This window comes from Bufo gargarizans, chromosome 3 (genome assembly GCF_014858855.1).
Source record: "Bufo gargarizans isolate SCDJY-AF-19 chromosome 3, ASM1485885v1, whole genome shotgun sequence".
Classification (NCBI taxonomy): Eukaryota; Metazoa; Chordata; class Amphibia; order Anura; family Bufonidae; genus Bufo; species Bufo gargarizans.
In genome coordinates, this window is record NC_058082.1 from 71,196,095 (window position 1) to 71,268,183 (window position 72,089).

General features: G+C 45.0%; 1 protein-coding gene across 2 annotated transcripts; it reads left to right on the top strand.

Moving 5' to 3' along the window:
• The first annotated feature begins 9,527 nt into the window (after positions 1-9,527).
• LOC122932887 lies at positions 9,528-14,227 on the top strand. Of its 2 annotated transcripts, none has more exons than XM_044287546.1 (2): positions 9,528-10,024; positions 13,728-14,227. In XM_044287546.1, exons 1-2 carry the CDS (start codon positions 9,691-9,693, stop codon positions 14,090-14,092), a joined length of 699 nt encoding a protein of 232 aa, XP_044143481.1. In that variant the 5' UTR covers positions 9,528-9,690; the 3' UTR covers positions 14,093-14,227. The 2 variants fall into 2 exon arrangements, 1 of the variants encoding a protein (XP_044143481.1); XR_006388353.1 differs by lacking the exon at positions 9,528-10,024 and adding an exon at positions 10,815-11,280.
• Positions 14,228-72,089: the final 57,862 nt, after the last annotated feature.

The window sequence follows — 72,089 nt, forward strand, 5'->3', positions numbered from 1 at the left end:
CATTTAGATAATGGCCTTAGGAGTAGCCCTAAGAGCTGTGGAGAAATAAAAAGTATAGACAGCATTTGGTGTGAAAATTTAGGACAAAAGCAGCGGTGCCCTTAACGGAGTAGGTTCAGTCTCCTAAATGACAAAATTAAACAATGGGTGCGGGAACCGCGCTATATGTCAGTGATCTATGTCAGTCGTTCAAATGGAATCCTATAAGGATGGGGAACTGAAATCGCATCCAGCTTTCAGAAGCAACAGTCACAGGTATACATTCCTCATACAGGGAAACTGTTATATGCCTCCTTCTGGTCCTCAGATCCCGTCATGAGCCACCAACCGCTGATTCCAACACCGGGTCAAGATACCTAACCGATCCCCATATTGTCCCTCTTTGCGATTTTCAGAAGTTGGGAGGTATGTGACAAGTCGCAAAAAATCCATCAGGTTGGGATTTCTTGCAACGTTCTGGTCACAGCAAATCGCAACACTACACAATTCACTTGAATTAATTTCAATGTATGTCCACTTCAGCCCAAATCACTGTGTACCCCTAGGGAAATGGTGACTATAACTGCCTTTTTTCAGGACCTTTGAGTTGTCAGGTCATACATCACTCAGAGGAAAGGTCTCTTCCCCTCGGCAATAGTATAGATTTCTAATAGTCTATTATGGTACTAATAAAAGCGCATGCACGTAGGGTCCTAAGAGCTGTGGAGAGTACATAGCGGATCCACATCTGCATCGTGACAACTAAACTAGGTCCGTTCATGTTGCTGTAGTTTGCATCAGTATTTGTAAGTAAATGGAGCAGATCCAGAACAGGCAAATCTTTTCATAATTTTTTTTTGCGTAGGGTCCACACTAGTTTTTGTTTGCAAACACTGTAGCAGCCCTTGCAGTGGGCCCACGTGGGAGGGGAGCCGGGAGAGAGGATGGGAGTGGTAGTGGCCCTGAAGTAGTGTAGTTGTGTCAGGGTATCCTACCTTAGGTTGGCGCTCCCAGGGGTCCGTTGCAGTGAAAGTTGTATCACTGAAGGACGAAGCCAGAATTGAACATAACAATGTAGAACTTGAGAATACAAACAGTAGTAGCAGGCTTGAGTGCAATTCTCTTCTGGTACCTGCACGGATATTGAGGCAGGGTGGTTGGTGGTGATTCAGCACTTAGATAATACTGGCTTAGTGCTTGTTTGGTGATGAGGGTGTCTTTGGCCCATTTTATCTCCCTTAACAGCAGTGTATGTAGAAGCTAATCATAGCAGGTCACTCTGCTGTTTCTTATCCTCTCAAGGCTTGACTTGAGGCAAATTGATAATGGTTCTCTCTGGAGTGATTTATAAGAGGAGTAGGAGCAATACAAGCTGCACCCTTTCCTCTCTGTAGCTACACAGGAACTCCCCTCTCTGCGGAGGAAGCAGCATTAGCCCGCTCCTCCCATGAGGGGAGGAACAGGGTGGTTACGCCTGTTCCTACCAACTTTAGTCACATCTTCCTTGCTGGTTGTTATGGCCAAGAAACAAACAGTGAAATACAATGCATAACAATAAACACTTTCGAGTACTGCTGCTCTGGAGTACTACACCTCTACATGTCACAAGCTGCTCAGTCACTATGGCTCACCTTAATCCAGGCTGGCAGGAAAGACTCTCCTCCAATGCTGTGTGCAGCGTCTGGTGCTGTGGTGGTCCCTTGTCTCAAGCCAGGGACATCAGCCTGCTCTACTTCTGTAGTGTCCCTTTCCAGAAGGGGACCTGCATTTATAACGGTATTTGCAGAATGTAATTTTAGAACATGCATGTACAATTGCTGTAATTCCTATAACAGGCTGTTTACATCTTGCATGCAGAAATACCCAGTCACCCCTACGTGATGCTGGTACCACATACATATATAGGAGGGGCAAGGTGGCAGGAAGGGTATGTAGGGATTCTCTCTGGTAGGCAGTTTAGCGGACGCAGTATAGAGGCAACCACAAAGTCTTTGAATTAAACAGTTCAGTGTTTATTCACACATAAAGTAAATGACAAAACAAAAAGTCAGTTTCAAGGAAAACAGTCACCTTGTGATTTTGGTGTTTGTTCATACCATGCAGTAAAGAAGAAGTCCTTGGACAAAGCAGAATCCATCTGCTTTCACACCAACAAGGTAGCAGGCCTTAATCCAGGCTCAAACTCCCAGGTCCCAACAGAGAGACTGACAAAGCTCCACTGTCAGAGAGGAGTAATCCACTTCCAGCTGACACTGCTGGCTGGGTTTTTATAGGCCAGTCAAGATCCGGCCTGGAACATGGGGAGTAGTCACCCACCTATCACTTTGGCTACTCCCAGTAAGAGCCGTCCCGGATCAGCTATACAGCCATACTAAAATAGCCAATTGTCAATCAGCATTAGCTGCTGCTGACACCTGAAAATACCGTCCTTACTTCACCAAGGCCAGGAACCTCGGTGACACATACCTTCCGTCAACGACGGACCCTTGCGCCTTCATACAGATAGTACAGATGAAGTTATGAAGTGAAGTGTAGCAGATGAGAGCAGTACAGCCAGGTCAGCACATGTTTAGTCTACAGCCAAGGAAAACTAACTCCAGAGACAGACACAAAAGTCAGACGCCTCAGCCGGACAAAAAGAGTCGGCCAACTAAAGCTAGGACTAGACCTGCTAAACCCAGAAGACAAGTGAACTGACAAGTAACTACCCTGATGAGTTGTGCCTGACCAAGAGCAGGCCTCAGTAGAGGAACAACAGAAACCCAATGTGTTGAGAGAGTATAGGGAGGGATTAATGGAGACGAGAGTGTTACCACAGCCGATAGACTCAGCACCCAATGTGAGACAGGAGTTAGCCTACGGTGCCTGTTCACAGTCTACAGTGAAGTACAGTGAAGCTGTATTTGGAGCCGCATTCCTCTATGGACAGTGTGGATGTATTATTGGAAGTTGTGAGTAAGCCAGGAAGGCACGATATATGTACTGGCAATGTGAAACAGAAATGTTTATTGATGGATACTCCACACCTGGAAGATAGACAGTCAGCCAGAAGTTACAAAAGCCTGAGTGTGACCAGAGTCAGCACCTTACCAAGAGCCTGTTATTAGGATTACAGATGCCACTAACCTGTGATGTCCTCTGTGGCAATATGAATAGTGATGGGTGCAATAAAGTCCAGAGGAAGCATGAAAAAGGGGTGTTGTTTGCACCAGGAGAGTGTCACCAAGGGGCCTGGCCTTGGTGGAGTAAAGGCCCTAGATATGGGTGGCCACCAAATTAGTTGGTGAACACTGGCTGGCTCCAGTGAGTGCCTGTTCCCCATGCTCCAGTCCAGGATTTTGGAATATGCCCATGTCCAGGGATGGTATTTAATCCTGTTGCTGGACTTGGGTGTGGTTCCCAGTCTGGGGAAGGAGACTGAGTTTTTGTGAAACACAGTCCTGCTGGAGGCTCTGGAAGAGTGGTCTCATCTGGGCTGGGCTAGGTGCTAGCCGGATTGTTGGGGGACGCCGTGATGCCTGGGCGCAAGTGGTCACAAGGCTGGAGTCGGGAGGACTACTGGGCCAGACTCCCCCATAAAGGTACTAGACTTTGACCGTGTGTTAACGGTGCTCTGTACAGCCAGGAGGCTGATGGACATTGGGCTGGGAAAGCCGCATGTTATGACCGTGTGTGAACGGTGCTTTAGGTGAGTCAGGTTATGTTATGTTTAGTTAGAGCCCAGCCGGGCAGGTGCTCATTTTGTATAATTTATGTTTGTTTTGCTGAGGTGCCAAATAAACTGATGTTTGGACCTGAAACTTGGTGTCTGGTGAAGATACTTGTGTGAATGACCCCCGCAGAAGAGCTAACCCCCCACACCTCTGAATAGATTAAAACTACCACTTTGCATTGCAATAATCGGTACGTCTACCTCAAGGCAAGTGATTCTCAATAAATGTTCCAGTTATTTATTCAAATGACTCCTCTTTATTTTACCACCTCATTTGTACCCAAGGATGGTGGCATCACAAACCTCAGGGACCCTGCCTTCCCTGCCCCTTAAACCCAATACCATCAAGGCTACCTCAACCAACATCTGGCAGGAGATCCCTCAACACCAGGGTGTGCCCCGAAGGAATCCGATGCCACACTTTGCCCCTGTGGTCCCGGTCACTGCACTTGTGCCTTCCTCCTTAGCACTATGCAATCTAGGTTCACCATGCTGTGTCACATTTTTTCATAATGTTTTATTACTTGTATTAATTTCACATAATTTTTTTAAATGCATATTTTGGGTAGGTATATAACTAAAATTTCACTGAAAGATTAAACCTACTTTAAAAATTAACCAGGGGGATATCCTAGATACATGCTGATTAAATTCCTACTGGCTAAGGACAGGGATAGAATATTGTCGGATGCCCGTACTTCCGAAAAATATCTGATGCACGGTGAAAAGATAAGACTCTTCCCGGATTACTCAACCGATACGAATGCTCGTAGGAAAGAGTATATAAGTGTCAAAAAGAGATTAAGGGAGGCAGGCTTGAAGTATAGTTTACTTTTTCCGGCAAAATTAAGGGTCGAACATAAAGGAAAGCTGGAATTTTTTCAGACACCATCGGAGGCTAAGGAATGGGCGGATGGGTTGGGTCTTTGAGGGCAAGGTGTGGGGGGGGGGGGGATAAGGAGCAATATGCAAAGTAACGGAGTCGCCCCAACCGCCGAAGTGTAGTCAGGGGGGCTATCTAAGGGGGGGGAGGTGGGAGGTGGGTAGGAGGGGAGGGAGAGAGAGGACGTCTAAAAATGTTTTTTGTGTTTTTTTTTTTTTTCCTTCCCTCTCTGCTAGATGGTTAGGATTCTTTCATTGAATGTGAGAGGTTTAAGAGATAGAGTAAAGAGATATGCTATCCTTGAGTGGATAAAGAGGTTCTTGCCAGCTGTCGTGTGCCTTCAAGAAACACATTTGGACAAAGAATCGTTAAGGTGGTTAGAGAAAAGATGGATAGTCTTTGGGTACCATTTGGTACATACCACCTTTTCTAGAGGGGTCTCAATCTTGGTACATCGCGGGATTAGATTTGAGTGTGTTTCATACGAGGCGGACGGCTGTGGCAGGTACCTCTTTCTGCAGTGCAATATAGAAGGGGTTAAAATAGTAATTGCAAATATATATATTCCACCACCATATAAGCCAGATGTTTTGTATGAACTACATAGATTTATGGTGAACAGACAAGAATGTATAATGGTAGCGATAGGAGATTACAACGCAGTAATGGACCCACTAAGGGATAGGCTCTCTAGCAGAGGGGGAAGAATACAGAATGTGGATTTGTTTAAATTGGCCTCGGAATTTAACTGGATAGATGTGTGGCGCCAGCAGAACCCGGAGGAATCTATGTATTCCTGCTATTCTAAAACCCATCAATCCTGGTCAAGAATAGATATGGTGTTGGGGAATAAAAATTTAATGCTTCAAAATAGGATCAAGATAAAATACGTACCTATGGTTCTTTCCGATCACAGTGCAGTGGTAATGGAACTAGAGCTGAGTAGAAAGAACAATTTTCCCTTGTTTAAGTTCAATGCCCATTGGTTGTCATTTATTCCAGATACAGACAGTATAATGGAGGAAATAAATCTTTTTTTCCAGGAGAACAACAATTCTTCCAGTAGACTAATAGTTTGGGACACAGCCAAGGCAGTCCTGAGAGGACTTCTGTTCAAAAAGGTAGATTATTGGAAAAAGTGTAATAAGGAAAGTTTTAATCTAATGGAAAATAAAGTACAAGAAGTAAGAAGGGCATATATGATTAACCCCACTGAACAAAAAAGGAAGGAATGGGAGGAAGAACAGGAAAAACTAAAAATATACCAACTTGAGAAAAGTAGGAAAGAACTGTTCTTCCAAGGGTTTAGATTGGCATCAGAGGGAGAAAAAGTAGGAAACATTTTGGCAGGAATCGTAAAAAAACAAAGAGGTAAATCTTGGATGGGGCGATTAGAGATAACAACGACAGAATAATTACTTCCCCGGAAGGTGTTAAAAAGGTTTTTAAGGAGTATTTCCAGGAACTACATGCAACTAGGGTCCGATATTCAAGACCAGATCTGGATTCATATCTAGACCAGGTTGCCTGGAGAAAGATATCCCAGGCCCAAAAGGAATATTTGGATAGAGAAATATCAATTGTTGAAATTTATGAAGTTTTGGGCAATGTAAAAGCCGCAAAAACACCAGGGTGTGATGGCCTTCCTTTTGAAATATATAAGACCTTTGCCCGGGTTTTAATACCGGAATTAATAACAACACTGAAGGAGGCGCAAAGGATAGGGGAGTTACCAGACTCCATGAAAGAGGCAATCCATTACATTGATCCCACAAAAAGGTAAAGAACCATTAGACTCTGGTTCCTATAGACCAATCTCTCTGCTGAACGCAGATGTTAAAATCCTGGCAAAGGTCTTGGCAGGGAGGCTCTCCAAGGTGATTAAAGGTGTAATTCATGAAGATCAGACCGGTTTTATACCAGGTAGAACAATATATTAAAATATAAGAAGGTTGTACTTGAATATTGAGGCTAATCGAACAGAACCAGGTGACAAAGCAATACTTTCATTGGATGCCCAAAAGGCTTTTGACTGTATCGAGTGGGAGTACTGATGGGCAGTCTTAAAAAGGGTTGGTATAGGGGATGGATTTATAAAATGGATTCAGCTAATATATTCCAACCCAAGGGTAGAGTGATGGTGGATGGGAGTTTGTCCCTGCCTCTTGCCCTTTATCGGGGCACCAGGCAGGGATGCCCTCTTTCCCCATTATTATTCGCTATAGAAATTGAGCCTCTCGCAAACATAATAAGAAATGATAGGGAGATAAAAGGTTTTCAATATTCGGGAGGAGACGAAAAACTATTAATGTATGCCGATGATATTTTGTTATTTATGCATAACACAGGGGATTAGTTTAGTAGAGTATTAGATAAAATAGACAAGTTTGGCTCTTTTTCTGGATTAAATATTAATTGGGCGAAATCCCACATGATGGTATTGGGGGAGGGGCAGCTAGGGAGAGATTTAAAGAGGACCTTTCACCAAAAAAAAAAATTTAAACTAAGACTATAGCGTTACTTACATGCCCCCATGATTTCTTGAACGTTAATTCTTTTTTCATTCTGTGCCCCCGTTTGTCCGCTATGCCCCCCGGAATATTTCCCGCCGTCTATGCTAATGAGCCAGCCTCAAATGGGCTGGCTTTAAAAGTTCTCCCGGTCGTGCCTTCCATCTTCTCCCTGGCACGGAGCGCATCCAATCAGCGCGCTCCGCTCTTAGCCAGGATAGACGAAATCGCTCCAGTTCTCTGAAGTCTCGCGAGAACTGGAGCGTCTTCTCCCTGGCTAAGAGCGGAGCGCGCTGATTGGATGCGCTCCGTGCCAGGGAGAAGATGGAAGGCACGACAGGGAGAACTTTTAAAGCCAGCCCATTTGAGGCTGGCTCATTAGCATAGACGGCGGGAATTATTCCGGGGGGCATAGCGGACAAACGGGGGCACAGAATGAAAAAAGAATTAACGTTCAAGAAATCATGGGGGCATGTAAGTAACGCTATAGTCTTAGTTTAAAATTTTTTTTTAGGTGAAAGGTCCTCTTTAAGAGTTCAAGTACTTGAGAAATACGAGAGTTTTAAATATTTGGGAATACAATTCTCCGGTAATATAGATGACTATGAAAAATTAAACGTACTCCCTGTAATAAAAGAACTTAGATATAAAATACATATCTGGAAAAGACTCCCACTCTCTATTCAAGGTTGGGTAAATATAATAAAAATGATCTTTCTACCAAAGGTACTGTATGTGTTACAAAATGCCCCAATAAGACTCCCGCAGAAGATATTTAAGTTACTGGACCGCCTAATGGGGGAATTCATATGGAAGGGCTCTATCCCCAGGATAAAAAAGGAAGTGCTCCAGCTCCCAGTGAGAGAGGGTGGGTTGGCGGTTCCTAACTGGTTTATGTATTATTTGATAACACAATATAGTCAGATAAGAAAAAGTTTGAATAGTTTATTGGGAAGACACGTATTAAATAAAATGGGTTGGGGAGGGGAATTAAATCACTTAGAGATAATGGAATCGGGTACACTTGACAAAAATAATATAGGAAATAGTATTATGAACACAATGGATCACATTTGGGGGCAGATTAAAAAATTACTTGGGATAAAAGGTTTTCTTCAATATACACCTATTTGGAAAAATTTAAATTTGAAAGAGGTACAAATGATTAGGAGTTACATTGATTGGGAAAAAAAGGGGATAAAATACTTAGCTCAAGTAATTGAAGATGATAAACTGAAGGATTTTAATACACTGGTTAGGGAGTTTGGGATCCCTCAAAAGGATATTTATAAATATTTCCAGTTTAGGAATGCTTTAAGGACAGGGGTAAATTTGGACAAATATAGAAAGGAACAATCAGATCGAATAGATAAATTTACTGAGAGTGGAGAAAAAGTGGTATAACAAAGAAAAAATATAGGATATTGATGGAAGGAAAGAAAGAATGGATTATAATATTGGCCCAAAAAAAATGGGAAGAAGAACGCCAACCTTTTTTTTCTGATGAGAAATGGCAAGATGCCCTAAGAAATTATCCAACGGTGTCAGATAGGGGTTCACACAAAATATCACAGTTCTTTATAGTACATAGATTACATCGTTCTCCTAAGATCTTAAAGAGAATGGGGGTCAGAATGTCGGATAATTGCCCAAAATGTGGGGAAAGGGAGGCAGATTTAATTCACTGTTTCTGGAGATGTCCCAGACTTTTTAGATACTGGAAGGAGATTGCAGAGACTGTTGCGGTATTCCTGGAGGTCCAGGTGACTGAAGATCCAGTAGTATGTATATTGGGAGCAATGGAACATCTGAAATTAAAGAAGGAAGCACGACTGGTTTTGGGTAAAGTACTATTTCAGGCTAGACTTCTTATACTTAGGAAATGGATAAAAGAAGATCCGCCCACAGTGGGACAGTGGCGGGCAGCAGTAGAAAATCTTATTAAAATCCACTGGGTTTCTGGGTGCCACACTAAAAATCCAGCGGGACTTGACGAGATTTGGAACAAATGGCCATACTAGGTAGAGTTTTTTTTATCTCTGTAGCGGATTGTATTTAGCCTGGCCTGTTTGGATCATGTAGGACGACATTCGGTTGATTGTATGGCTATGTATTGTAAACTGTAATGTTTACTGTGTTGGATGCATTGCTTTTCTGTGCCTCCTCCCCTCCCCCTTTTTATTTCCTGTCCCATTCTTTTCCCAGCAGGGTGTGGTCTCAGGGACACTGAGAGACCAGTAATCTAGCTGTTCTGTCCCTCCTCCATCTCCCATCAGCCCTTGCTATTGTCTGTCCCCACCATTCCTTGTACCATGGTCATCTATGTGCCCCATTGTATGTAAATAAGGCTGTTGGGGGGTTTAAAGTGTGTGCCATGTCCAAATAAAGTTAGTTCTGCTCCTGATGCTGTGTGTCGTCCAGTCATTGGGATTGCTGTTGGGATATTATTGGACTATTTTGCCTGCTGGAATTACTACTCTATGGATTTATGATACTTGTTCCTGAGCCTCACTGGGATCTTAGGTGGAGATTGGCTGTGGAATATCAGCTCTCCGCTACATTGGTTGGCAGCGCTGGGATCCAGACTCACAGAGGAACAAGGATTAATGGAGATTGATTACTCCACTTTAAAACGATCCACACTTAAAGATCTTCTGGAAGCAAGAGGTATTTCAGCCAGCAACAAAACAAAGGCAACACTTATCTCTGAAATAATGGCAGAAATCCGAACAGAGGATGATTCGGTCACTGCACAGAGGGACGAGACAGACGGAACAGAGCAAGCAGAGTTCCAAAGGCAGCTCGTATTCAGATTGTCATTTTATGGGGAGAACCCACCAGTGGAAATTATCTCCAAGACAATGACAGAGGTTCAAGAATTTATAACGCGGCAAAGGAGACCACAAACACCAAGCCCAGCAGTGTCTATGGTGCAAGAGGGTAAGCCAAAAATTCCATACCAGGCATTTAAAATGTATGTAGAAGCGGAGGAAGATATAGATGCATTCCTCCAAGACTTTGAAAGACTATGCACGTTACATAAAATACATATGGAAGATTGGGTACCCATCTTAGCAGGACGGTTAACTGGGAGGGCAGCTGAAGCCTACCGTACGATACCAGATACGGAAATTAGGAATTACAGCCGTGTCAAAGAGGTTATCCTGGCCCGATATGCTATGACACCAGAGGCATACCGGAGACGGTTCAGGGAATTGAAAAAAGCTGAAAAAGACTTGCATGCAGAATGGGCTTGCCGTTTACAAAGGGCAGCCCTCGGATGGGTACAGGCGAACCTGGCACAGTCCATGGAGGACCTATTACAAATGCTGCTGCTAGAACAGTTCTATGATGGGATACCCGCAGACCTGCAGGAATGGGTGAGAGACCGTAACCCCACGTCTATCACAGAAGCAGCTAAAAAGGCCGATGACTATATGGATGCCCGCAGGCAGCACAAGCTTGTGGGTGTTAAACCAGCTGTGCGACCTCTAGGGGGAAACCAATTTTCAGCTAGCACCAACACACCACTGAGACCGCTACCCCCACCAGCTCCTACAGCGGCTCAACCGAGGTTTCACCCACCCTCCTCTGTGCAATGCCACCAGTGCCAGAGGTGGGGACACTACAAGCGGAAATGCCCGGAGCTTAGAGACCGATCCACCTGGATTCGACCAGGACCACCACTGAGAGCAGCAGCACACCACTATCAGGAGGAGACACCCACCGCTTATGGCTCTGCAGTTCCAGTCACCACTATAGAACAGTGGGAAGTACTCCACGAAGCCAACCCACTACAAGCACAGGCGGATAATCGGCAGCACCACAGGCAAACAGTATACCTGGAGGGGAAACCTTTGCAGGGACTCAGAGATTCGGGAGCAACCATAACCTTGGTCCAAAGCCACTTGGTCGCGGACAAAGCTAAAACCAATAAGACTGTGGCTGTCAGGGTTGCTGGGGGAGCCGTATATCGGCTGAATACAGCAAGGGTTCATTTGCATTGGGGTGCGGGGTCAGGGACTGTGGAGGTGGGGTTGATGCCCCAATTACCCGCAGAGGTGATACTGGGAAATGACCTGGGAAAGCTCACATCTGCATTTGAGCCACAAACCACAACCACTGAGGAAGCACATCCAGTGGTCACCAGGCAACAGGCCCGCACCCAGGACTACAACACACTGCCGGAGGTCCAGGTAAGACAACCTTCCCCTTCCCTAGACTGTGTCCCTTGGGCCCCTCCTGACGAATTTGCGGCAGAGGTGATCACTGACCCTACTCTACAGGTATATAGAGACAAAGTCACCTCTGACCAACCGGGGGCGGAGGGGGAAATATTTGTATGGGATAGGCAGCTATTATACAGGGAGTCAGACAAGCAGGTAGCTGGGTCAGACCCGATCGTTATGAGACAGCTAGTTGTACCACAGAGGTACCGAGCCGAACTGCTCCGGATAGCGCACGATATTCCGTTATCCGGACATTTGGGGGTCAGTCGTACTAGATATCGGCTGACCCAAAGTTTCTTTTGGCCAGGAACTAGCCAGGGAGTACGCAAATATTGCAGCACCTGTGATACGTGCCAGAGGGTAGGGAAGAGGGGGGACCAGCGGAAAGCAAAGTTACACCCGCTACCTATAATTGAGGAACCGTTCCATAGAATAGCCGTAGATATAGTAGGTCCCCTCCGGAAACCTACCCCCTCTGGCAAGAGGTATATTTTGACGGTGGTGGATTACGCCACTCGCTACCCAGAGGCCGTAGCCTTGACAAACATCCATGCAGAAACCGTGGCAGAGGCCCTGATGCTGATTTTCTCCCGGATGGGATTACCCAGGGAGATCATCTCGGATCAGGGTACTCAATTCACTGCAGAGGTCACCCAGCACCTCTGGAAATTTTGCAAAATCAGACCTATAATCAGTGCCCCCTACCATCCTCAGACCAACGGGCTCTGCGAGCGGTTCAATGGCACCTTAAAACAAATGCTCCGAACCTTTGCTGAGACCCACCGAGACTGGGAACGATTCCTGCCTCACCTCCTCTTTGCTTACCGGGAGGTGCCGCAGGAATCCACAGGATTCTCCCCATTCGAATTGTTGTTCGGGAGGAGAGTAAGGGGACCGCTGGACTTAATTAGGGAGTATTGGGAGGGAGACAGGAGCGCAGACGGCACCCCCATTGTACCATATGTGTTGGCGCTCCGAGATCGCTTGGAAGCTCTAACCAAGACGGTAAAGGAAAACCTCCAGGCGGCTCAGATGCGCCAGCGCACATGGTACGATCAGGGCGCCAGGGACCGTAGCTTCCAGGTTGGGCAGAAAGTTTTAATTTTGAAACCTGTCCGACATGATAAGTTACAGGCCGCCTGGCAAGGCCCTTATAAAGTAGTGGAACAGAGATGTGACACCACTTATATAATTGGCCCCTGCGCAGGGACCGGAGGGCGACGAATGCTCCATGTGAACATGATGAAGCCCTACCAGGAACGCTCAGAAGAGGTGACCGCTATTTATGCACCCAGCTCTGAAGAGTTTGACAGTCTTCCCCTGCCGGATCTACTGGGGGACGGTCAGCTGTCTGGGGATTTAGGAGAAGTTGTACTGGGGGACCGGCTGAGCCCACAGGAACGTACCGAGGTACAACAGCTGCTAAGAGAGAAGCAGGAGACCTTCTCCAATGTGCCTGGGTACACTCCTCTGGCCACTCACAGAGTAGAAACCCCCGGGCAACTACCCATGCGCCAGACCCCGTACCGCATCCCTGAAGCGGTGCGAGAGAATATGCGTAAGGAGATCGACGAGATGCTCCAGCTGGGGGTGATTGAGCCCTCAGACAGCCCATGGGATATCTCCGGTAGTCCTCGTACCAAAGCGGGACGGTACAACCCGCTTGTGCGTAGACTACCGGAGGTTGAATGAAAAGACTGTATCAGACGCTTATCCGATGCCCAGGATAGATGAACTGCTAGACCGGATGGCCAGAGGCCAATACCTCACTACTATTGATCTGTGTAAGGGGTACTGGCAGATACCCCTGGCTCCGGACGCCATCCCTAAGTCAGCCTTTGTCACCCCATTCGGCCTATACCACTTTAAGGTTATGCCATTTGGGATGAAAAACGCTCCGGCTACGTTCCAGCGGATGGTGGACCGACTTCTAGATGGGTTCCAGGACTACACCTGTGCCTACCTCGACGATATTGCAATTTTTAGCAATACCTGGCAGGAGCACTTAACCCATATAGGAGCGGTTCTAGACAGGATTAGGGAGGCCGGTTTGACGTTGAAACCGGCCAAATGCAGTATAGGAATGGCCGAGGTACAGTACCTGGGCCATCGAGTGGGTTGTGGGAAACAGAAGCCAGAACCAGCCAAAATAGAGGCTGTAGCCCAATGGCCTACCCCTAGGACTAAGACTCAGGTGTTGGCATTTCTAGGGACCGCAGGATATTACAGAAAGTTTGTCCCCAATTATAGCGCCCTGGCCAAACCCCTTACTGACCTGACCTGTAAGAACCTTCCCCGCCAAGTAACCTGGACCCCGGAGTGTGAGCAGGCCTTCCAACATCTGAAAAATGCACTTATTAATGCCCCTGTCTTGGCAGCTCCCAATCCAACTAAACGTTTTCTTGTTCACACAGACGCTTCTATGTTTGGATTGGGGGCAGTGCTGAGCCAAGTTGGGGCCGATGGCGGAGAACACCCCGTGGCTTACATCAGTCGCAAACTGTTACCCAGAGAAGTAAGCTACGCCGCCATCGAGAAGGAATGCCTGGCTGTGGTGTGGGCCCTAAAGAAGTTACAGCCGTATTTATATGGACAGGCTTTTTCCCTGCTCACGGATCACAACCCGTTAGTATGGCTGAACCGGGTGGCTGGGGACAATGCCAGGCTGCTGCGCTGGAGTTTGGCGCTGCAGCCTTTTGACTTTAATATTCAGTACCGCCCGGGCAAACAAAATGGAAACGCTGACGGGTTGTCGAGACAAACTGATTTGGAGAAATGATCCGTGAGCACCCCGGACATCCCCAAGCCGATCCGTGCTGGATCAGACTGTGTATGCCGGCTTGTGGGCAAGGGGGAGCAGTGTAGCGGATTGTATTTAGCCTGGCCTGTTTGGATCATGTAGGACGACATTCGGTTGATTGTATGGCTATGTATTGTAAACTGTAATGTTTACTGTGTTGGATGCATTGCTTTTCTGTGCCTCCTCCCCTCCCCCTTTTTATTTCCTGTCCCATTCTTTTCCCAGCAGGGTGTGGTCTCAGGGACACTGAGAGACCAGTAATCTAGCTGTTCTGTCCCTCCTCCATCTCCCATCAGCCCTTGCTATTGTCTGTCCCCACCATTCCTTGTACCATGGTCATCTATGTGCCCCATTGTATGTAAATAAGGCTGTTGGGGGGTTTAAAGTGTGTGCCATGTCCAAATAAAGTTAGTTCTGCTCCTGATGCTGTGTGTCGTCCAGTCATTGGGATTGCTGTTGGGATATTATTGGACTATTTTGCCTGCTGGAATTACTACTCTATGGATTTATGATACTTGTTTCTGAGCCTCACTGGGATCTTAGGTGGAGATTGGCTGTGGAATATCAGCTCTCCGCTACAATCTCTTTTTTTTTTTTTTTTTTGTCCTTCCTCTCTCTCCCCCTCTCTCCCCCTCTCTCCCCTGGGGTGGTGGGTGGGTGTTTGGGTTTGGGTGATATTTCATAATATTTTTTATAGCAGTAATATGGAATATGTTCTATTATGTTATTGATGTGATGAAAGATTTTGTGTCTTAAAAAAGAAAAGAATAAAGGTTATATATTTTTAATTTTTTTTTACTTTTAATAGATATTATTAAGATAAATCCCAAATGACAATACAATATATATATATATATATATATATATATATATATATATATATATATATCATCATAATATATATATATTGTATTGTCATTTCGGATTTATCTTAATAATAGTTTTTTTTTTATTACTTGTATTAAGCTGCATTTTGTTTGCGAGGCTACTGGTTCCTACCGAAAACCAGATAGATAGATAGATGGATAGATTTTTTAAGTAATTTGTGAGGAAGAATATATCTATGATGAGCACAATCCATATGTGTCCTGTATGAAATAGTGAAGTAGATAAAGAGATGATTCCTTGTACGGTATATTCAGGCTGTGAAGTGGAAGCCGGAAATTGTGTTAGCTACAGTATTTAAATGATAACCCAGTTAACATGCAATTTATGGCCAACTTTGGTAGAAAAAGGTGAACTTTTTAGATAACAATATTGAATAATGGTGACATTCAGAAACAGAAATTTAGGGAAAATTTTCAATAAATCAACCAGTACATACAAAACCAGTACATACAAAAAAAAAATTTGTCACGACGGACGTGCACTCAGACTCACAGATAAACCAACAACCAGGCTCTAGGCGAGAAGCAGGGGAAGGGTCACCTCCTAGCTAATCCCTAATCTCTCTCCCTGTACTGCTCAGCCCACATTCAGACCTTAGTGGTAGGAATGATGTGTCCCTGTGCCTGGGCGGAAACACCCTAGATTCCCTGAGATGGTGAAGAGGGGAAATAGGAGCAGCCTGCTCGCACAGAACCTGGATGGGAGAGATGACACAAAAACAACCAAGACAGCAAACAACAAAACTAGAAACCACACTTATCTTTTTTGAGCTGGAACTGACAACCAACCTTCCTTGCTTCCAAGACCAAAGTGATGTCTATAACCCGCTCCGAGCACTGGGGTGGAGTGCTATTTAAACTAATGACCCCACCCAGTGCACCTGATCGAAGGCGGATCCAGAACGGCTCCAAAACAAAATACTAAACACGTGCTGCTATTCTCCGCACATAGTCAGAGCAGGACATGACACTCTTCCATATGAGCAGATCACAAGAATTAATGGAGTATTTTTGCAATAGGGGTTACCCAGAGAAAAATATTACAAAGGTTTTTGAAAAAGCAATGAAAAGTGAATGCAGACCTTTGGTTTATTCCAAAAATCAATATGTCAGAGAAATGACAGTGAAAACTGGTCAACCTGTACCACAGGGGAATTTCAAATTTAGTTATTGTTCATTTCACTCAAAAATGATAAAAATGTCTAAAGGGGTTCTCCAGGTGTATACCTAAAAAAAAAAAAAAACTCTTTCAGCTAAGCTATAGAGAGAAGACACTTTGAGAAGTACTTACCTTTTTGTTACTTTGCTGATTCCATGATACCAGATAGGATCATGTGACCACCGACTGGATGCAGGATTTTCTTCTGTCATCACGGCCATATGTGCTCCTCCTTCTTCCTGTTCAGCTGCATAAAGTAGAAAACGCATGCTCGACCTGCCGGGACCCATGTTCTTGGGATTGGTGAGGTCCTAGTGGTCAGACTACCATAGATTAGTTAGTTAACCCCTATCCGTTGTATAGGAAATAACTTTTAGTAACTGGAATACCTCTTTTAATCCGTCTACCATTTTATATTACGTACAGTTCAGGATACGTACCATTTTCTATAGGGATTAGTCTCTGTATGAATGGATTTGCACAGACCCTATTTTGTATTGTTTATGCTAGAAGCCAAATTGATTGCCAAAGCGATGCTAGAGCAGATTTACAGATTGGAGACCTTAGGCTTTGAGCAGCTTCAATAGGCTTTGAGTAGCTTCTCATTGATCGGGTCAGACTGGGGTTCCTTGGGCCCACCAAAAGAAATTATTCTCGGTGTCCAGCCACCATGTTATCAATAAAATCTAATAGGTTTTGAGTCAAAGAAATAGACCCTAGTGGCAAGTTATTGGCTCTAAAATCAAGGCAGCTCCAAAATGCTTTTTTATCCTGGTCTTTTGGCGCCAACTATGGGCCCACCGTAGGATCCACTTGTGTCTAAATCCTTATTATTCTCAGAATGCAGAGACTTCCTAATGAAGTCAGTTCATTTCTGAACAGATATTTGTAAGTCTCTTAGATCAGGGGTGATGGGAAGTCAAAATTATTCTTAATGACTGAGTAAACTTCTGGGATTAGAGGGTCCCTGAGCAGAGACCTTCAATTTACCATTCCATTATGAATATCAACACTTTGCTTGTTTCATTTACAGTTCAGAAACGGTATGAAGTAATAATACGCTGTTCTTACTGAAGCATAGGCTAGGTAAAGAAAGCTAAAATACATCATGGCATCATTTCAACTAAAAAACAAAAACTGAAATTCTGCACAAGCTCCTAAAATAACATTGAAAAATACATACATTCGACAATGAAGAAGTAATATGAATGTAATAGAATAATACATTGCGCTCCCAAAAGAATGTACATATCCAAATATTCCTTGTACAAGTTCCTGATATACAGCAAATGGCTGTTAAATCGTATTGATAATAAATGGGATCAGGTGCATTGCTAGAGTCTCAAAAGATCCTTGGCCCAAGCCCCAATAAATATGGCCCAGTAAGACGACTCCCCTCCCCCCACACACAGCATTTTGCTGTACTTGCTATACAGCAGCAGGGCCGGCTCCAGGTTCATGTGGACCCTTGGGCGATAAAGTCTCAGTCGGCCCCCTTACACAGTGATAACTCTCTGAGTACAGCTAATATAGTAGATGTCCCCTGCAGTCCTATGTAACAGCACAGATAACACTAGTGCTAATAATGTGTTAGTGTTGCCTGCAGTCCTATGTAAAACCACAGATAACACTAATGCTGACAATGTGGTAGTGTTATCTGCAGTCCTATGTAACAGCACATATATCACTAGTGCTAATAATGTGTTAGTGTTACCTGCAGTCCTACTGTATGTAAAACCACAGACAACACTAATGCTGATAATGTGGTAGTGTTACCTGCAGTCCTATGTAAAACCACAGATAACACTAGTGTAGATCATGTGGTAGTGTTACCTGCAGTCCTATGTAAAACTGCAGATAACACTGGTGTAGAGCTGGTGGTAGTGTTACCCATGTACTTATTGTGCCTGCCTGTGTCTCTCCCACGGACTCCATGCTGTCTGCGCTGCCTCCTCTTCCATCTTCTTCTTCTTGCCCGCACAGAACGTCCTGATGCAGCTGCGTCAAGACATAGGAACACTGTGGGTATGGTGATGGTGACACACACAGGGAGAGACACACACACACAGGGGGAGAGACACACACACAGGGAGAGGTACACACACACAGGGACAGAGACACACACACAGGGACATACACACACACACAGGGAGAGACACACACACACAGAGAGAGAGACACACACACAGGGAGACACACACACAGGGAGAGACACACACAGGGAGAGACACACACAGGGAGAGACACACAGGGAGAGACACACAGGGAGAGACACACACAGGGAGAGACACACACAGGGAGAGACACACACAGGGAGAGACACACACACAGCTAGACCTCACCACAATCCAGCCAGGCTCCTCTCCGTACAGGAACACACAGGGTCACTAGTGAGGTGACAGAAATCGGGGGGAGCAGGGTCACTAGTGGGGTGGCAGGAGAAGGGGGAAGCAGGGTCACTAGGGGGGTGACAGGAGGAGGGGGGAGCAGGGTCACTAATGGGCTGACAGGAGGAGGGGAGCAGGGTCACTAGTGGGGTGGCAGGAGAAGGGGGAAGCAGGGTCACTAGGGGGGTGACAGGAGGAGGGGGGAGCAGGGTCACTAATGGGCTGACAGGAGGAGGGGAGCAGGGTCACTAGTGGGGAGAAAGAAGGAGGGTAAGCAGGGTCTCTAGTGGGGAGATGCACTGCATGCGTACAATGTGTCCTTCTCTTTGTATCTATTTTCACACACAGTTTCGCACCTGTGGAATGTCTTTTGGTCACCATGGTGATGATCGGGGGCTCGCCCATAAAAGTACGGCGGTGCGCTTGTGCGTCATAGCGGTCCGAGGAAGCGCAAGCCACGCGCAAAATGGCCGGCACCGCCGATCCACACCAAAGGGCCATCCCACTCCCCAGCCTGCAAACTTGTTGCTATGAAGTGAAGCAATAAAGTATTGAAGTATTATCAAGATCGGGGTGAGTGCCGCGATTCCTTTCATCTATTTTACATTATATGAGGTGACGGTTAGATTGGTACTATTTTGATGGGCATACGCCTGTTTGATCGCTTGCTGTTGTACTTTTTGTGATGTAAGGGGACAAAAAAAATGGTTTATTTAGCGCCGTTTTTATTTAGCATTTTTTATGGTGTTCATCTGAGGGGTTAGGTCATGTGATATTTTTATAGAGCCGGTCGATACAGACGTGGCGATACCTAATATGTTAACTTTTTTTTTTTTTTTCTAATTTATACAATTTTTTTTTTTACTTTATTTGGGGAAAATGACGTTTTGGTTTATTTTTACTTGAAACTTTTAAATTTTTGGGGGGAAACCTTTATTGGGACTTCAACTTTTTGGGACTTACAATACTTCTGTATTGGAATGCATTAGCATCGCGCTGCCTTCCATTCCATCGGATCCCCCCTACAGCCGCACGGGGACCCGATGGCACCGTCGCCCACCGCAACATGTAATAGCCGCAATCCGCAGGTCTGAATTGACCTGCGGTTTGCGGCGATCGCCCCCATGCCCATTGTCCCCGAGTGCCTGCTCAATGATTTCAGCAGGCACCTTGTTCTGATCACCGCCTGCCGGGCGGCGGTGATCGGAACTACACATGCCTTACTGGTACGTCATGTGTCCGGAACAGGTTAAAGGGGCAGTCATTGTGAAAGTCACTGTTAAAAGGGTCTGTCACTGAAAGTCACTGTTAAAGGGGCGGCCACTGTGACAGTCACTGTTAAAGGGGTGGTCACTGTGAAAGTCAGTTAAAGGGGAGGTCACTGTGAAAGTCCCTGTTAAAGGGGTGGTCACTATGAAAGTCACTGTTAGGGCTCTTTCACACCTGCGTTATAGTCTTCCGGCATAGAGTTCCGTCGTCGGGGCTCTATGCCGGAAGAATACTGATCAGGATTTTCCTAATGCATTCTGAATGGACAGTCCGTCCTTCAGGATGCATCAGGATGTCTTCCGTTCCGGAACGGAACGTTTTTTGGCCGCAGCAAATAGCGCAGCATGCTGCGCTTTTTGCTCCGGCCAAAAATCCGGAACACTTGCCGCAAGGCCGGATCCGGAATGAATGCCCATTGAAAGGCATTGATCCGGATCCGGCCTTAAGCTAAACGTCGTTTCGGCGCATTGCCGGATGCGACGTTTAGCTTTTTCTCAATGGTTACCATGGCTGCCGGGACGCTAAAGTCCTGGCAGCCATGGTAAACTGTAGTGGGGAGCGGGGAGCAGCATACTTACCATCCGTGCGGCTCCCGGGGCGCTCCAGAGTGACGTCAGGGCGCCCCAGGCGCATGGATGACGTGATCGCATGGATCACATGATCCATGCGCATGGGGCGCTCTGACGTCATTCTGGAGCGCCCCGGGAGCCGCACGGATGGTAAGTATGCTGCTCCCCCGCTCCCCACTACTACTATGGCAACCAGGACTTTAATAGCGTCCTGGGTGCCATAGTAACACTGAAAGCATTTTGAAGACGGATCCGTCTTCAAATGCTTTCAGTACACTTGCGTTTTTCCGGATCCGACGTGTAATTCCGGCAAGTGGAGTAAACGCCGGATCCGGACAACGCAAGTGTGAAAGAGGCCTTAAACGGCGGTCACTGTGAAAGTCACTGTTAAAGGGTGGTTCACTGTGAAAGTCACTGTTAAAGGGGCAGTCACTGTGAAAGTCACTGTTAAAGGGGCAGTCACTGTGAAAGTCACTGTTAAAAGGGCATTCACTGTCAAAGTCACTGTTAAAGGGGCAGCCTCTGTTAAAGGGGCGGTCACTGTGAAAGTCACTGTTAAAGGGACGGTCATTGTGAAAGTCACTTTTAAAGGGGCGGGCACTATGGAGGTCTCTGTTAAAGAGGCAGGCCCTGTGGAAGTCACTGTTAAATGGGCGGGCACGGTGAAGGTCACTGTTAAAGGGGCGGCCACTATGAAGGTCACTGTTAAAAGGGTGATCAATGCTAAAGAGGTCTCTGTTAAAGAGGCAGGCCCTGTGGAAGTCACTGTTAAAGGGGTGGCCACTGTGGAGGTCAATGTTAAAGGGGCGGGCACTGTGAAGGTCATTGTTAAAGGGCGGGTACTGTAGAGGTCGCTGTTATAGGAGAAACTGTCGATGTCTTTTTACGACACACAGAAACATAAAATTAAATAGATTAAATATACCCATGCGAAGCCGGGTCCTTCTGCTAGTATCTTATATATATAAAAATGAGTTTCTGTCTGTCTGTTTCTGTAGACACTCTTGTAATATGCCTGACAAAGAGACCGCAGTTGTATCTCTCATTTTATTTTTCTTAATATGAGCACTAACGCAATTTTTTTTAATGAAATGTTAACATGTCTCACTTTCAACATCTGGTATGTGTTCTATAATCTATTTTGAATAAAATAGGGGTCTATGAGATTAGCAGATCATTGCATTATATGATTATTTGCATTTATTTACATTTTAGACATTGTCCCAACTTTTGTACATGGACATCTTGTAACCCAGCCTCATCATAAAAATATCCTTCACTTTCTTCCTTCTATATTTCATCATCTTGATCACTTAGACCTGAGCCTAAGACCAGGAACATTTATGGCCATCAATGGTAAATATATCAAATATGCACACACCATTGAGCTAACAAAATTACCCTAATTATTTCTAAACCTTACCAGAGCAAAATAAATGAGGGTGTTTTATGGGGATTGGGCATTCTTCCATAAAACATTCTCCCTTCCTGCTCATTTGGTTTTCTACCATAAATTAGTTTGATTCAGTTCTAAATGTATTTAATGATTCCTCTAATCAAACGTAGCCTGGACTTTATAGCATAATGAAGAACAGAGATTAAGTAGAATTCTGCCTCAGTTTCTCCCTGCTTTACATTCTGTCATATACACGTCTGCTCAGGTTAGTATAGGAGGTAAGTGTTACAACCTGTTATCTGAGAGAGCAGTATAATGTGCGTGGCATGAAATGGATTCACTTGAGCTGAGGAGAAAGCAATTCATCCATCTCTCTTTGTTATTTATGAAGGTGATTGATGAGAATACAGCACAGGAGGCAAAATGCCACGGCCTTTGCTCCATCTCATATTAATGCATTCATCGTCGTGATGACCTTGAAGTGTAAATTGCAGGGACTGGTCTGCAATCAATGTTTTACCTTCCTTAATGATTAGATGCCAGTCAAAAAAGATACTGATACTTTTGATAGCGTATGATTTATTCTGCCAAGAGGAAAAGGTGGTTTATTCTGCACGGATGTCGGGTATGTGATGATTTTGTCTCTTTAAATGATGGGTAAGCACCTGTTTCTTACATTAATATATATTTTATATACAGTATGAATTATTGTATTTATTGACTGATTATTTTCAATAGGTACTGGGGCAGTGCTTAAAAATATTACATTCTAGTCACCCCCTCACATAGTCCAGCGCTTAACCCCTTAAGGACACAGGACGTACCGGTACGCCCTATTTCCCGAGTCCTTAAGGACACAGGACGTACCGGTGTTGTGGAATCATATATCTATATATCTAGTATCAAATGTATACTTGCTTGTATTATATCTAACAGTTTGCTTAACAAACAAGATGGCCCCTGAAGTAGCAGCCAGCTCCCTTAATAATCCCTTACTAAACACTTTATGATATTGAAATTGCTGACATAGTGCTGACATTGCTAAAGTATGGAGTGATAATGTGATACCTTGTCATGGGACTTAGTAATGTGACAATTAGATCATCAAAATTAGCCGAGTCATAAAGTTCCTCTTTTTTGTTATAAAATATCATGTAATCTCAATAAACGCAGCATCTTGCATTGACTGACTTCTCTGTGACAGTCTGTGTGTGATCTCTCTTTCAAGGCGTACGTATGCCAATTATTTTATATCATTCGGAGCAATACATCAACAATACATCACTGACTATTGGAGTCAGATCCAGAACCATATCAGTTGGCGCCCAACGTGGGGCCTGAGGATTGGACCTCCTGCTGGCGTACCCCCAGAGACTGGACCCAGAGAGACAAGCCAACGGACACCGGGACCGCGGCCCGTAATAAGAGGTGAGAAAATATATTCATCTTACCTATTCTGTGTCCCTTGGCTTAGTCTATCCATATTTGTTCTAGGGAGGGGTGCACCGACAGTGAGGCATCCTCAGGGGCATGAAAGTAAGAACCCCATTGTATTGATAAGCTTGATGTATTGTGTTTTATTATTTTTTTGTGTATGGTTGGTTTCTCTGGTCTCTGGGAGAAAGGAGAGGCATAGACTGACAGAACAATAGAAGTCTCCTAAAGTGCCTACATTGAGGGGTAACCCTGGTGTGTAACCCCAAGAAATAGTAGAAGGGAAGGAGACGGCTTGCTGATAACCCAGTGGTGTGTTAATCTCAAGCTCAAGGTGTTTGTTTGTCAGTGTCTGTGCTAATCCAACTATCAGAGACAGAAAGTGTTGAAGGCTCCAGAAAGTGTTGAAGGCTCCAGAACGTGTTGTTTTGAAAAGATGGGTAACCGAAATAGTGTCCCGAAGGGCTATTGTTCACCTGAACAGTACGTGGCGGACCGGAGAGGAAAAGGTTATGTCAAAGGACTAAGCAAGTTAGAAAAGAATTATGGTATTGCAAAAGGAGGTGTGTTGTGTTCTGCTGTGTGGCAGACATTGTTGACTGAGAAAAGAGGCAAATTGAATGATGATAAGTTGATAGATACAGTCAGGATATGGCTGGACTGTAGCAAAGAATTTGAACAGACAAAAGGAGAAGCAATGTTTGATGAAAAATCAGGACTCCATTACTATCGGCCTGGCCCAGTCTTAGTACAGGAACAGCCACCGCCCTATAACAGTGGCGCAGCTGAAAGAAAAAGGGGAAGTTGGACTTGTACACATTGTGGTCAGCAGAACCCTGCCCCCCGTGATACGTGCTTAGCCTGTGGTGCTCCACGCCCACATAATCATGCTCTTTTAGCCCCCCAGCACGTCTCACCAGTCCCAGCAGTGACGCCATCTTGTCCTCAGCCAACGCCCAAGGCTGGACTTGTAATCTCCCCAAACCCTGCTCTTTCTGTCATGCCACAAGTCACTGCTATATACCCACTTGTAAATCCTGACGGCACCTACATGCTACCCAGTCAGCCCATAGCTCCAGCTCATATAATGGTAGGAGGAAGTGGTGCTGTAGATCAGGAAGATGAGGATGGGGAGAAACAAAAGGAAGATGCAGGGGAAGACTCACAGCAGACAGTGGACTATGCACCTGGTACTGCAGCACAAACCCCGGGATATCGCAGCCCCCCACCGCACCTTGGACAATTTTCTGATATTACCCTAAGTAGCCAGCAGGGTGCAGCAAGAGCAATGAATGAGTCTTTTCAAAACCAAATTACAGAGCTGCAAAGAGAGATCCATAACATAGGACAAGGAAATCTTGAAGCCTTAAGGGAAATATACTTGAACACTCGCCCAGTCGGGCCACCTAGGTATGTGTCCTTTACCCCCCAGCAGTTGTTCACCATAGTGAACCTCATGCCTGACCCAGATACACACCCTATGCCCTTTTATAGAAAATTGGCACAAGTTTATCAAACCTACGGGTGTACTTGGTCAGACTTGCAAAGTATTGTACAAAATAAAACTGGTGAATTTTCTTCACTTATAATGGATCACATACGCCAACCAGAACTCCCTGGAGCAAATTATGACACTCGTGATTCAGAATCTGGCCGTGATTTCATTCAGCAATTATATAAGTGGGCGAAAGACAGACTAGCAGAGCAGTCCACGACCCTGCAAGACATGGTGCAGGATAAAGCAGAGTCAGTAGAAAAGTTTGTACAAAGAGTTAAACAAAACTATAAAGATATGGGATTCAGTCCAAATGAACCTGTGCACTTAAGACTCCTAGCACGGTCATTTGTAGATGGCCTTAGGCCAGATCTGAACAAAGCTCTTGTAACCTGTCGCCCAGAATGGAAATCATTAACATTGGAAATCTTAGAACAAGTTGCAAAAGGGCTGGAGAGTAGTACAAAGAAATCCCGCATATCAGTCATGGCAGTCATGACGGGAGAAGAAAGAGAGGAAAGACCCCCGCCCCCCCGTGTCTGTTATGGGTGCGGCAAACCAGGGCACATTAAGAGAAACTGTCGCTCCAAACATCTGTGGCCAGCTCCATCCCACTAGGACGTTGGCAAACCAGTGTTGCTGGGAGGGGACACCCCGTGTATGGCAGTCTCTGCCCCTCCTGCAGGCCCCGCCCCTCGAATCACCCTCGATGTGGCAGGGAAGGAACTCTCATTCCTTGTAGACACTGGTGCAGCCCGCAGTGTGTTATGTGAGACCGCCATACTCCCTTCCTGGCTCACAGATATGCATTTACCCTGCTCTGGTTTAGAAGGGGTCACCCAGCACAACCCTGTTACTAAGCCTCTCTTGATTACTCCCTCTACTAAATCCCAAAGCCAATCTCCACAGTTACATCTGCCCACTGGAGTAATGTCACAATTTGTTGTAAGCCAGACATGTCCTTATAACCTATTAGGCTCAGATTTTCTTCAGAAAATACGTGCCAACATCCAGTTCAAGGAAAATGGTACAGTTGTTCTAGGTACGGCATTGAGTCCTGAAGAAACCTGCCTCCTAATGGCATTAAAATCCCAGTCACTTGAATCACATGAACAAGGGGATTCGCTGCAAAGCATTTTGCACCTCATCCCTAATACCCTTTGGACCAAAGGTCCCCAAGACATTGGGCGTCTCAAAGTCCCACCAGTCACTGTAACCTTGAAGAATCCTAACTTACTGCCTTATAAAGCACAATACCCTCTCTCCATTTCCCAGAGAGATGCTATCACCCACCAGATACAGGCTCTTCTTGCAAATGGAGCTATTAAAATTACCACCTCACCATGTAACACTCCCTTATACCCAATTAAAAAGAAGAGTGTGAAGGGACAGCCTCCTGTATATCGCATGGTACAAGACCTCAGAGCAGTTAATGAGGCTACGGTCTTTGAAACCCCCATTGTACCAAATCCCCACACTTTGCTTGCTAGCATTCCTCCTGTGGCTGCTATCTTTACTGTCATTGATCTAGCAAATGCCTTTTTTTCTGTCCCATTACATGAAGACTCCCAATTTCTCTTTGCTTTTACACATGATGGAAAACAATACACCTGGACGGTGTTGCCTCAAGGAGCTCATAATAGTCCTTCCTGCTTTAGCAAAGCAATGGCATCCATCTTACAACCATGGCAAGCAGATCACCCAGAGGTGGAACTCTTACAATATGTGGATGATTTACTCCTCTGTGCTGACTCACACCCCGTCTGCCTGAACTCATCTGCCTCACTTCTTGCCTACCTGGCGGATGCTGGGTGCAGAGTCTCACGTTCTAAATTACAGTTGTGTCTTCCAAAAGTTGTTTTCCTAGGTCACTGCATCTCTCAAGGCAGTAAGCATCTTACGGATGCCAGAAAGAAAGCAGTCTCAGACATCCCACTGCCAGATACCCCTCACCAACTGCAAACCTTTCTGGGACTCATTTCATACTGTAGACCATGGATCCCTAATGCATCCGTTCTAATGCAGCCACTATTTGATTGCATACCCCGTATTGCTACTGTTCCTTTCCAAATGACTGCAGAAGCCATAAAAGCATTCCAATCTCTCAAACAAATCATTGTCACTGCCCCAGCTCTTGGCATCCCTAACTATCAGCTTCCCTTTCGCCTTTATGTCATGGAACGTCAGGGTCATGCCACTGGAGTTCTCACCCAGAGCCATGGAGGTCGTAGTAGACCTCTAGGCTACTTCTCAAAACGTCTAGACCCTGTAGCCAGAGCCACCCCTTCCTGTGTCAGGGCCGTTCATGCTGCTAGTTCTCTCCTGAACGCTACAGCTGACATCGTCCTGGGACACCCACTCACCATCATGGCTCCCCATGACATCTCAGCTATCCTGCAACAAACACAACCTAAACACCTCACTGCACAACGCCACCTCAGGCTCCAGTGTAGCCTGCTTCTGCCAGATAATGTCACCATCCAGAGATGCCACATCCTCAATCCTGCTGCACTCCTTCCTCTCCCAAGGGGGGAGTGTACTGAGTGTACTGCAGATGGAGATTCTGCAGATTTTATTGATCTACGTGCTGAAGAAGACCTTCAGGAAGAAGAACTATGGGCCTCAACCGACTCTCTTTACAAAGAACAAGAACATGATTGCATTACAATGATGGAAGCTGAAGTAGGAACTCCACCATCAATACAGGATACTCCTTTGCAAAACCCTCACTGGACACTCTTTGTAGACGGTTCAAGGTATGCCGATGACAAAGGGAAATTCCATACAGGCATGGCAGTTACTAGTGAGTATGAAGTACTGTGTGCAAGGCAATTGCGCCCAGACCAGTCAGCACAAGAGGCTGAACTCATAGCTCTTACTGAGGCCTGCCTCATAGCAAAAGACTCCACTGCTAACATCTACACAGACTCCAGATATGCTTTTGGAGTAGTTCATGATTTCGGAATAATATGGAAGGCCAGAGATTACATTACAGCAGCAGGAACCCCAATTAAACATGCTTTAGCAGTAGAGGCTTTGATGACTGCAGTACTCCTGCCCACCAAAGTAGCAGTAATCAAAGTAAAGGCACATACCCGTGCTGACACACCAGAAGCCAAAGGAAATGCATTGGCGGACCAAGCAGCCAAACAGGCAGCAATGGAAGAGGAAAGAGCACAGCCAGATAAAATCATGTTAGCACAACCGGATGTCAAGCAACAAGAAATATCATGGGATCTACTGAAACAGATGCAGAAGCAAGCCACCCGCTCAGAAAAGGAAACCTGGCTAAAGGAGTCAGCCCTGGAAGAAGAATCCGGACTTTGGACACAAGGGAAGAAAGTGTGCTTGCCTAGAGCACTCTATCCTGTAATAGCCTCTGTGGCCCATGGGCCCACTCATCAATCTAAGACGATAATGAAAGAGCTCATCGATAAAATATGGGTAGCCCCAGGAATCACTCCTGTACTAGTGAAATATGTCCAGTCATGTTTAATCTGTGCCCAATGCAATCCAGGTAGGACTGAGCCCACGCCCAAAAAAATGTCTCCCAAAAGCCTTATACCCCTTCCAGAGGATCCAGATTGATCATATCCAGATGCCAATGTGCCAAGGGTTTCAATACGTGTTAGTAGTGGTAGACATGTTCTCTGGGTGGCCAGAAGCCTACCCCGTCAGGAATCAGACAGCAACAACTACTGCTAAAAAATTGATACAGGAAACTGTCTGTAGGTACGGGGTACCTGAGGTCATTGAGAGTGATCAGGGCCCAGCATTCACTGCTAACCTAACCCAAGAGGTCTGGAAGATGGTAGGGTCACACCTGGCATTCCACACCCCTTACAGACCCCAAAGTAGCGGCAAAGTCGAGAGACTGAATGGGGTATTAAAGTCAAAAATGCTGAAAATGACTAGGGAAACAGGGCTCAATTGGGTTCAGTGTTTACCAATAGCACTCTTTGCAGTCAGACACACTCCCAAACCTCCCCATAAGCTGACTCCACATGAGATATTGTTTGGGTCGGGACCCCGGATGGGGCTGTACTTCCCTCAACAGTTGCAAATGCATTATGAATCTGTTGCAAAGTATGTGATAGCTTTGAGCAAACAGTTGTCTAACATCCATGTGCAAGTCTTTTCTTCCATTCCAGATCCTGACTCCCTAGAAGGCAGCCACACTCTGAAACCAGGAGAGTGGGTAGTGGTCAAGAAACACGTCAGAAGTACCCTAGAACCACGCTTCGAGGGGCCTTACCAAGTACTACTGACCACTCCAACTTCTGTAAAGCTCGAAGGGAGATCCACCTGGATCCACGCCTCTCACTGCAAAAGGATAAGGAACCCGCCAGATTCAGAAATAACAAAATGATTTTCTTTTATCTGCTAGCACTGGTGACACTCACCACCAGTGCATACATTCCTCCCCCGGCGGAAATGGATGATGACGGGTGGGACAATAAGTTTGTCAAACATCATCAAGTGTTGTATAAAAGCTTCCCTAATAGTAGTAGCATGGGATGGGTCCCCATGGCTAATGATAAACAGAACAGGACCCTCAGCTCAGAATAGCAATATGCCCTGGAATGACTATATGTGGAGCAATGTATCCTGCTTCCCAAATTGGACCCACTGTTACTGCCTACAGGTACAAACCCATGGTATGGTTTTCAGTTCCCATAACAGATCAGGCTGTAATGATTCCAACCCAGACAGTCCAGTACAGTGCATTGGTATATATGCTGAAGCAAGTGGTGATCTGGCCTGCGCCCGGCGCAGTGTAAAGGACTTGACAATAGGGATGACTAGTGAAACCACAGAGGGTCAAGAAAAGGGTCAAAAACTGGCAGAAGGTATCAAACTAGCCCACTTAATCACTCGTTTGTTCAATAGTACAGTGGTTTCGGTCCCAAAAAATATATACCTAGTATGTGGACACAGGGCATATAAATGGCTCCCTTCGGATTTCAAAGGTTTATGTACAATTGCTAGGCTCACACCAGCCACTTTTACACTGCCTCATGGAAAATTAAATGTCAATGCTATCCCCAAACACACCTTATATAAAAGAGCCGCAGATAACATTCCTAGACCAAATGGAAAACCCCATCTTGTGGAAATGAGTGGTGCCAACAAGTTCTTTAGTACTCTATTAATCTATCCTATGCTTACACAAACATATGACAAGCTAGTAATGGCTACCGACTACTTGGATGATCAGATTTGGGAAATTATGAAACTGATGAATACATCTAATGTTGTCCAGAATCAGCTCATCATAGTCACTAATCAACACACTTTAGTATTAGACTACTTCACTGCAAAGGATGGGATGGAGGTATGTGTCAGGTAGTAGGTACTGCATGCTGCCATTATATCGATCCACAAGGTAATCTACAAGTAAAAGCTGGTTTGGAAAAGATGAGTGAGATACGTGATGAATGGCTAGAGTCTCACAGTGCAGATAAGTCAACATGGTGGTCTGACACTTTCTCATTCCTTAATCCCAGTAACTGGTTCAAGGGAATTAGTGGATGGACGATGGGAATAATTCAGGGAATATTACAGATAGCCCTAATATTGATGGTAATCTACATATTTATCAAATTTGTTGTTTCCTGCATTAACCGTATCACCAACAGAAAGAAGCCTGCTGAAGAAGCCATACTACTTCTCTATGAACAAATGGCTAGCACCGCAATAGATGTGGATGTCGTCCCTGCATTCCCGACACCCCCTACATTCCCGACACCCCCGCCTTCTCCAACTCCCGCGGATGAAGCTCCTCCACCCAGACCTGAAGATCCAAGAGATGATGAGAATTAGGGACAAATGAATCCCAGGGTATTACCAGAAGTCCGCTCAATCGGGAACTTATTCACAAGGGATAAGTTGTCGCCACTGTGGGTGAAGAGGATACGAATGGTATGCCAGGGGATTCGCTAGGTTTAGGGAAAGTCTACAATCAAGTCTACAATCAAGTCTACAAGGGGGGACTGTTGTGGAATCATATATCTATATATCTAGTATCAAATGTATACTTGCTTGTATTATATCTAACAGTTTGCTTAACAAACAAGATGGCCCCTGAAGTAGCAGCCAGCTCCCTTAATAATCCCTTACTAAACACTTTATGATATTGAAATTGCTGACATAGTGCTGACATTGCTAAAGTATGGAGTGATAATGTGATACCTTGTCATGGGACTTAGTAATGTGACAATTAGATCATCAAAATTAGCCGAGTCATAAAGTTCCTCTTTTTTGTTATAAAATATCATGTAATCTCAATAAACGCAGCATCTTGCATTGACTGACTTCTCTGTGACAGTCTGTGTGTGATCTCTCTTTCAAGGCGTACGTATGCCAATTATTTTATATCATTCGGAGCAATACATCAACAATACATCACTGACTATTGGAGTCAGATCCAGAACCATATCACCGGTACGTCCTGACTTAAAATCGGGATTCCGGCGCGGGGGTTAATCGGAACAGGACGCCGGCTGAAATCATTCAGCCGGCATCCCGTAACAACGCGGGGAGGGGGGGGGGGTCATTTGACCCCCCCGTATTGGCGATCGCAGAAAACTGCAGGTCAATTCAGACCTGCGGTTTTCTGCGTTTCCAGTCCATTCGGGTGTCCTGTGACCCGATGAACCGGAAAAAGACTGCGATCGGTGGCGTAATTATACACCACCAATCGCAGTCCGAGGATTTGGAGAGGCGGTGCTGGCCCTGGTGCTGAACGCCGCTGTCTAGGGTGCTGATTGGTGCAGGGGAGAGAGGCGCGAGATTCAAACTTCCTGCGCTCCTCTCTCCCCTCCTTTTCCTGTCCAGCACCCTGACCGTGCAGCATCGTCCAGCACCAGCTCCTGTGTCCCCCTAATCGCCATCCATAACCCTCCTGCACCCATCGCCACCCAGGTAGGTTAGGGTCAGTGAGGGAGAGGCACCGTTAGGCAGGGAAAGAAGGGAAAAGTAAGTTAGGAAAAAAAGAAAAAGTACTTTTATTCCAAACTTCCATCTATCCATCTAACCCTAACCCAGACCTCCCCCCTTCCACTTGCCCCCCCAACCAGTGGGGTTTACTGAAATAGACTATTTTAGTTTTTTTTTCCAGTAACCCACTGGTGAATTTGATGGTGGAGCAGACGAATCTGTACGCCCAACAGTTCGTCGCTCAAAACCCAGGCTCAGTTTTGGCTAGACCCGGTGGCTGGACGCCGGTCAGTGCAGCCGAAATGAGGACATTTTCGGGCCTCGTGCTGCATATGGGTCTAGTCCAAAAACCCAGTGTCAGGCAATACTGGAGTGGGGACGTCCCTTACCAGACCCCACTGCACAGTATGGTCATGACATGCTCCCGGTTTGAGGCCATCCGGAAATGTCTGCATTATTCCGATAATGCAGCATGTCCACCCCGAGGTGATCCTGCCTATGACCGGCTGTATAAGATACGGCCGGTCATCGATTACTTTGGGGCCAAATTCATGGAGGCCTACGTACCTGGAAAGGAGGTCGCGGTTGATGAGTCTCTCGTTGCGTTCAAGGGGAGACTCAGTTTCCGCCAATATATTCCCACAAAGCGAGCAAGGTATGGCGTGAAGCTATACAAAATTTGGGTACACTTACAAATTTTGTGCGTACGAGGGGCGAGATTCCCGTATTCAACCCCCAGAATGTCCCCCCACTCTGGGTGTTAGCGGGAAACTCGTGTGGGACCTTATGTACCCACTGCTGGATAATGGTTACCACTTGTACGTGGATAACTTTTATACCAGCATTCCCTTGTTCAGGTCCCTTGCCGCCAGATCCACGTTCGCTTGTTGGACCGTGCGGAAAAATCAACGCGGCCTCCCTGCCTACCCCCTCCAGGTACCTATTCCCAGGGGTGAGACCCGTGCACTTACCAGTGGAAACCTGTTGCTGGTCAGGTATAAGGACAAGAGGGATGTCCTTATGCTGTCCACAATCCACGGTAACAGCACCACCCCAGTCTCTGTGCGAGGTACCGCGGCAACGGTCCTCAAGCCCGATTGTATCGTCGACTACAATCAGTATATGGGAGGAGTTGATCTCTCTGATCAAGTCCTCACGCCATATAACGCCATGCGCAAAACCCGGGCATGGTACAAAAAAGTTGCGGTCTACTTGGTGCAGGTTGCCATGTACAACTCTTTTGTACTATCCCGAAGCGCTGGCAGCACAGGGACATTCCTCCAATTCTATGAGGCAGTCCTCAAGGACCTGATCTTTTCGGACCGGGAAAGAGCAGGCCGGAGTACCTCGGGAATTGGAGGCGCCCGGATTGTCCCTGGCCAACACTTTACAGGTGTGGTCCCCCATACTGGAAAGAAGGGACGAACCCAAAAAAATGTGCAGAGTGTGTCACAAGAGGGGGATACGGAACGACACCACTACTCAATGTGACACGTGCCCCGATCATCCGGGCCTCTGCATTATCGATTGCTTCAGGGAGTATCACACTTCCATGGAGTACTACATTTTTATAATCCCCAACAGTCCACTAGAGAACATAAAACACTATGGCTCTCAGACTTTGGAGACACGGAAACAATTTTTCTTTCCCCAAAAAATATTAGTTTTAGTGCAGGCATCCTCAAACTGCGGCCCTCCAGATGTTGTAAAACTATAACTCCCAGCATGCCCAGACAACCTACAGCCATCAGCAGGGCATGGTGGGAATTGTAGTTTTACAACATCTGGAGGGCCGCAGTTTTAAGATGCCTGCTTAGTGTCTCCAAAGTCTGAGAGCCATACATATTGGACATTGTCGCGTGCGTAAAAGTCGCCGCTATAAAAATAACTTTTGACCAAACACCTCGGATGAACGGTGTTAAAAATATAAAATAAAAACTGTGCCAAAACACCCATTTTTGGGCAAAATTTCAATTTGAATCAATTTTGCCAGTAATAAAGCAAGGGTTAACAGCCAAACAAAACTAAATATTTATTGCCCCGATTCTGTAGTTTGCAGAAACACCCCATATGTGGTCGTAAATGGCTATATAGCCGCACGGCAGGGCATAGAACGAAGGGAACTCCATACGGTTTCTGGAAGGCAGATTTTGATGGACAGTTTTTTTTTTTTACACCATGTCCCATTAGAAGCCCCCTCTGATGTAGCCTAGACTAGAAACTCCAAAAAAGTGACCCCATCTAAGAAACTACACCCCTCAAGGTATTCAAAAGTTACTTTACAAACTATGTTAACACTTTAGGTGTTCCACAAAACTAAATAGCGAATGTAGAAACAATTTTAGAATTTAATTTTTTTGTTACATTGCCTCAAAAAAGAGTAATATAGAGCAACCAAAAATCAAATTTACCCCAAAAATAGTCCCAAAAGAACAACCACCTTATCCCGTAGTTTCCTAGATGGGGTTACTTTTATGGAGTTTCTACTCTAGGGCTGCATCAGGGTCTTGAAAGGGTACATGGTGTAAATAAACCAGTCCAGCAAAATCTGCCTTCCAAAAACCATATGACGTTCCCCTTCTTCTATGTCCTGCCGTTTAGCCAAATAGTAGTTTACGACCACATATGGGGTGTTTCTGCAAACTACAGAATCAGGGCAACCCATTTTGAGTTTTGTTTGGCTGTTAACTCATTTTCTTCCAGTAATAAAGTAAGGGTTAAAATGGAAAATTTTCCAAAAAATAGAAATTTCTAAATTGTTTCTCCATCTGCCATTAACTCTTGTGGAACACCTAAAGAGTTAACAAAGTTTGTAAACCCAGTTTTGAATACCTTGAGGGGTGTACTTTCTTAGATGGAGTCACTTTTTAAAAATGTCTATTCTAGGGGTGCAACAGGGGGCTTCAAATGGGACATGGTATAAACAAAACCAGTCCTGCAAAATCTGCCTTCCAAAACCCATATGGTGTTCCCCTCCTTCTATGTGCTACCGTTCGGCCAAACAGTAGTTTACAACCACATATCGGGTGTTTTTGCAAACTACAGAATCAGGGCAACCCATTTTGAGTTTTGTTTGGCAGTTAACCCTTGTTTTACTCCTGGAAAAAATTGATTATATTGGAAAATTTTCCAAAAAATAAAATTTCTAAATTGTTTCTCCATCTGCCATTAACTCTTGTGGAACATCTAAAGGGTTAACAAAGTTTGTAAACCCAGTTTTGAATACCTTGAGGGGTGTACTTTCTTAGATAGAGTCACTTTTTTGAAATTTCTATTCTAGGGGTGCAACAGGGGGCTTCAAATGGGACATAGTATAAACAAAACCAGTCCTGCAAAATCTGCCTTCCAAAACCTATATGGTGTTCCCCTCCTTCTATGTGCTACCGTTCGGCCAAACAGTAGTTTATGACAACATACAGTATGGGGTGTTTTTGCAAACTACAGAATCAGGGCAACCCATTTTGAGTTTTGTTTGGCAGTTAACCCTTGTTTTACCCCTGGAAAAAATAGATTATATTGGAAAATTAAAAAAAAATATAGAAATTTCTAAATTGTTTCTCCATCTGCCATTAACTCTTGTGGAACACCTAAAGGGTTAACAAAGTTTGTAAACCCAGTTTTGAATACCTTGAGGGGTGTAATTTCTTAGATGGAGTAACTTTTTTGAAATGTCTATTCTAGGGGTGCAACAGGGGGCTTCAAATGGGACATGGTATAAACAAAACCAGTCCTGCAAAATCTGCCTTCCAAAACCCATATGGTGTTCCCCTCCTTCTATGTGCTACCGTTCGGCCAAACAGTAGTTTACGACCACATATGGGGTGTTTTTGCAAACTACAGAATCAGGGCAACCCATTTTGAGTGTTGTTTGGCAGTTAACCCTTGTTTTACTCCTGGAAAAAATGTATTATATTGGAAAATTTTCCAAAAAATTGAAATTTCAAAATTGTTTCTCCATCTGCCATTAAATTTTTGGGAGGTTTCTATTATCTAAGCCTCACAATATGACTTCAAACCTGAACTGGTCCATAAAAAGTGGGATTTTGAAGATTTCTGAAAAATGTCAAAATTAGCTTCTAAACTTCTAAGCCTTGTAACATCCCCAAAAAATAAAATATCATTCCCAAAATGCTACAAACATGAAGTAGACATATGGGGAATGTAAAGTCATCACAATTTTTGGGGTATTACTATGTATTACAGAAGTATAGAAACTGAAACTTTGAAATTTGCAAATTTTTCTACATTTTTTGTAACTTTTTTTTACCCAATTTTAGCAGTGTCGTGAAGTGACGAAAAAACAATCTCAGAACGGCCTGGGTAAGTCAAAGCGTTTTAAAGTTATGAGCACTTAAAGTGACACTGGTCAGATTTGCAAAAAATGGCCTGGTCCTTAAGGTGAAAATGAGCCTGGTCCTTAAGGGGTTAAAGAATATGTACACCTATGGGGGCAATTTATTATTATCTAGTATTCTTATTTATTAGTGCATTGTACTGATTATGAGCTAAAAATATTTTTTCATTTGGTTCTTATTAAAATTATGGAATCCTTTTCTCTGTACAGAGTTGAGATCCTTTGCTAATCAGAATCTGAATTTTCTCTCTACTCCGTCAGACAGGAAGCTGACGGGCTCCTTATCTCTGCTCTCTGACATTATAAACACTCATCAAAGCTCAATCCTTATCTTACTAATAAGAATGTGGCTTAAGGGCTGTATTACACTAAAAGATTAACTGACAGATTTTCTGACCAATCATTGGTCAAATGGCCTATTACACATTGGTTTGATTGGACAAATATTGGTCAGATAATCTGTTGGTGTAATACAGCCCTAAATAAGTGTTTATTACCTCTCAGTAATTTAGAAATAAGGTTTATAAAATGACACAAAGTGAAAGTAGGATGCACACAACTAGACAAGCAGTTAACCCTTTGTGAGAGAAAGGCTCAATATTTTTTAATAAACACCTATTGAAAAAATGATTTTTAGCTACACATGAGTAAAGTGCAGTCATAAAACAATTGTCCCCTAAGGTGTACATAGCCTTTAGAAATGTAGAACCATGAATATAAAACTCGTCATTAGTAATGTCTTTAACGTCACACTGTTCTTTGGGAAAAGTATTGATAAGTCAAAGTAACCTATCAAAGGTTTTGATCAGTAGGGGTTTAAGTACTGAACGAGGAGCAAGAGGCACTCAAATAGAGCATTCACTTTCCTTGCTGCAGGAGACTAAATCAAGACAGGTCCATAGACTTTCGATTGAATCCATCTCGCTTTGTCTCCTGCAGTGAGGAGAGAGACCATGCTATGTTAGCTTTTCTGTCTCCTCATTCTATTGATGGTGGGGGTCTCAACAGTTGGACCCCCATTGATCAAAAGTTTTGATTGATTACTATGACATATCAAAAGTTTTCCCAAACTACAGTGCCACTTTAAGCGAGTATGAGTAGATTCTGTGAGTAGGCAGGGTTTTATCTACAGTGCTCCAAAAATTACAACATACTGCCAAAAAATATTGTGCCAAAATACAGTGCCCATATCATACCGTCATAAAGTGTCCATATGGCAGTGCCACAAAGGACTCAAGTAATACTGCCTTAGATGGTTCAATAAACAGAATGCACACAGCAGTTTTGGTGTTTTATTTTTCTTTTGCGTGGTATCGAATGGTTTCGAGTATCGCAATACTTTTTTTTATGGCATCGAACTTGAATAAAAATTTGGTATCGGGACAACTCTAGTGGGCCGTGCGTTGGGTTGCCACCTGTGCACTATTGCTAATAAATGCCTCATTGTGGAGTGCTCATTAGTATAGACTTTGCCCCCTCTTCTGCTTATGTTAAAAAAAAAAAAAAAACTTACCTCATCCAGTTGATCGCGCCAGTGGATGCACAGGACAGGACCTGCGCTCTATCGTGATGACGTTTCGCAGCATTGACTGGAAGCAACAGCACCTTGTCACTGACATTCCCGTGACAGGTACCAGGAGATCAGTAGGACTGGCAACACATGGTTTGATCTGACCGGTTCCTTGTAGATCAATTCGTGTCTATGTTGTTTATGGTAATGGCAACACCCCTTGCTTCAGGTGCTGCTTATGTGGTCATTTTACCTTCCCTATTTATTGTGGCTCCTCCAACCATGCTGTGCAGTTTATAGCTTAAGCTTCAGTCTTTGTGGAGTGCTGGTGTTTGGAACTCAGCTGAGTTCCTGTGCTTCCTCAGCCATTTGCCGTTAAGTGTTTTCCTTCCCTTTTGTTTATTGTGTTGGGTTACTTGTGTTGCTCTTTTCCCTGTCATTTGTGTTTAGGCCTGAGGGAGACTCCTGTTCATCCTACCGTTTGGAGGCAGGCTGTCTCTTGTCCTGACATTAGTACCAGGGTCCTACAGGGTGAGTTAGGACTTTAGGTTCTAGTGTATGAACTCACTTACCTTCAGGGTCAGTTCATACTTTCAGTCAGTCAGGACTTTGATTAGGGTTTCTCTAGGAGGTAACCTGCTCCTTTCCCTAGTTTCCAGGACTTTTCCCCTCACCCCTTTCACTCCTATGCTTGGTGTGGGTTTCCCTACCACACAGCAGCGTGACAAACCTGCAAAGCGTCATTCCACTCGAGTGCTGGTCCTGTCATGCGCATGCAATGATCAATGAGTGATCACAGCCATGTTGGCACCGATCACTGGGCCACACCATTCTATTGCATATATGGGGTCAACTGCTTGATATAAGAAAGGTATGTATACAGAATTTTAAATACATGTATATTAGACAATTCTTTAATTTCCTCTTATATAAATAAATACAAAATAAACACTGGAATACCTCTTTAACCCCTAGAGGACCTTGTGATTTTCCATTTTTGCATTTACATTTTTCACTCCCCACCTTCCCGGAGCCATAACTTTTTTTATTTTTCTATTCACATAGCTGTATGAGGGCTTGTTTTTTCACTTGACAGGTTGTACTTTCTAATGGCTCCATTTAATATTGCACATGGAATTAAAAAAAAATCAAAAAACGCAATTCCGACACAGTTTTATGGGTTTTGTTTGTACTGCGTTCTCTATGCTGTAAAAATGATCTTTTACCTTCATTCTCTGGGTCACCGCACTCTGTACTTTCCAGTGATACTATTTTGAACTGTGTGTGATGTTTTGATCACTTTTTGTTCAATTATTTTGTGGAGGTAAAGTGACAAGAAATGACGAATTGGCCATTTAGATTTTTCTTTTACGTTATGCCATTCCCCATATGTGATAAATACTGTTAAATTTTCCAATGCGGCAATGCCTATAATATTTATTTTTATTGTTTACTTTTATTTTTATTTGGGGGAAAGGGAATGATTTAATTTTAATATTTTTTTATTTCTTAATATTTTTAAAAACTTATTTTTTTTAACTTTTTTTTTAAAGTCAGCCTACTGTAGGTGACTATAACTAGGAATTGCCAATTATAGTCTGTGATGGGTATATATCCATCACAAAATGCACCATTCACTGTATTCCAATACAGTGCCACCTGCTGGCAGCTATTGGAATATACCAGTGATAGCTACAGCGCCTGGCTGAGGCTCTAGGCTAAGACTGTAACGTAGATATACACAAATATAGTACCAGATTCTAACATATGCGTGGAAGGCTAGCAGACACCAAATAAAAAATTCCACACATATCAAAGTATGATATAAAATCTTTATTGTTAAAGCCAAATAGGACATATACAACACACAAATAGTAAAAAAAAACTATAATGAAATATCCATGTGAGAAGTGCTGGGATGTAGAGCAAACCTCCCCTCAGAATGATAGGTCATATAATTTTATATAAAATAACAGTCCAGGTAGAGACACATGAAGTAAAGAGACAGAACAGGGTCATAAGCTCAGAATGTGCACACTCTCATAAATCCAAAAAATAATGACATGTGGGTAGTGGTGAGAGGAAAAGGCCAAACCACAACAGGGTATATAAAATACCAGGGATAGGCTGCACCAGCAGCCCCCTGCCCAAAAATTAGCCCCGTAATCAAACACCACTTTAATACATGCATGGAAAATCATCAAAACAACCAGGAAATGATAAATAGTAGAATATTATACTGACCAAACTAGGGGGGCTAGAGAGCCCGACGTACCTTTCACAGCTCGCTTCCTCAGGGGGCATCTCATACCGTTTACTATCCTTCCTATATATACCCCTCCCACTAGGTAAACTAATAGAACACCTGAGATAAGCGGGAACGCTAGATGACTGCGCAATGCTCACACGTGACCACAAAGGTCACATGACCATCATCACGTGACAAGGTCACATGATCGGAGCATCGCGTACACGCCACGCCTCTTCGCGCGGCATCATCCTATTGGTGCGGCAAAGGAAGATGTAACCGCCTAAAAAAGGCAACTCTACGCCATATTGAAGGTGGGCAACTTCGGCCAAAATGATTGTAGCCCGATATTCTCCAGCTGGTAAATATTTGCTGGGGGCTCGATACAAAGTAGTGGTAGTACTTGTTGTACAAAATAGATATATGTTATCATAACCCATAAAAAACATATATATATATATATATATATATATATAAAAATATCTAACAAGCATAACTTATGATGATCAAACAATACAATAAATTATTTAGTGTAAAAAATACAGCAATAGACATATACCCTAATATAAGATGCAATTATTAGTGAATATAAAATTCATGTGTATACATGATTAGAAATATAATTTCATCGTGACATAATTATGACTTCATAATTAATAAGATAATAAAAGTGCAAGTGCCGCAGTGCAAAAGTGCAAAGTGATTAGTGCCAAAAGTGAACACACAATAAAGGAAGAAAGAGAAAAAGAGAAATAAGTGAAATGGTGTCAAATATGGTGCAGATCCTAGAACATAGGATATCAGTGTCATATATCAATATATTGTGTCAATATAGTTCTAAAAAAACACAATCATATAGATACATCTGTCCTGATGTCAAAATACAATATCACCACATGAGTTAAAAATATATATTAGTACATAAGTCCCCTCTAGCAAACAATGATGTCTTGCCAGCAATAAGTCACTGGAATTTGAATTGTGCCACCCTCAATCCACACAGAGTATCACATGATTGAACCTGGACTTCCTAAAAATTATGGTATATACTCAAATAGGCCCCATCTTCCTAAAAGTATTAATGGGTATTAAAAACATCTTCAATGGTAACCCCCGTCATCACACGTATCTAGCAGCATCAGAACATAAAGTGAACTGCGGGAGAGTTAAACGATACAATATAATGGTAAATACACGGAAAGACCACCAGACAACTGATAAAAACAATGAGACGATATAACAAAATAAATAAAATATCAACAGTTAAAATAGGAACTTACCTAGTGGTCAATGATTCAGAACAGGGGAGCACGGCGGAGCTTACAAAAAGGGTGCAAAGCTATTCCCATCATTTAGACCAAATGGTGTAATGGTGTTAAGCACATAAATCTAGCGTGTTTCCTTCTGGCTCAGGAGCTTCTTCCAATTACCACCCCTAGGGGATATTTGAACATGATCGATTCCCCTAAAATGGAGAAGAGAGCTGTCACAGTTATGTATTTCCTTAAAATGTCTCAGAATTGTTGTCAAAGTCCCATTGGCTGCTTCTATCGCCAGCACATGCTCCCGGATACGTCTTTTAAACTGGCGAGATGTCATTCCCACATAAATCTTATTACAAGGGCAAACGGCCCAATAAACAGTCGTGGCCAAAAGTTTTGAGAATGACACAAATATTAGTTTTCACAAAGTTTGCTGCTAAACTGCTTTTAGATCTTTGTTTCAGTTGTTTCTGTGATGTAGTGAAATATAATACACGCACTTCATACGTTTCAAAGGCTTTTATCGACAATTTCATGACATTTATGCAAAGAGTCAGTATTTGCAGTGTTGGCCCTTCTTTTTCAGGACCTCTGCAATTCGACTGGGCATGCTCTCAATCAACTTCTGGGCCAATTCCTGACTGATAGCAACCCATTCTTTCATAATCACTTCTTGGAATTTGTCAGAATTAGTGGGTTTTTGTTTGTCCACCCGCCTCTTGAGGATTGACCACAAGTTCTCAATGGGATTAAGATCTGGGGAGTTTCCAGGCCATAGACCCAAAATGGCAACGTTTTGGTCCCCGAGCCACTTAGTTATCACTTTTGCCTTATGGCACGGTGCTCCATCGTGCTGGAAAATGTGGTGTTCTTCACCAAACTGCTGTTGGATTGTTGGAAGAAGTTGCTGTTGGAGGGTGTTTTGGTACCATTCTTTATTCATGGCTGTGTTTTTGGGCAAAATTGTGAGTGAGCCCACTCCCTTGGATGAGAAGCAACCCCACACATGAAGCACGCTCTGCACTGGTGGCACGCCGATCCCACAGCTGAATCCTCTTTAGGAGACGGTCCTGGCGCTTGCTGGACTTTCTTGGACGCCCTGAAGCCTTCTTAACAAGAATTGAACCTCTTTCCTTGAAGTTCTTGATGATCCTATAAATTGTTGATTGAGGTGCAATCTTAGTAGCCACAATATCCTTGCCTGTGAAGCCATTTTTATGCAACGCAATGATGTCTGCACGCGTTTCTTTGCAGGTCACCATGGTTAACAATGGAAGAACAATGATTTCAAGCATCCCCCTCCTTTTAACAGGTCAAGTCTGCCATTTTAACCCAATCAGCCTGACATAATGATCTCCAGCCTTGTGCTTGTCAACATTCTCACCTGAGTTAACAAGACAATTACTGAAATGATCTCAGCAGGTCCTTTAATGACAGCAATGAAATGCAGTGGAAAGGTTTTTTTGGATTAAGTTAATTTTCATGGCAAAGAAGGACTATGCAATTCATCTGATCACTCTTCATAACATTCTGGAGTATATGCAAATTGCTATTATAAAAACTTAAGCAGCAACTTTTCCAATATTTATGTAATTCTCAAAACTTTTGGCCACGACTGTACAACCCCAATAGTCGTGCATGTGATGGCATAAATAATTTTATATTGTTTTTTCTGTGATGAATCACAAAATATATCAGATTTGTCCATATTTTTACAGGCAACACATCTCCCACATTCCTTATTACCCAAGGGGGGCCTCTGGAGGCAAAAAGCCCCGGTTGTTTCACTACATAGTGACTTCTCACCAGATGATCCCTTAGGTTTTTTACCCTCCTATAGGTAATATGCGGGTGCAGGGCTGTTTCTTGGGGCGGGCGGGGCGGGCAGCCGCCCGGGGCGCTGTCAGAAGGGGGTGCCGGCAGGGCACAGCAGGAGATGAGCGCTGGACTTCCATTGTGGAAGCGCTCATTCATCTCCAAAGTCATCTCATGTCTGTAATGCGGCAGGGCAGGGAGAGGTGTGTCCCCTCCCTGTTCCTCTGATAGACTGCCAGCCAGTGGCGTAACTACCGGGGAAGCGGCTGTTTCGGGGCCCGGCGCCCCGGCAGCGTGTGTGACAGTTTATTTTCAAATTAGTTAAATATGATTGATTCTTGTCTTAATGTTCAGGGCCCCTTCACAGCAGCAGCTAATGTGATCTAATCTTACTGTCTCCTGAAGGCTCCATGTATCAGAGGCAAAGCATTTACCCACACAGCCATAAGGGCTGTATTGCCACTGATTGAAAAAATATGAGACTTCTACTGCTATAGCTGGCTAAGTGTACATCTATACACATGACAGCTGCCCCAACACACCCAGCACTGCTATATCTCTATATGACAGCTGTCCCAGCACACTCAGCTCTGCTATATCTCTATATATGATAGCTGCCCCAGCACACCCAGCTCTGCTACATCTAATACACATGACAGCTGCTCTATATATCTATCTACTGTATAGCAATACTTAGAGATATATAGATGTAGCAGAGCTGGGTGTGCTGGGGAAGCTGTCATACATAGAGATATAGTAGAGCTGAGTGTGCTGGTGCAGCTGTCATGTGTATTAGATGTAGCAGAGCTGGCTTTTTTTTTTAGATGGCACTATAATACTGGGACATGGGGGAGGAGGAAAGAGGCACTTGATACTGGCACGTGGGAGGGGGGTTTGGCACTTGATACTGACACATGGGTGGGTTTAGCACTATGATACTGGCACATGGGGGGGAGAGGCACTTGATACTGGCACTTTTTTGGGGGGGAAGATGGCACTATGATACTGGGACATGGGGGGGAGAGAGAGGCACTTGATACTGGCACGTAGGGGGGGGGATTTGGTACTATGATACTGGCACATGGGGGGAGAGGCACTTGATACTGCCACTTTTTTTTGGGGGGGAGATGGCACTATGATACTGGGACATGGGGGGGGGAGAAAGAGGCACTTAATACTGGCACATGGGGAGGGGGGGTTGGCACTTGATACTGGCACATGGGTGGGTTTGGCACTAATATAATGGCACATGGGGGGGAGGCACTTGATACTGCCACTTTTTTTGGGGGGGGGAGATGGCACTATGATACTGGGACATGGGGGGAAGAGAGAGGCACTTGATACTGGCACATGGGGGGGTTTGGCACTATGATACTGGCACATGGGGGGTGGGAAGGAGAGAGGCACTTGATACTGGCTCATGGGGAGGGTGGCACTATGATACTGGGACATGTGGGGGGAAGGAGAGAGGCACTTGATACTGGCACATGATGGGGGGCATCTATGGGGACACTTACTGGCACATTATTGGGGGGCACTAGGCCGGCAGCCTATCAGAGGCTGGACACTGAGGGGCATCTACTGGGGCACTATATATGGGGCATTTTATACTGGTACATTATGTGGGGCACTAGCAGGAAGGGGGGAGAGGAGCACTATGGGGGAATTTACTGGGGGCACTATATAGGGGTATTTTATACTAGAACATTATGGGGGCACTATAGGGACATTAGCTCAACTGGGGGCATTACAAGGGGGTATTTTTGCACATTATAAGGAGAATTATTTCTACTGGGGGGCATTATGTTGGACTTTATTACTGCCCCATGGCATGACCCCCTAGTAGCAGCACCAGCCTCTCCCTGCTCTGCCATCCCTCTGCCCAGTCTCCAAATCCTTATTATGAAATCTTTCTCATTAGGATAAAACACAACATCAGCTCCGCCGAGCCCCCGGCCAAAGTGTTGAAGTGGTGTCCGAGATCCCAAGGGTCAAGTAATTGTAAGTTTTCATGTGAAATATGTTTATGTTATGCACACATAACATACACTGTGCCACACAATATACAGTATACCTCTACACTGTGTAGGGGTTAGGCTCCATTCACACGTCCGCAAAATGGGTCCGCATGCGTTCCGCAATTTTGGGCCTAATATAGGGGCTGGGGGGTGGAGTTTTTTTGACACTCGCCCTGGGAGAAATTTTACCTGGAAACTGCACTGTGTGGGTGTGTGGAAATTGCCCAACTTAATTGCAGATCTATTTTTTGTATATCCCAATATTTCTCAAGGGCACCATGAACTTCCATGTCTCTTTACTTCATGTGTCTTTACCAGGACTGTTATTTTATATTAAATTATCTGACCTATCATTCTGGGGGGGTTGCTTCACATCCCAACACTTCTCACATGGATATTTCATTATAGTTTTTGTACTGTTTGTGTGTTGTATATGTCCTATTTGGATTTATCAATAGAGATTTATATCATACTTTGAAATGTGTGGTATTTTTGATTTGGAGGTGTAACACTGCAACGTAACAGCTTCCATGATCTCAGCTGGGGAAGGCTGTTCCCCAGCTTACACATCTTCACTGCTCAGATGCATGGTCACACCACGGCATCTGAGGGTTAAATGTCTGCGATCAGCCTTGTGGCTGATCGCAGACATTTGCAACAGGCCTCTGCTGTTTGAAGCACCAGAAACCCGGCGGCTATGGTGCCTGCTGCAGTCGCAAGTGGGCGCCATCTTTAAAGTGGCAACTTCCACTGTACATATATGGTGGAGGTTGCCAAGGGGTTAATATGAATTTAGTAGGGATGAATGAAAGGTGGCTGTAAAGGTTAACAATGCCAATACTGAAGGAAGGGGAAAGACACAGGGAAACTACTGAGCTTGTTAGTCCACCAAAAAATGCTGGTGAAGGTGCACCAGAAATACGGCCACATGAGAAACAGCAGGGGGCACTAATAGAGAAGGAAATGTAACGCACATAAAAAACATAATATTTTTATTACATGTATTCCGCAATAATTTCAACTTTATTTGAATGCTCTATTCATTGCATAGTAATACTTTTTTGGGATAACCCCTTTGATTTACAAACCTTACTTCCTCCATGCTTCCATACTCCTCTCATATTTTATTAACAAGGAATCTCACTGATTTTTAACTCCTTTCATTTTCTATGGAGACTAGTGCACAGAAAAGGTCAGTAAGATTGGCAGGAGGGGTATTCATAGATTTTGTTCCAGGAGGGCAGTTTATAGGCACAGGCTATAGGTAATCAGGCTCTGCAAAAATTAGCAAAGAGGAAATATGAAACGTATAAAAAAGAAATGATGTTAATGAAAATGGGCAGGATTTAAATCAATACACTCAGGTATCCAGAAAAATGGAGATTTGCATTGTACAGAACAGCTATTTGATGTGATACATTTAAATAATAAAGCACAGCTCTGGATAATTACCAGTCACTGATCACCACCTCGTCCACTATCCTGCATAAAGAGCTACTTAATGTACTCTGATTGACGGAATACCTTTGTCTACAACTAATCATTTTCACAATATTGCTAATTTATACCATAACATGTCTTCTATAAGTGTGACATGCAGGCACCATTAAAGGGACAATGCCATCAAAAATGTTTATATTAGCAGCTTGTATGTGAATATTCTATATAATAAAAAACAAAAACGGGTGGACGATTTTTGGGATATAATTCTTGAAGGCGCTCCATGTTTTCTACTTCCTGCTCTGGCTCTTTAACTTCCTCCTTTGTTTGGACTTTTAGCACAGCAAACAGCCTCGTTTGACATTCACAGTCAGTGTCACAGATTAGGTGTGGATGGAAAACTCCACACCGAGCACAGTAGGAAAGGGGACAGGAACTAGGCCTGGAAACTAGGGTAGAGAAGAGGGTCACCTCCTAGAACAACCCTAATCCAAGTCCTGACTAACTATCAGTATGAACTGACCTCGATGGTAGGAAAGATCATACACAGGAACCTAGAGCCCTAACACACAATGTAGGGCCCTGGTATAGTGAGAAGACTTGAGACAGCCAATTCCTCCACCAGAAGGATGAACAGGAGTCTCCCTCAGGCCTAGATCCAAAAGACAGGGAAATACAACAAACAAAATACAAATAGGGAAGACGACACTTAACTTCACGTGGAGCAAAGGCAGTGTCAGGAGCTCAACCAAGATCCAACAACCAGCTAGCCCAGAGTCCAGAAACGGAAGCTATAAACCATACCCCCAAAAGGGGTAAGCAGTAATAAATATGGGAAGTTAAATGACCAAACCAACAACACCTGCAAGAGGTGTGGTCATTACCAAAACAACACAGACACAAATGATCCACAAGGAACCAGTCAGATTAACTGGCCAAGTGTTGCCAGTCTCTCTGATCTCCTGGCAACTGTCAAGGGAGTGTCCATGACAGTCAGACCATTCACTCCAAACTGAGAGGAAAGGGGATAAGTGACTCAATTGGAGCATCACACATTATACTGATAAGTGCACTGCTCTTCTGTGGGTATCTAGACCTGTCATATCATCATCACAATTTTACATCTACTATTACCCCTTCCCCTAACAGCAGCAGTAAACTGACAATAGATTAACTATCTATACAGGATTTTCCTCTGTGATGACTACTGCAGAAGGACAACAGTTCGTATTCAATTTTCAATAGCATGGTACTACCAAAATAAAAAAAGAAATATCACACACTCATTGACAAAACATTTGGGTGCAGTTGTGTTTCAGGCAGATATGTAAATTACTACAGGTATGGTCTGATTGGACACAAGGTCTTGCCACAAAAGCGCTTAAAAGTGCCTCCCCCACTGCCCTATAAAAATGCTCTCAGAAGCTACTTTTGGGTACCTATTGGTTAGAGATGGCTGACTGCTAGACATACCAGTACAACACACTTGAAGACATTCTTCCCAGTTGAAAAACTTTAAGAGGGAGCGCATCATCAGACTGAGAGAAGTAGGGTGGTCATTTTGATGAATTACTCACCATTTAGGCTGTTCTGACCTACCTGTTAGGAGGTGTTGGCAGCAGTGGTTATGAACAGGCTCCGGATGGCCCAGACAGACCACCAGTAGAGCGTATTGTTTGCTGACAAGCATGAACAGCTTCCATAGTTTCATTGTCCATCTTCCAGAGACAAGTGACACCATCATTACACACCCCTCTTTTTGCCCCGTCCATTTGCAAAAGTTTAGAAGATGGAAATTTGTTGTTATGGCATCTATTACTTGTCCTGACAGTCACCATCGCCTTAGTTTGCAGTGGTGTCATAAACGAGATACCTGGACTGCTATGGACTGGAAGCGTATGGTCTTTGGCAACTAATCCAGGTTCTGTTTGTGATCCGACAATGGTCACAGTCAAGTATAGGCCTCGTGGTCAACACCTTAATCCTCTCTTTGCTGTGGAGCGACATACCACCCCTTACTGCTAGTGTGATTATTTGGGGAGCCATCACATTCCACAATTGGCCACCACTAGTAGTGATATTAGGGACACTAACAGTTCAGCAATATATGTAGGAGATTCTTCCGTCACATGTGTTGCCTTTTATGGCAGGGCTTCCAACTGGCATTTTTCAGCAGGATCATTCTCACTCACACAAAGCAACAGTTTCCCAGGAATGTCTCCACCAGACTGCAACACTTCCAATCGAGCATTTATGGGACCAGCTTTGACACCAGTTTTGGTAACCTACAAATGTGCATTATCTACAGGCCCAACTGCAACATCTGTGGGCAAATGTGCAGCAGGCTACCATGCAGGACCTGAATGCCTCCATGCCCACATTCAGTGCATCAGAAATGTTTTTGTACCCTTCTCCAGATCTGTGCCTCCACATAATCTTGTCTCTGAGCTCTACAGTAAGTTCTTTTCTCCTCCCGATATGCATTGTCAGTGGGGGAGACTTTATATAGACAGTGATGTGTTTTTCCAAATCCTGTCCAATCAATGAATTTACCACAGAGGGACTACAGTCAAGGTGTAGAAACATCTCAAACATGATGAAGCAAAATGGGAAGTCCCCTAGAGCTAAATTTCCAGTGTCAAAGCAAAGGGTCTGAATACTTAAAAAATTTAAAATTAGCAAAAATTACTAAATTTTGCTTTTACTTTTGTATTATGGGTATTGAGTGCAGATTGATGTGAGAAATGTGATTTAAAAAAAATGTATTTTAGCACAAGGCCACAACATAACAGAATGTGAACAAAGTGAAAGGGTCTGAAGACTATGTATATATTCACAAGGTGTATTCCCATGTCTTCAGTGCAATCTTTAGAAAATTCATTATCACATCTGTAAGAAGGCACAAGGAATAATCTTGGATGATAGGTATGTGTCACCGAGGTTCCTGGCCTCAGTGGAGTTAGAGCCGGATTTTATGTGTCAGCAGCAGTTGCTGTTTGACACCTTGATACTTAGTATGGCTGTAATAGCTGATCCGGGACGGCTCTTACTGGGAGTAGTCAAAGTGCTTGGTGGGTGACTACTCCCCATGTTCCAGGCTGGGTTTTGCCAGACATAAAAAACAGCCAGTACTGCCAGGTGGGGAGGATTACCTCTGTCTGACAGTGGAGTTCAGAAGGTCTGTGTGCTGTGATCTGAGGGCTGTGTTGGGACCTGCGGCTTGAGACAGGCCGGAGGGCTTAGATGCCTGTGAGGGAGAAAAGGCCGCCTAACGCCTGTCTGTGGACTTGACAAAGCAGATCTTCCAACATGGTGTCAAGTAACACCCAGGAGAAAAGGTGACTGTTTTTGTAAATGAACTTTGTGTGTGTGACAGATCACCAAGCAAGTTGCGTTTTTGTTTTGCTTTCACGTGTGAATAAACACTGATGTTTTGAACCAAGAACTTGTACTTTGCCTCTGTGCTGCACCCGCTAATCCTAACTACCAGAGCAAATCCCCAGATTTTGTGTAGGATGCGTCCAAGTGCAGTGAGGCTGGCGTGATTGGCGATTATATTTTTTGGGTTTGCATTTTTGGGCATGGTTGTTTGTCGTTCATCAAACCAGAGATATTACAACCCGTACCCCACGACAAAATAGAGGCTGTTGTGAAGGCCCTCGTGGAAGCTAATCTACAGCAGCGAGAGACCAACCTGCACCAACGGGAGGCTAATAAGCAACAGCAAGAGACCAACAAGTTGCTGCTACAACACATTTGCAGACAGCAGGAGCAACCCCAAGCGCCCACAATGCCCGGAAAGCAGTCCGTGCAGCGATCCCTAAGATGACAACCACAGACGACATCGAAACCTACCTGCCAATGTACAAGAAAAAAGCCACCAGGGAAAAGCTGCCCCAAGACCAGTGGGCTGAGGTCATCGCTCCTTTCCTGGCATCAGAGTCCCAGCGCGCATATTTCGACTTGCCGGATGATCAAGCAGCTGACTACCTGAAGGTAAAGGGTGAGATTTTGGCAAGACTGGGGGTAAATGTGTTGGTCCGGGCCCAGTGGGTACATCAGTGGGGCTTTAAGCTGGCTGAACCTGCGAGACCCCAGTATTATGACTTACTCCACCTTTTGCAAAAGTGGCTACAGCCTGATGTGCTGAGTCCCACGGCTATGCTGGATAGACTATTGGCTGACATATTCTGGAGAGCGCTGCTACCCCCTCTCTAGCTCTGGATCGGCCAGGTGTCTCCTGGAAATGCCCTGGAAATGGTGGACCTGGTGGAACGCTATGAGGCCACTAAGAATCTTAAGAGGCGTTCTTTCGGGAGGGGGGAAGGTAAATCCCAGAACTCCCCACCCCAGGCCCAACGGTATGAGCCGGTGAAACCCACCTGGCAGGTTTCCACTATGGGCCGGACCCAGGTAATCTGTCAGGAACCTGGCCATATAAGGGCTGGGTGTCACCATCGGGTTGAGCCCATGGACACTAATTGTGATTACCGTCAGTCACTGCATGCTATGAAACTGTGTGCCACAGGTACCCTGGAGGCTCTAGACCACTTGTGCCAGGTGGAAGTGGGAGACACTCAAGCTGAGGTGCTGCTGGACTCAGGGAGCTTGGTGACCCTAGTAATGGCTACCCTAGGGTGGTCAGCTGAGTATTCTGTCCGGAAATTTGGGGTGATGTGCATTCACAGAGACTTAAAAGACTACCCCACAGCACTGGTGACTCTAACCATGGTAGCTGGCAGGTGGACCCATGAAGTGGCAGTCGTCGCAAACTTACACTACAAACTCATAATAGGGAGAGACTTTACAGGTTTCCCGGCCCTATGGCCAGTTGTGAGAGTGAATGGTACCCCTGAGTCAGGGGTGAGCTCAGGAGATTGGACTTTTTCAGGAGGATGGCCAGAACCCTGGGAACTTGAGTCTGAAGGGCCAGCAGTAGGGGTGACCGCCACCTCGGTGGTAGAGGGGGAGACAACCCTGCATAGGGTAATAGTGGGAGACGTGGGGGAATTGCCACTGGGACCTGAGTTGGCAGACCTAAACGTTTTAGGGAGAATTTCGGGACAGCCCAAAGCCGACACCCAACCCTATCCTGGGCTTGGGAGAATGTGGTAATAGTTGATGGGGTACCCCAACAACCTGGGGCCGAGTCAATGTTTCCCCATTTTGTTGTCAACCAGAATATGCTATATTGGGTAAACGAGCTGCGGGGTGAACCAATTAAACAGTTGGTGGTACCCCGGGCTTATCGAAAACTTGTTAGAGTTAGCCCACCAACATGTTCTCGGGGGTCATCTGGGACTGCAGAAGACACAGGAATGGATACTACAACGGTTTTACTGGGCCAGTGTGTTTAGAGAGGTGGATGACTTTTGTAAGTCTTGTCCGACCTGTCAAACAACTAGCCCCCAGCACCTGTAGAAGACTCCCTTCGAAAAGCTGGACTAACCGCTAACCCCAAAAAATGCGCGATAGGGTTAGAGGAGACAAAATATTTGGGGTATGTCATTGGGCGCGGAGTGATCAAACCCCTAGTAAACAAAATAGAGGAGATAAGAAATTGGCCCCAATCTGTCACCACTAAACAAGTAAAGTCATTCCTATGAATGATAGGCTATTACATGAGATTTTTTCCCCACTTTGCTACTGTAGCCGCGCCATTGACAGGGTTATTGAAGGGACGCAAGTCAGTGATAGTTCACTGGAATGACCGGGCGGAAGAGGCTTTCTCCCCTTTAAAGTCGGCCCTGTGTGGGTCCCTGGTTTTGGTGACCCCCCGACTTCAAGCAGGAATTCATAGTACAGACAGACACCTCCGAAGTAGGCCTTGGTGCTGTACTGTCTCAGAAAGTCAACGGGGAGGGGCATCCCGTTGTCTTCCTAAGCCGCAAGCTCACCCCAGCTGAGACCAGGTACAGTATAATGGAGAGAGAGTGCCTGGCTATCAAGTGGGCACTCGAGTCTCTCCGCTATTATTTGTTGGGGAGAACATTCCGCCTAGTGACTGACCACTCTCCTCTCAAGTGGATGAGCCAGGCCAAAGAGAGAAATGCCTGAGTCACCAGGTTGTTTCTGTCCTTACAACACTTTAAGTTCTCCGTAGAACACAGGGCAGGTCGGTTGCAGGGAAACGCGGATGCCCTGTCCCGAGTATACTGTATGACATGTGTTCACCCCCTCAGGGTTCAACAAAGGGGGGAGGTATGTAAGAAGGTACAAGGAATCATTGTGGATGATAGGTACATGTTACTGAGGTTCCTGGGCAGTTGCTGTTTGACTTAGTATGGCTTGATACTTAGTATGGCTGAAATAGCTGATCCGGGGTGACTCTTACTGGGAGTAGTCAAAGTGCTTGGTGGGTCGGGGCCAGAGCAGTATGACGTAGCGGAGTAGCTGCGTAGGCGTACTGCACGTCCGCATGGGTACCGCCCACCCGCTACCAACCCGCCTCGACTCGGCGTCTCGGCGTCCTGGCCCTCTCCCCTGCTCTGCAGCCTCGAGCGCGGTCTTTTGAAAACCTGACCGAAGCAGGGAATAGGTGGAGGTGTTGAACGGCCGGACGGCCGCCCTGCAGTCTTGTCCTGGAGGAAGAATGTGGACTGAGGCTTATGATACGACGCTCACCTGCCGGTGGTGGACCTAGAGGTATCGCTGGGTGCCGTCTGCTGCACGTTGGGATCGCCGGCTATGGATGACTGAGGGATACCTGCCATGTGTGCAGTGAAATGTCGGATGTATTTGATGTCGGGCTGCTACTGAAGATTGGTGAGATCACCTCTGTGTCGTCCCTCGCCTCTGTGTCAAGTGTGTCAAGTCGCCCATTGTCACCCCTCCCTACTAACCCATGTCGCTTATTCTAATCCTGTGTGCACGGATGACCGCCGCTTGCTTGGTACAGTTTTTGTCTACCTGTTGATTATCGGCTATTGGGTTGGTTAGGAGCAGGACTCCTGCATATACTGCTGGAACGGCTGTGTGGGATAGCCCCCGTGATAACCCCCTATGAAATTGATGGTTGGTGACGGAGGGCTGGAACCCTGACACTCTTTTTTGATACGTGGGCATATGCAGATTATGTGGCAGCCGTTATATGGATCTTCCTCAAGCCCCAGTCGATGTCAATTTAACCCTTTAACGGCAGCAGCCTTCACATACTTCCTCACGACGAATGAACATTGAATACGTGCTGAAGAATCTAAAACTTTAAGGCACATATAAGGGTCTATGGGGGCCTATTGCTGATACTTTCCTCTAAAAAAAGAAAAAAAATAATAGAGGCCACCTCTACGTTACTGTGACGAGCTTGGCCGGATCGGTTGGACTACCTCTGCGGCAATTTAAAAGAGGGATTACCCTTAACTATTCTGGAGCTCCCTCGATGGACATTATTTGCTGACGTCAATCAGGGGCTCTAATGATCACCAGGCATGTGATGCGCGGTGACGGTGTCCGTGACTCTTATCTACTACTACTGACTTTGTTTGTACCATTGATTTAAATGGGTGTCTGGCTCACGCCTGACACCTACGATCACAGTTTGCCACTGCTCAAGTTTTTGATATCTATTGTTTTTTTTTTTTTTTTTTTTTTTTATGTATGTAAACAAGCGTTGGGTCTATTATATATGTATATGCCTATATAGCTATACCCCCTTCCTAGACGGGTCTGTATAAATTAACGTCAGGTTGCATAGAAATTTCATTTTGCCATTTGACTGATATAATTACAAAACCGGACGCTGAAACAGCGCTGGGATATCCTCGCCAGGGGGGCGGCACTGGGAGAGCGTCTGCTTTTGGAATAGTATACGGAGTACCCTTGCTTGAAAAACTTGATAATATGCCTCCTAAATACAACCGGAGATCCGGGGGTACGGGATCCCCTAGGGCGGGCGGTGGTAGCAGTCCACAGGCGAGAATGGATAAATACCTGAAATCGCCTCCACCGAAACAGAGGGGGGGGAAAAAAATACCCGAACTGGCGGAAATACAGATAGACCCACCTACACAGACTGAACAGTGCATGAGATTTGACATTATTGAGAACAAATTAACGGATATATTATCGGTAGTGCAGACCACCAATCAATCAGTCTTAGACGTCTCCACCACCGCACAGACACTACAGACTGAACTTACTCTTATTAGAGAAGATATGAATCAAATTAGGGTCGGCATCTCACTTGTAGAAACTGGGTTATCCAAGGTTCAAACAGAACAGCTACAGATGTCAAAAAAAATAGAAGAATTGGACAACGAAAATAAACGGATTAATGCAAGACTAACTGATATGGAGGATAGGGCACGCCGTAACAATCTCAGAATAGTGGGCTTCCCTGAGGGGGTAGAGGGGGGGAACCCCGTGGCGTTTATGCAAAAATGGCTGATTGAAACGCTGGGATCTGGCGGTGATACTCCTGCACTATGTGTGGAGAGAGCGCATAGAATTCCAGCAAAAAAGACCCCGCCGGGTGGCCCCCCCCGAGCCATCCTAATTAGGATACTCTCTTCCAGTGATAGAGATTGGGTGCTTCGACGCAAGAGGGATCTAGCTGACACTATACTTGATGGACACCCCATACAGATATACCCCGATTTCTCTAGGGATACCCAAAGTAAGCGTAGGGAATATTTTGATATTAAGAAAAGATTACGCGAGGGAAATATTAAATATTCCATGTTATATCCCGCTAAGTTAAGAGTGGTGCACTAGAGATACCGTAATGTTTTTTCACTCCCCTAGAGAAACCTTAGAATGGCTAGATTCTGTCAGGGTTTAGACGCCGGGTTTTGGTTGATGTGGCAGGAATGCCACTCAATCAAGGGGTGGGGGAATAGCGGGGGCGACCCATGGACGGATGGGCGAAATGTAAAGAGGTTGACAATGATGCTTTGCATCAGTGAACCAGTAAGGGGGTTGTCGGGGGGTGGGGGTCAAAGGGGGTGGATGGATAGAGGGTGGGGGGGGATCCTGGCTTGGTGGCGGTTGCCTTTGGGGGGCGACGGACGCCTCCTTCACAATTTATGACATGACTAATAATAGAGTCATGATATGGAATGTGCGTGGACTGGCTGATAGAACGAAAAGGGTAGTGGTTTTCGATTTGATTACTCGACATCTCCCTGCAATAGTTGCCTTACTAGAAACGCACGCTACACCTAATATCCCTGAATACTTAATAAAGAGATGGGCAGGGTATCAATTCCACTCTGGTTTCTCGGCATATTCCCGAGGGATCAGCGTGTATATACACCATAGCATTGATTTTATCCTGCTTGACCAGTCGATTGATAGAGACGGGAGATATATCTTCCTCTCTGCCCAATGGAATGGCAGAAGGTGCGTCCTTGCTTTCCTGTATATTCCGCCACCGTTTACAATGACAGTCTTAAAGCAGCTGGCGCTTTTTATGCACAATATAGAGCGTTCTCCGATATTAATATGCGGTGATTTTAACTGCGTGCTTGACCCGGCGCTGGATAGAATTTCAGCTGCCCGGAAAAGTGCGCAGGGAAAACATGCCTTACTTCGTGGGTTCTGTGAGGAGATAGGTTTAACAGATGTTTGGCGATGGCTTTATGGCAATAAACAGGTGTTCTCTTGCTTTAGTAAAGCGTACAGCGCTATGTCCAGGATTGATATGGCCTTGGCCAATGAGCAGATGCTTGAATCTATCTTAAAAATGACATATGAGATACACGGCATTTCCGATCACTCACCGATTTTACTGGTGATGAAGACCGGACAACAAACCGGGATTAGCAGATCATTTAGATTGAATGAACACTGGCTAACCATACTAAATGACTCCGTCGGGATAGATAAAGAACTTCTACAATTTTGGCAAGAGAACAGCGGTACAGCACACGTCCACTTTGTTTGGGATGCTATGAAGGCATTTATGCGCGGGCTTTATTTCTCTAGAATAAAAAAGAAAAAAAATGAATTCTTTGCGGAACAAAAAAAGTTGGAGACAAATATTGCATACTTGGAGGGCTGTATTCGGGTACGGAGTGATGCGAATATGCGTACCAAGTTAAAATCTGCCAAAGATCATTATACTACCTTTATGAAGGAAAAAGCACAGAATCAATTATTCTTTATGGGCTATAAAGATTTCTGTGAGGGGGGCACCCCGAGTAAACTATTGGTCTCTATTATAGCGAATCAAAAACCCCCCCAAAGAATTAGACAAATACTGACAGGTGATGGGCGTATATTGGAAAGAGGAATGGAGATGGTGGCAGAGTTCTTTAATTATTTTGATAATCTATATCGATCCGGCGTGGTAGATACAGTGACTAAAATAGATGACTTCCTAGAACAAGTCAAGATCCCGGCGCTGTCGGACTCCGACTCTGCCCCCTTGAGCGCCCCCATTTCTTTGGGGGAACTACAGGCGGCTCTGCATGAGACCCGGGGTTCTTCGGTGCCTGGATCGGATGGACTCCCATTTGGCATATATAAGCGCCATGCGGAAGTACTTTTACCTGGATTGTTACAGGTCCTAAATGAATCTAATAAATGTGGAAAGTTGCCCCCGTCGTTGACCGAAGCAACGGTTACACTGATCCTCAAAAAAGGGAAAAAGGGCAACAGAGTGGAGGACTATCGCCCAATATCACTGCTTAATGCAGATTATAAAATAATCGCAAAAGTTCTTTCTAACAGGCTAAAAAAAGTAATAACCCGCCTGATCCATGTAGACCAGACAGGGTTTATTCCTGGGCGACAGATACAGACCAATATACGCCGGACCATCCTTAATACTCAGATTGGAGGGGGGGAGGACCGCTCGATCCTATCATTGGACGCCGCTAAGGCGTTCGATCGGGTCGAGTGGCCCTTCCTCTGGCGTGTTATGTATAGGATGAATCTGGGCCAGGAATTTATTGGATGGGTTAAATTGCTATATAGTGAAGCAACTGCCAGAATTAAGGTTAACGGGGTGCTCAGCCCGGCTGTCTCCCTAAAGCGGGGAACACGACAGGGATGCCCCCTTTCTCCACTTCTCTTTTCAATCTTTATGGAACCCCTTGCCTGCAGGATACGGGCTGAACCTGGGATAGCGGGTTTTGGGGGGAGAGGGACGGATGATAAGATTTGTTTATATGCAGACGACGTCTTACTCTACCTGAATGATGGATGGAGAAGCGTCCCCGATGTTATGCGGATAACAGAGGAATTCGGCAGAATTGCCGGATATGAGATAAATTGGGTAAAGTCTGTACTTTTCCCCCTGAACCGGATGCCCCCCCCGAATGACCTCAGGATTAGAATTATCGCCCCAACAGACCACTTAGACTATCTTGGGATAAAAATTAGCAATAACATTAGGGAGTTTATTCAGCTAAATATTACCCCTCTAGTTGGGAAAATAAAAGATAAAATAAGAGTTTGGCAGAAACTTCCGCTCTCGCAGATTAATAGGATTGCGCTCATTAAAATGGTTTTGTTGCCTTGGATATTGTACACGGTCAGTTCCTGCCCTGCTTGGATTGAGGACAGCGTCTTCAATTTGATTGATCGTTTGATAAATGATTTGATATGGGGCAGAAAAAGGGTCCGCATTAAATTACAATATTTGCAAATGGCTGCAAGTAATGGGGGCCTAGGCCTGCCCCATTTTCAAATCTACTATCTGTGCGCACAACTACAATGGTGTGTAAACACCGGGGACGGAGTATTACTATCCCATATCCTGGGTCAACGCCAACAGCACGTAAATAACATTTTTAGTATATTGGAATCCGGGCTGCTTCAGCGCGCAGATTACTCCTGCCCCATTGGGGCCGCGCTACAGAAAGCCTGGAATAAAATCAAGGTACTGATTCGTGCTCCTCAAATTTTGGACTTCTCCCCGTTATGGGATAATCCCGCGCTAACAGAATTTCTGACACTTAACGAAAATGAATACTGGACTCGAAAAGGTATCACATTAGTTTCACATATATACACCAAAGGGAAAATCAAATCAATAAGGGAATTGATACAACAAGCACCAATAACTGCACTTGAGCACTATAGATATTGTCAATTACAACACGCATCAGCATACACGCTCAAAAAAACACCTCTGTCAAGAGCAACCCAGGGGTTTTTACTATTTTGTTATAATATAGTAGGGAATAAAGTTAAGATTTCACTAATATATAGGAGATTCATTGAGGAATTAAGCACTATCACTAAATTCAAAAGTGTAGATAAATGGAAGACGGACATTGGGGAATGTAACCCCTCACAATGGCGGGAAATATACCAAAACATTAAGAAGGCTTCCCTTTCACGACAACACCGATTGATACAATTTAAAATAATACATCGTCTATATGTTACCCCGAGTCTATTATCCAAAATATACATCAATAAAGGTCAGGAATTTAGTTGTCTGAAATGCTCCCTCGTAGCCGCAGGGCTTGTACACATGCTGTGGGACTGCCCCGCTATTAGGACCTTTTGGGGCTGCTTATTTCAGACAATGGCGGTAAACAGTAGGAATAGCCCCCCCTTGACTATTCAAGTAGCTGTGCTTGGACTCTTTCCCCCCGAGTACAAAAACAAAACCACCAAAAACGAACAGGCGTACTGGTTGAAGGGATTTCTATTGGCTAAGGTGATAATCATGAGACAGTGGGTGAAAGATAGATCTCCAACAATAAATGAATGGCAAAGTCTAATGACGAGAATAACACATTTTGAGGGCATGAAACGACGCGGACTGAGCGATGTCATAGGAATGGGCGTATAGAGAGGGGAAACAGCTAGTAGCAATATCTGGATTAGAACTGATGACTACCTATCGGTGGAGACTATGACAAAATTACAACTTAACAAATTATTATACAGCCTCCCAAGATAAACTCTATCAACACAGTCCACATTAAGCGGGTTTGATATTGAAAAGGATTGTAGAAAATATCTATGAGGGGGGCAAGAGCACTCCGCCGCCCCTCGTGGCGGCCGCACCAAGCCAGGTGGGATGGGTGGGGGGGTGACGAGGGGGGGGGGGATGGGTTTTGTTTGGGGTTTGATATCTATGCCAGAGAATCGATATCAATGTTGGGCTATCCTGATTATAGACATCTTGCTATATATGTTTGCTTTATGGTACGTAAGTGATACATTCTACATGTAATTGTTATATGTGCTCATTCTCTGTGATCTGATGTCTTTTTTTTATACTGCTTATAAGAAAAAAAAAAAAAAAAAAATAAAAAAAAAAAGTGCTTGGTGGGTGACTACTCCCCGTGTTTCAGGCCGGGTTTTGTCAGGCATAAAAACCAGCCAGCACTGCCAGGTGGGGAGGACTGTGTGCTGTGATCTGAGGGCTGTGTTGGGATCCGCGGCTTGAGCCGGACTGGAGGGCTCAGACCCCTAACACCTGCCTGTGGACTTGACAAAGCAGAACTTCTAACAGGGTGTGAAGTAACACCCAGGAGAAAAGGTGACTGTTTTCTATTTGAACTTTTCATGTTCATGTGTGTGTGAACGATCACCAAGCAACTTGCGTTTTTGTTTTGCTTTCACATGTGAATAAACACTGATGTTTTGAAACAAGAACTTGTACTTTGCCTCTGTGCTGCACCCACTAATCCTAACTACCATAGCGAATCCCCACACATCCTACCCAAGACATGTTACTTCCCCGGAAGTACGCTGTCACTGTCTGCTCATGACATCACTATATGTATCGACCAAGGAGGAGAGCAGAGCAAAAGAGAGGAGTGATAGTAGCAAGAATGGTAGTTGCAGTCGATGGTCACTCTGACACTCCCTTGAGTTGTTCAGTGATGAGAAGGGCGTACCTTTTCTTCACTTTGGTGTACACCCTACTTTTCAGGCTCCTGACTGATGCAGGTTAAGGTGCCCTTGGTGTTGGTGTTTTTTTAGTTGCAAGTCAGGGTCCCTTGGTGCAGCCACAGATGTTTGGTGCAGTGTTGCAGTGTGGGAAATAATGAAGTCAGGTTAACAGCAAACAGTTCTTTACTGAAGATTTAAATGCAAATCAGAAAAGTTCTTAGTATGCATGGACTGGCAGTTGGTACACAAATGTTCTTTCCACAGTTGTTACAGGTTTCACAACTGAAAAGGTAATTAATAGGCCAAAGTGTATCTTTTAAGCAATTCTTCTCCCATGGCACTTATCAAGCTAATTCTTGCACAAGCATTTAGGCATGGGGTGTAACATTTCTCTGTCTGCAATGCAATGACAGGGTGGACCCTAACATTAGACTATGCTCTGCACAGGTTAACGTACTTATAATGTACTGTATGTTTCCATAATATTCTCTGCGGGATATGTATATACTTTTGCAGATGGCCAAGCTGCTTTGTCCAGGCACTAGAAAATTTTAAACTCCTTGACACGTGGGAATGAAGAAACCCTGGTCCTTTTCAGACATCAATTCTCCAAAAAACCTCTCTCTTCAACTATTCTTTATATCTGTCCTGATTTTGCAAGTGTATAAAGTTTTTTGGTGGTGGTTACTACGGCCTATTAACACCTTATGCATACATATACAGAAATGCATTAAACATACAAAACTACATTTTAATCCCCTTTTGGCAGTGTACTACCACTCTGCATTGGAATGCTGCATATACATTACTGCCGTGGTCTCAATACTTGTACAGAGTCTTACCCACAATAGAGTACATACATTTACTATTCCCTCGCTGGCATCTTACAACAGCTTAAAGGCACAGTACATGGTAAATCACATGTGATCACAATATGGCATATCATTATGGGTGCACGTTACATGGCACATATGAGTGCTGAGAGATATAATAGCATAATAGCAATCCTTGTATGTTTTAGCAACAGTCACGTTACAGCTCAACAAGGTGATTTTGTTACCACAGCAGGGTCAAATGGTAACCCATAGCAATAGTTAATGTAAAGTATACTGTGAGGAATTTAGGGTAATATAATTTGATGCCTGACAGTTTTCTGTCAAGGGTGATGGCCATCTGGCATAGGAAATAAGCTCCACAGGTGGCCCAGCCTCAAAGTAATAGCATTTCACACCTCCAGCAGCTGGAATGGTAGCAAGCTTCCCTGACAGGACAACCCCCTGCCTGAGCTGGTCAACTGCATGAGAGAAAACCCCCTTACAATTTGGAACCATGAGTTCATAAGGAGTTATGAAATGACTATACACCTTAGCCATATACCGGTTACATTTTCGAGACCCTGGGACTGAGCTGAACATCCCCCTGGGCTTCCTTCGCTTATACAAGGGAAGTGAAGATATGGAGAACTCATAGCAGAAGCAAAGCAGCAAATGTACCATCCATTGGCACCAGAACCACCTCCCTATGACCTTCTGATGAGGAATTATGATCAAATTTGAAAAAAAGGGGCAGTAACGTGTTAAAACCTAGAGTTTATTAGGACAATTAATATCCCTAAATGGGAAGAGGAAGCCCCTACCAGACAAAGTATACAAACATCGGCAAGGGACCTAAGTTGATAGGTCACCTTCAGGTCAAGTCCACTTGTACGCTTCAGGTGGTGCGGAAGTGTGACTGACCAAAAAACATACACTGTGTTGAGACCACGGCGGAGTGCCAAAGGTCTAATATTACGCCAATAGGCGAAAGTAAAAGGGTAGATCTTACCGGTGATGGACGCCAGGACCGTGTAGTCCAATGCACAAGGGGAGGAGATTCTCGAACTTGAATACGTACTCCAATAGGTTGTACCTTGGTGCCTGAGGGCCACAGGGAAAAGTCTGTCCCTGTTAATGCCCTACTTGGCCTATTGTACCCTAAGGTAACCTCCTAACACGGGGTCCTATCCCCGCAAGGGGTGGCCCCATCCGGAACCTGACCCTAAATAACAAACCCTAGATGACCCTGTAAGGACAGGGGAAGTAGCCCTGTTAGGGGCTTGAACTACCAGGGTGTAAGGAACTAATGCGTCACATGGAACGCGTGTGGCCTTTACCATGGAAAGCGGTAGTACCGCCTGCCTCCCGGCGTCTGACAGCACGACTGTGCGCGCTGTTTAGTTTAAATGGATGGAGAGGGCTCACAGTGCGCCTGCGTGAGGGGCGTGACCGCCGCCCACATGATCGCGTGTATGTCATCTGACGCGGTGGGCCCCAAGACTGAGCCACAAAAGAAGTTACGAATTATTGGTACATTCGACTCAACGGCCAGGCAAATTAAAGAGATCCTAACACGTAATTGGGATACTCTCTTGATGGATCCGGATCTGGCAGACGTGGTCAGCCCTCATCCATCAGTGACTTTTAGGAGAGGGACCAACCTCAGAGATCAATTTGTCCATAGCCACTATAATCCCCCCAAAAGGAGGACGTGGCTTGACAAACCAATATACGGATGTTTCAAGTGCGGCCGTTGTAGCTTCTGCAAGTATGTTACCCAGAGTAAATCACTGACACTTGACTCCACGGGCTCTGCCCATCTGATATGTGATTTCATCAACTGTCGCACGGCAGGAGTGGTTTACCTCCTTACCTGCTAGTGTGGCATCAGGTATGTGGGCAAGACTCGTAGGGAACTGCGGGTACGTATAGGCGAGCATATGGGCGACATCCGTAATAACAGAGATACCCCGGTAGCGAGACATGTCCATTCGGCCCACGATGGGCGGGTGTCAGGGGTAAAATTTGTAGGCTTAGAAGTGATCAAGAAGCCATTATGAGGGGGGGGGGGGTTGGGATAAAAGGATCCTCCAGAGGGAGTGCTGGTGGATATTCAAGTTGAAAACCACCAATCCCCATGGCTTGAATGACCAGCTACAGTTTGGCTGCTTCTTGCTTCTTATTGCGTTCCCATCATACATATATTTGATGGGGTGACTGGGATGTTTCACCCCTTCCATCCGTGGTCTCTTCTCTGTCTCCTTGTGATGTGTGACTAGGAGGTGCTATCCAGGGCACTTCCATTTGTTGGCTGTCTTCTGTTTCCTCTACTAATCTGGCACCAGCAAGTGTTAACCCTTGCACTTGCATTTGGTGGCTGTTTTCTGTCTCCGCTCTAATTTGTGACCAGCATGTGCCATTCAAAGTAATGACCACACTGTTTGAGCGGTGAGCACTATCATCGGTTACAAAAGTTACGATACCCTATCTAGATTCAGGGGGTTGCCTGCCATAAATGTCCCCTCCAAGGTCCCATGCTGGAGGTGATGTTTATTATCCTTCCCAGCATTAGCGTGAGTGCAGTAGTAGGATCTGTTTTGCTTTACCCATGACTCCTCCCACTCCCGCTACCTTCATTAGACAGCCGACGCCGTGCTCCGCCTTGACCACGCCCTCATGTTACGACGTTCACGAGTGCGCCATGACGTCACTGAAGTCGCACGGCGTATGGGCTGCACTCACGCACGCGCACTGCCAGCCCTTTCCGGCCATTTAAACTAAACAGCGCGCACAGTCGTGCTGTCAGACGCCGGCAGGCGGTACACCAGACTGCCCTACCGCTTTCCATTGTAAAGGCCACACGCGTTCCATGTGACACACAGTGAGTAAACCAACTCAATATACCATCAGTAAGAGTTGCAGCTATGTCCTGAACCTGAATGGATTCCCTTTGTTGTTCTCTATTTACAGGTATCCGAGCTGTTTTGGACTACACATGTCCATTTAAGTCTGCGCAACCTTTACCCCTCTTTTTTTCCCCCTCCCTCCATCTGTCATAACTACCCAGCTGGCCTAGAAGTGGGGGCTTCTCCTCTACTCGTGACCCCTGTCCCCTGACGAGTTAGGGGGTCCTTTAGAAGTAGAGGTGCCTTTTTCCCTAAAAGCATGATATATTCCCAAACAAAACGCGTAGGGACTCTGAATATATCTACCAATATTAATTCCTTACACCCTGGTAGTTCAAGCCCCTAACAGGGCCACTTCCCCTGTCCTTACAGGGTCATGTAGGGTTTGTTATTTAGGGTCAGGTTCCGGATGGGGCCACCCCTTGCGGGGATAGGACCCCGTGTTAGGAGGTTACCTTAGGGTACAATAGGCCAAGTAGGGCATTAACAGGGACAGACTTTTCCCTGTGGCCCTCAGGCACCAAGGTACAACCTATTGGAGGACATATTCAAGTTTGAGAATCTCCTCCTCTTGTGCATTGGACTACATGGTCCTGGCGTCCATCACCGGTAAGATCTACCCTTTTACTTTCGCCTATTGGCATAATATTAGACCTTTGGTACACCGCCGTGGTCTCAACACAGTGTATGTTTTTTGGTCAGTCACACTTCCGCACCACCTGAAGCGTGCAAGTGGACTTGACCTGAAGGTGACCTATCAACTGAGGTCCCTTACCGATGTTTGTATAGTTTGTCTGGTAGGGGCTTCCTCTCTTCCAATTTAGGGATATTAATTGTCCTAATAAACTCTAGGTAACACGTTACTGACCCTTTTTTTCACATTTGTCCTCTTACAGAGCAGTACTCTCCGGGGGGGAAGGGTTATTTTTTATTTTCTATGAGGAATTATGATCTCAATTGGGTTTTTGGAGTTTTAGCCACCATACCCAAGGGAAGGGGAAGTAGGGGCGGGACAAACCAAGGGTTAATTGCCTATGCCAGGCAATGGCCATTGTCTTTAATTGAAGGGAGGTCACGCCTTATATAGTGTTAGAAGAGACCAGGAAACTCCCATGTGACTGCAGCACCAAGGCCTATACATCTATCCGGTAACTGACTTTCACATTATCTGCTACTTATGATTATACTACCACTTGTATTTGCATCTCTGACCATTGTATATATCCCTTCTGTGTAAAGTGTTGTTGTCTAGTGTTCCCTTAAGGTGATTATATATACTATTTAATCTTGGGTTGTTCTTTATCTCCATCCCCAAATCCATACATCTGGTCTGGTTTCTGGCCCAATATAATCCCATGAACAGACCGGGCTTATATCTAATGAGGAACTGGTGGCAGTCTACCGGGCTGGCAGGGTTCTGTTTCACTGGGGCAGTGAAAGGGCTCTCTCAGCTTGTCAGAGTTGTGAGTGAGTGTTGTGTCACGCCAGAGGTCGCGTGGGCCACCCTCTCTCACTCCCTGTGCCTCCCTGTTGCCGTGGGGACGGGGGGTATCTGTGTAAAACTGTGCCAGGCTGACTTTACGTACCTCCAGGGAGTGTGGAATGTCACAACTTGGTGAAAGTGAAGAGACCATACCACCTTATCCCGACATTAGATATTAGTGACGTCAGGTGTAGAGATGGACGAACATCAGACAGGATGATCTGCGAATGCGATCAAATGTTCGCAAACCACAATTTAGCGGTGGCCCCCATTCACGTTAATAGCAGGCAAACCGAAAAAACCTTCTAGTCAAATTTGTAGCCACCAAATACTTACTAGAAGTGCACAAATAGTCCCACAACATGGACAGTTACATACCAGAGAGGGATCCATGGCAAAAATTCCCACCAAAAATGTGTATTTTAATCAGGAGCCATTTCTATGCGTCAAAGGGAAACTCTCAAAAATGTGCCCTGCTGGAGCCTATGAAAATTGTATTTTAGGCCACGGGAGTACAGGCCCCAACCATTAGACATTCACCGGAAAGAAAAGATCAAGTGATTATGTGGCTGGAGGTATATTAGACGGTCATTGGATATCAATTTTATTGCAGGCCAGTGGACTACAGGACCCAAAAATTATTCATTAACCGTACAGAAAAGAACAAGTGATTATATGGCTGGAGGTACATTAGGCGGTCACCGTATAACAATTTTACTGTTGGCCAGTTACATTACAGGCCCCAAAAATTATGCATTCAACGTACAGAAAAGATCAAGTCATTACAGTCAGGTTCATAAATATTGAGGGAATTTACATCAAAATCAGGTGAACAGTGTAGGAATTACAACAGTTTGCATATGTGCCTCCCACTTGTTAAGGAACCAAAAGTAATGGGACAGAATAATAACCATAAATCAAATCTACACTTTTTAATACTTGGTTGCCAATCCTTTGCAGTCAATTACAGCTTGAAGTCTTGAATGCATAGACATCACCAGATGCTGGGTTTCATCCCTGGTGATGCTCTGCCAGGCCTCTACTGCAACTGTCTTCAGTTCCTGCTTGTTCTTGGGGCATTTTCCCTTCAGTTTTGTCTTCAGCAAGTGAAATGCATGCTCAATCGGATTCAGGTCAGGCGATTCACTTGGCCATTGCATAACATTCCACTTCTTTCCCTTAAAAAACTCTTTGGTTGCTTTTGCAGTATGCTTTGGGTCATTGTCCATCTGCAATGTGAAGCCCCATCCAATGAGTTCTGAAGCATTTGGCTGAATATGAGCAGATCATATTGCCCAAAACACTTCAGAATTCATCCTGCTGCTTTTGTCAGCAGTCACATCATCAATAAATACAAGAGAACCAGTTCCATTGGCAGCCATACATGCCAACGCCATGACACTACCACCACCATGCTTCACTGATTAGGGTGGTATGCTTAGGATCATGACCAGGTCCTTTCTTTCTCCATACTCTTCTCTTCCCATCACTCTGGTACAAGTTATTCTTGGTCTCATCTGTCTATAGGATATTGTTCCAGAACTGTGAAGCTTTTTTTAGATGTCATTTGGCAAACACTAATCTGGCCTTCCTGTTTTTGAGGCTCACCAATGGTTTACATCTTGTGGTGAACCCACTGTATTCACTCTGGTGAAGTCTTCTCTTGATTGTTGACTTTGACACACATACACCTACCTCCTGGAGAGTTTTCTTGATCTGGACAACTGTTGTGAAGGGTGTTTTTTTTTACCAGGGAAATAATTTTACCAGGGAATGGTCCAAACAGTTGTTTTGGCCTTGCCTAATGTTTTTGCTATCTCTCTGATGGCTTGCTTCACTAATAGTAACAGCTCTTTTGATCTAATTTTGAGAGTTGACAGCAACAGATTCCAAATGCACACTTGAAATGAACTCTGGACCTTTAATCTGCTCATTGTAATTGGGATAATGAGGGAATAACACACACCTGACCATGTAACAGCTGAGAAGCAAATTGTCCCATTACTTTTGGTTCCTTAAAAAGTGGGAGGCATATATGCAAACTGTTGTAATTCCTACACCGTTCACCTGATTTGGAAGTAAATACCCTCAAATTAAAGCTGACAGTCTGCAGTTAAAGCACATCTTGTTCGTTTCATTTCAAATCTATTGTGGTGGTGCATAGAGCCAAAAGTGTTACAATTGTGTCGGTACAATACTTATGGACCTGACTGTATGTGGCTGGAGGTACATTAGGCGGTCACCGTATAACAATTTTACTGTTGGCCAGTTAGATTACAGGTCCCAAAAATTATGCATTCACTGTACGGAAAAGATAGACGGTCATTGGATATCAATTTTACTGCAGAACAGAGGAGTACAGGCCCCAAACATTAGGCATTCAACGGAAAGAAAACATCAAGTGATTATTTGGCTGGAGGTACATTAGGCAGTCACAGTGTGGCAGGCGCAGCACTATGAAGTGCCTTTTGCGCTGTGGCATTAGAAGAAATTTAATATCTCTGACTTTTAGTCTAACCAGACTGTCTGTTAGGCCTCTTTCACACTTGCGTTGTCCGGATCCGGCGTGTACTCCACTTGCCGGAATTACACGCCGGATCCGGAAAAACGCAAGTGTACTGAAAGCATTTGAAGATGGATCCGTCTTCAAAATGCTTTCAGTGTTACTATGGCAGCCAGGACGCTATTAAAGTCCTGGTTGCCATAGTAGGAGCGGGGAGCAGTATACTTACAGTCCGCGCGGCTCCCGGGGCGCACAAGAATGACGTCAGAGCGCCCCATGCGCATGGATGACGTGCCATGCGATCACGTCATCCATGCGCCTGGGGCGCCCTGACGTCACTCTGGAGCGCCCCGGGAGCCGCATGGACGCTAAGTATGCTGCTCCCCCGCTCCCCGCTACACTTTACCATGGCTGCCAGGACTTTAGCGTCCCGGCAGCCATGGTAACTATTCAGAAAAAGCTAAACGTCGGATCCGGCAATGCGCCGAAATGACGTTTAGCTTAAGGCTGGATCCGGATCAATGCCTTTCAATGGGCATTAATTCCGGATCTGGCCTTGCGGCAAGTCTTCAGGATTTTTGGCCGGAGCAAAAAGCGCAGCATGCTGCGGTATTTTCTCCAGCCAAAAAACTTTCCGTTCCGGAACTGAAGACATCCTGATGCATCCTGAACGGATTTCACTCCATTCAGAATGCATTAGGATAGAACTGATCAGGATTCTTCCGGCATAGAGCCCCGACGACGGAACTCTATGCCGGAAGACAAGAACGCAGGTGTGAAAGAGCCCTTACTCTGTAATTCCTCTAGCGCTGTTCTATGGAAACAGTAGGTTTAAAGATCACACTAAATGCTTGAAATAACTTCTTTATTAACTTCAACTTTTCTTCATATATAACATTGCCGCCTCTGCAGCAGATAGTCCATGCACATAACACGTGTTGAAAAGATATCACAAAATGTTGGTATGATTAAGATGGTGGTTCAACTGTTCAATCTTGTCATTCAAGATAAAATGGTGGATATATTTCTCTTTTGAGTTTCTGTACTCTCACTTTAAGTTATTTAAGCACTTTATGATATCTCTGAGAGCTATATCTGAGGTGTAACTAATAGTTTACTTGCTGAATTTGGTCGCAATTTGCAGTATGCAGTTAGCAGTAACTATTTGCAGATTGGTTGAGTATGATCTGGTTGTATGCAATTTGGATTGCAATATGGAATTTGAATTGTGAACTTTGTAGTTTGCAATTGAATTTGTAGTTTGCAATTGAATTTGTAATTTGTATTTGGTGGAACTGTAAGTAAACACATATATAACTGCATAATATGCAGTTAATAATTCCAGCAGCCCCTGCTAGGGGAATTCCCAGACAGGCTATGTGTGAGGCTGTCTGTCATTGGTGAAAACTCTAGCTGTGTGAGAAGCTGGCTGTGATTGGTCTAGACTTCTGCCCAGCAACAACAAATTAACACTGTGCTTTCTGTTGTTTCTGCTGTGTCACTGAGCTTACCTTACATTACAAAATGAATCTTAAAGGCATATTATATTTTTCTGCTTCTGTGAACACAAAATATAAACATAGGAACTGTATTAAGACTATTGGCAGGTCTAGCTGTATACACATATAAGCTATACTAGCAACCTAGGACAGGTCTTAGCTGGCCAGCTACACTCCGTATAACAATTTTACTGTTGGCCAGTTACATTAAAGGCCTTAAAAATTATGCATTCAACGTCCAGAAAAGATCAATTTATTATGTGGCTGGAGGTATATTAGGCGGTCACCGTATAACAATTTTACTGTTGGCCAGTTAGATTACAGGCCCCAAAAATTCCATTGTGGAAGCGCTCATCTCCATAGTCATCTGTAGCACCGTCCTCAGGACAGTGATACAGATGGCTGTGCTGTGGGGCAGGGGAGGGACAGGTGTGTCCCTTCCCTGTTCCTCTGATAGTCTTCCGGCACTAGGCCAGCAGCCTATCAGAGGCCGGTGCAGGAGGCACAATGATGTCATCGTGCCGCCTGAGCCGTACAGCGCGGGACACAGGCCAGAAGAGGCCTGCATCGCATCGCTGTGTGATGGAGGTAAGTATAAGTGTTTTTATTAGTTTTTTTTATATGTGTACAATACTGGCGGCTACTGGCGCATAATGGGGGGAAGGGCTCTGGCTACTGGCACATAATATGAGGGGGGCTCTGGCTACTGGCACATAATATGAGGGGGGCTCTGGCTACTGGCACATGATGGGGGGATCTCTGGCTACTGGCACATGGGGCTCTGGCTACTGGCACATGATGGGGGCTCTGGCTACTGGCACATGATGGGGGCTCTGGCTACTGGCACATGATGGGGGCTCTGGCTACTGGCACATGATAGGGGGGCTCTGGCTACTGGCACATGATAGGGGGGCTCTGGCTACTGGCACATTATATAGGGGGGCTCTGGCTTCTGGCACATGATGGGGAGCCTCTGGATACTGGCACATGATATGGGGGGCTCTGGCTACTGGCACATGATATGGGGGGATCTCTGGCTACTGGCACATGATGGGGCTCTGGTTACTGGCACATGATAGGGGGGCTCTAGCTACTGGCACATTATATAGGGGGGCTCTGGCTACTGGCACATGATATGGGGGGCTCTGGCTACTAGCACATGGTATGGGGGGTTCTGGGTACTGACACATGATATGGGGGGGGCTCTGGCTACTGGCACATGATGGGGGGCCTCTGCCTACTGGCAGATTATATGAGGGGGCTCTGGCTACTGCCACATGATATGGGGGTGGTCTGGCTACTGGCACATGATATGATATGGGGGGCTCTGTCTACTGGCACATGATGGGAGGCCTCAGACTACTGGCACATGATGGGGGGCTCTGGCTACTGGCACATGATGGGGGGCTCTGTCTACTGGCACATGATAGGGGGCCTTTGGATACTGGCACATAATATGTGGGGGGGCTCTGGCTACTGGCACATGATATATATGGGGCGTTTTATACTGGTACATTATGGGGGGCACTAGGAGGGATGGAGAGCAGCACTATGGGGGCATTTACTGGGGGCACTATATAGGGGTATTTTATACTGGCACATTATGGTAGCACTATTTGGAACATTAGCTCAACTGGGGGCATTACAAGGGTGTATTTTATAACGAGAATTATTTCTACTAGGGGGGCAATATGGTATGACCACCTTGCAGCAGCACCAGCCTCTCCCTGCTCTGCTATCCCTCTGCCCCTTCTCCAAATCCTTATTATGAAATCTTTCTCATTAGGATAAATTACATCAGCTCTGCCGAGCCCCCGGCCAAAGTTTTGAAGTGGCGTCAGAGATCCCCAAGGGCCAAGCCAAGTAATTGTAAGTTTTCATGTCAAAATGTTTGTTATACACATATAGCCTACACTGTGCCACACAATATACAGTTTCTTCTGTATGAACGTCCACAAATAAAATCTCCAGAGTCAATATGGGACGTTAAAGTCAGCAAGTGTCATGGGGGGGGCCTTATTGTTTTGTATGCCATTTTGTGTTTGTACCAGGGGTTTAAAGGGCTTCTGTCACCCCATTAAACCGTTTTTTTTTTTCTTTACTAATAATCCCTACACTGCGATCTCATCATACATAAGCTAATTAATGATTTTCGTTCAGTAGAATTTGTTAAAAATCGATTTTTGAAATATGTAAATTACCTTGCTACCAGCAAGTAGGGCGGCTACTTGCTGGTAGCAGCCGCATCCTCCGATGGTAATGACGCCCCCTCTGCTTGTTGATTGACAGATCCCTTCCGCTGGCCCTTTCTCTGCTGGCCCTGCCTGTTTTGATTCAATATCTGGCGCCTGCGCCGCGGCCGTACCTCTCTTCAATCTGCGCAGGCGCACTGAGAGGCGGCCACTCGCTTGGCCGCTCGCTCCTCAATGCGCCTGCGCCGGGTGTAGATGTGACGTCATCGGCGCAGGCGCATTGAGGATGGAGCGGCCGAGCGAGTGGCCGCCTCCCAGTGCGCCTGCGCAGGCCTGCATGCAATCCGTGGTGGTAACACCAAATCCACACGGGTGCCACGGGTTGCATGCTTGACAGCTGTGAGAAGATTCACCCAGTGGGCAGTAAAAGCTATGTACCTTCCCTGCCCGTGTTTGCTAGACCACATGTCTGTGGTCAGATGTATCTTGGCACCGACACTCTATGCCAGAGATACATTTACTTGCCGCTGAACATGACCATATAAGCTCTGGGGTGCCATTCTGGGAGAAATATTTCCTTCCGGGGACCTTCCATT

What these genes read in the sequence shown, in the direction of transcription:
- LOC122932887 (XM_044287546.1), top strand. Translation starts at nt 9,691, where the DNA reads ATGGAGATTGATTACTCCACTTTAAAACGATCCACACTTAAAGATCTT. An exon ending in AGTGTCTATGGTGCAAGAGG is followed by an intron (nt 10,025 to 13,727) that starts GTAAGCCAAAAA and finishes TTGTTCACACAG; the next exon opens with ACGCTTCTATGTTTGGATTG.